Source organism: Trachypithecus francoisi, unplaced genomic scaffold, assembly GCF_009764315.1.
Source record: "Trachypithecus francoisi isolate TF-2019V2 unplaced genomic scaffold, Tfra_2.0 Lachesis_group3, whole genome shotgun sequence".
Taxonomy (NCBI): Eukaryota; Metazoa; Chordata; class Mammalia; order Primates; family Cercopithecidae; genus Trachypithecus; species Trachypithecus francoisi.
In genome coordinates this window covers 113160589-113230519 of record NW_022681468.1, presented here as the reverse complement: position 1 = coordinate 113230519, position 69931 = coordinate 113160589, and the positions used below count along the sequence as shown (strand labels likewise).

Here is a 69931-nt window from a genome sequence, read left to right as displayed (position 1 = left end):
CCCGTGGCAGGCCTGGGCTGAGGTCTGCCTGCACTTGGAGCCGTGCCCTTCCCACTGCACCAGGCTGCCTTTTGAAGGCTGGGGGCTAGGCAGGGCGGGGGCCACCATCTTGCTGCAGTGTGAACACAAGTGTGCTGGGAATTGAAGGGAATGGGGAGGGAGAGGGGCAGGTGGCCGTGGAGGGGCAGGTGGTGGGTATTGGGTGGAGGTGGCTGTGTTCCTTCAAGTCAGTGAGTGAAAGGGCAGACGGCTTGGCCCACAGAGAGTGCTGAGCAAATATCTGTGGAGAGATAATTTTCTGGAAGGCCTGAGGCTGGGGCATGGGGTCAGGTTCTGGCTGTGGAGGAGGGGGCTAGACAGGTGAGGCCATGGGCAGCGAGCTGGGGGAAGAAGCAGGACTCTGGTTTCTGAGAATAACTCAGTCAGGAGCCTCCTTACTCCAGGAGACAATATGGGGGCAGTGAGAGCTGGCAGGAAAATGTCGAGACTCGGTGGGGGCTTGTGAGTGCTGAGCCAAAAAGGCCTCTGGCCCTGGGGCTGGGCTGGGGCGTCAGGTGGGGAAGGCAGAGGTGGGGTGATGGAGTCTCTGCCTGCGTCTGGTACCCGGAGTGTGTGGACCCACCTGTATGGTTGCGGGTACCTGTCAGTGTGTGCACCTGTACCTGCATATATGTCCCTGTGGTGGTGCTTGGTACCTATACTCATTCAGCCACATGAGCTTTTCCCTTTGTTTCTCAGCCTGGAAAAGACAATTCCTCTCACCCTGAACCTCAGGCCCACCTTGGACTCATGCCTGGCTCCTCTCTTTTTCTCACTCCACATCCCATCCACGAGTACAACCTTGTTAGCCCCTCAAAAGAGACCCCAAATCTGATGCTCTCACCACCTGGGTCCAAACCACTAGGCTTGCCTGCACTATTGCAGCAGCCTCCAAGCTGCCCTTCTGCTGCCTCTCCTGCTCCCTAATGGTCTAACAGGGGCCAGAGTGATCTTTTACAAAAACATGTGAATGTATGTATATATATGTACACATATACACATACACACATGTGCACATACACATATATATAAATATGTATTTTTTTTTAGAGACAGGGTCTTGCTATATTGTCCAGTCTGGTCTCAAACTCCTGGCCTGAAGTGATTCTCCTGCCTCAGGCTCCTGCATAGCTGTGATGATAAGCATGAGCCACTGCGTCCAGCTCAGAGTGAACTTTTAAAACCATATTATTATTATTATTATTAAAGATGATGTCTTGCTCTGTTGCCCAGGCTGGAGTGCAATGGCATGATCTCAGCTCACTGCAACCTCCGCCTCCTGGGTTCAAGTGATTCTTCTGCCTCAGCCTCCCTAGTAGCTGAGATTACAGGCGTTTGCCACCTCGCCTGGCTAATTTTTTTTTTTTTTTTTTTGTATTTTTAGTAGAGATGAGGTTTCACCATGTTGGCAAGACTAGTTTTGAACTCCTGACCTCAAGTGATTCACCCGCCTCGGCCTCCCAAAGTGCTGGGATTACAGGCATGAGCCACTGTGCCTAGCCTTAAAACCATATTCTAAATCAAATCATGTCTCTCCCCTGCTTTCAACCTCAGGGCTTCCTGCCATACTGCCATACTTAGGAAAGTTTCCAAACTCCTGGCACAACCCACAAAGCTCCTTCCTGGTCTTGTCTCAGACCCCTCTGCCCTTCAGTCATGGAACTCCAGACTCACTGGTCTGCTGGTTTCCTTTTCCACGTTTGCTCAGACCTCAGGGCCTTTGCATTTGCTGTCTCCTCTGTCTGGAATGTTCTTCCTCCCAGATAAACATGCAGTTCTCACCTCAATTAATTCAGGTCTCTGCATAAATGTCACCTCCTTGGAGAAGCCTTCCCTGACCCCGAAATCTAAAGAAACTTCCTCATCCCTCTGTTTCCTTACCCTGCCTTATTTTTTCTTCATTTTACTTATTACCAGCTGCCAATTATAAATGTGTATGGGGCCGGGCGCGGTGGCTCAAGCCTGTAATCCCAGCACTTTGGGAGGCCGAGACGGGCGGATCACGAGGTCATGAGATCGAGACCATCCTGGCTAATACGGTGAAACCCTGTCTCTACTTAAAAATACAAAAAACTAGCCGGGCGACGAGGCAGGCGCCTGTAGTCCCAGCTACTCGGGAGGCTGAGGCAGGAGAATGGCGTAAACCCGGGAGGCGGAGCTTGCAGTGAGCTGAGATCCGGCCACTGCACTCCAGCCTGGGTGGCAGAGCAAGACTCCGTCTCAAAAAAAAAAAAAAAAATTTTAAAAAATAAATAAATAAATGTGTATGTATTAACTCTTATTTATTTATTTTTGTCGCTGCAACCTCTGCCTCCTGGGCTCAAGCAATTCTCCTGCCTCAGTCTCCCAAGCAAATACAGGCCTGGCATGGTGGCTCACACCCACCACTTTGGGAGGCCGAGGTGGGCGGATCACCTGAGGTCAGGAGTTTGAGGCCAGCCTAGCCAATGGGGCGAAACCCCATCTCTACTAAAAATACAAAAATTAGCTGAGCGTGGTGGTGCATACCTGTAATTCCAGCTACTCAAGAGGCTGAGGCAGGAGAATCGCTTGAGCCTGGGAGGCGGAGGTTGCAGTGAGCTAAGATTTCACCACTTCACTCAAGCCTAGGCAACAGAGTGGGACTCTCTCAAAAAAAAAAAAAAAAAAAGTTTCAAACATACACAAAAGTAGAGAAACAAATATAACAGAACCCCACATGCCCACCTCTTGGCTCCAACAATTCTCAACACTGGGTCTCTCTTTTACTCCCCCGTACCCTTTGCTTTCCAGCGGACCCCAACATCACACAGTCTCATGTGTGGCTACTTCAGTGCAAAGGTTATATTTTAAATGTAGCTGTTTCTGGTCTCCCACAGTAGAAAGTAGCTTTCTGGGGAGTTGGTGTCTGTCTGTCTTGCTCACTGCTGTATCCCCAGCTCCGAGCACAGCGCCTGGCTCTCAGTAGGTGACTGAGGAGCTCTGCATGGCTGTGGCTGCAGGTCTCTGGGGAGGGCATGTGTGTAGGTGCTGGTTTGCACATGTCCACCACCATGTCAGCGAGTGTCTGCGCATGCCTTTGTGTGCGGCTGCATGTGGCAGTCCTGTGAATACGTGTGCATGTGTGTGTGTATGTTGCCACAGCAGCTGATGGCTAAATGCGTGCCTACTCCCTGATGTCATTTCCCACACCCCTGGGGACCCAATGACTCGTTCTAGGAAGTATTTCCCTCTTTCTCAGCAAGGGATGGGGTGTGAAGGGGTGGAAGAGGGGTGTGCACCAGTCTCTGCTCAGCCCTCTGGAGGACCCAGAGAGCCCCTTCTTGTCCTTCCTTACTAGCAGAGCGCTGTGCTATCCCCACCAGTAGAGCAGGCAGCCTCCTTCCTCCCTGGCATTGAAACCCAGCCAGATGGGCCAGCATCAGCTGGATGGGGTGGGGTGTGTGTGTATGAGGCGTGGTAGTGGCCCATCCTGGCCAGCTCCAAAGGCTTCTAGGGTGACTGCTGGGTAATTGGGCAACTGAGGCCACTTAAGCTGGGGACAACCGGGGTAGACATCTGGTCCAGTGCCCCAGCAGTGCCACCACTCCCCCCCAACAAGTTCTGCATCTTAAAGGGCTGGCCCTGGAAAGTGGGCATTGGTGGAAGACTGTGCTCTCAGCCCAGCACCAGGTTCATTCCAGGGGCTCCTCGCTGTTGGGTCAAGAGCTCTACAGTGGCTTCTCAGCCTGCTCTCCAGTGCCCCTTCTGCCCCCGGAGGCCAGGGTCCACGTCCTCTGGCTCTGCATCGTCCTTCTCACCTCCCACCCTGCCTTAGGCTCAGCTCTCCCCCTTTTTCAGGGCCCAGCCCAGACAGCCCCTGTGTTCTAGGAGGGGCCTGCCCCTTCCACCTGGGCAGTCAGGTTCTTTGGGGCTCCTCCCTCTTGGATCTCTGCAGCCAAGACCTCCCCACCACGTAGGCCAGATGGTCCCCACCCACTCCACCCCCAACCTCAGGGACAGCCTTCCGAATCAGTGAGGTGGGTGTGCAGGAAGGAAGGGCAGAGTGGCACTGCCAGCTGCTCCCACCCAGACCTGGATCCCTTGCTGCACACCTCACTTTACTCCCTGCCACAGCCCAGTGAAGAATGTCCCTGTGTCTCTCTTTGCCAGATGGGGAACACATGCATTCGGCCATCCACAGAAGGACTGAGCATTTGTTCAGCACCTACTATGTGTCAGGCACTGAGATAGCTGCCATAAATTATGATAATAACAATAACGTCAGCTTCTACCATTTATCAAGCACCTACAACATGCCAGACCCATATGCTGGGCCATTCAATAGGAGGAACCATCATAACAGCACCAATAATAAGAATGGTCGGCCTGGCATGGTGGCTCATGCCTGTAATCCCAGCACTTTGGGAAGCTGAGGCGGGCAGATCACTTGAGGTCAGGAGTTCGAGACCAGCCTGGCCAACATGATGAAAACCTGTCTCTACTAAAAATACAAAAATTAGCTGGGCATGGTGGTGTGCACCTGTAGTCCCAGCTACTCGGTAGGGTGAGGCACGAGAATCGCTTGAACTTGGGAAGCAGAGGTTGCAGTGAGCTAAGATCGTGTCACTGCACTCCAGCCTGGGTGGCAGAGTCAGACTCCATATTTAAAAAAAATAAAAAAGCAAGGCACGGTGGCTCACGCCTGTAATCCCAGCCCTTTGGGAGGCCGAGGCGGGCGGATCACGCAGTCAGGAGATCGAGACCATTCTGGTTAACACAGTGAAACCCCATCTCTACTAAAAAATAGAAAAAAAAAATTAACCACGCGTGGCGGCAGGCGCCTGTAGCCCCAGCTACTTGGGAGACTGAGGCAGGAGAATGGCATGAACCCGGGAGGTGGAGCTTGCAGTGAGCCAAGATCGTGCCACTGCACTCCTGCCTGGGTGACAGAGTGAGACTCTGTCTCAAAAAAACAAAAGACAAAACAATAACAACAACAACACAAACCAAAAAAAGAACAAAAAAAAAATCAACATTTACTGAGCATTTACTGTGTGTGAGGGGCTGTTCTAAGAGCTTTGCCTTAACACTGACCCTTTGGAAAGAAACCTTGATTCTGATATACTGTTTTGGTAGATCTTCACTCAGGGAGAGGGCAGAAGCTGGGCTGGGGCCCTCTGGCCAGACACAGCATGCACGCTGGAAGGGACAGGAGGAAGGCTTCTAGGCAGAAAGCAGGCACTGAGCTCCCAGGCCTGGCTCAATACTGTCTCGAACCAGTGATCCCTTCTTTTTTTTTTTTTTTTTTTTTTTGAGATGGAGTCTCGCTCTGTTGCCCAGGCTGGAGTGCAGTGGCCAGATCTCAGCTCACTGCAAGCTCTGCCTCCTGGGTTCACGCCATTCTCCTGCCTCAGCCTCCGGAGTAGCTGGGACTACAGGTGCCCGCCACCTCGCCCGGCTAGTTTTTTTGTATTTTTTTAGTAGAGACGGGGTTTCACCGTGTTAGCCAGGATGGTCTCGATCTCCTGACCTCGTGATCCGCCCGTCTCGGCCTCCCAAAGTGCTGGGATTACAGGCTTGAGCCACCGCGCCTGGTCGATCCCTTCTTGAGTTAGAACAAGTGGGTGGGCTTATACAAGCTCACCAAGTGGACAGTCACTGCCTCTGCCCTCCCTCCTTCAGTTCATGGGTTCTCTCCCCAGACTCTGAGCTTCTCACGGCAGATTAGGGAGCAGAGGTCCTGGGGCCTAGAACCTTGGTGGGGTCCCTGGGCCTTGCTTCAGTCACTTGTCCAGGTGTAGCACTCACAAGGCAACCTTTTAGCAGGGCTGACTCAGAAGGGGCCTTTCTAGCCTGAGTCACTGACTTCCAGGAGTGCTCAGGCTCTGCCAGCCTCACCCACCTGCCTGCCTGCCTAGCAGCCCTTTAGGTCACCCCAGCCCAGGCGCCACCTTCCCCAACAAGACTCAACGAGGCTCCCCTGCCACACTCTGGTTCTTGAAGGTCTCTGCCCTGGCCAGCATGTCTGGCATCCCTGGCCCACTGCCTGGCCCCAATGTCTCTCCAGGTGCTGGGCATTCCACTGCTGAGAGACATATCCGTGGCATCTGAAAGGTTTCAAGCCTCTAGGAAGCCTAGCTCTGCCAGCAAATTGCTTTGTGACTGTGGGTGAGTCATACCTCTTCTCTGGGCCCCCTGATTGAATGCAGGGCCATGTGGGTGGGGGAGAGGTGAGGGCATCTGTGACTCTGCTCTGCTCCTTGCCCCCGAAGGTTGGGATCAGGTGAGCCCTATGAGTGGTTAGCCCGGCTGGCACAGCGCCCCATGAGCCTGAATGTTCTGAAGAGGGCTGTTGGGCAGGGGGAGGCTAAGTGTAAGGGGGTTTGGGGTCACCTCCTCCTCCTGCCCCACTTAACTTTGCTTCTATCTGTGGTGAGCTCCCACGTGTGATTTGGTGAACGCGTTCTGCCCATAGGGTTCTGAGATAGACCCAATAGGCAGAACACATTCAGGCAGATAGACCTCAGGTGTCTGGGTGGGAGGGAGCCTGGGGTGAGTCTGAAGGAAGTGTGCAGTGAGCTCTGAAGTGTCTGGGAGGGAAAGATTAAACCCACCCCACAGAAAGGGCCTGGGGCCAGGTCAGCCTGGGCCCTAGCAGAGATCTGGGGCCAGAGCAGCCATCAAGAGCCCAGCCAGCAACTCTGGGGGTGAGGGGAACAGGGGAGCAGGGGAGCTAGGGTGGGAACCCAGGAGAGATCTGGGTAGGATGGGTGGTCAGAGGCCTCTTGGCTTGAGGGCATGTCTGAGGGAAGGGCATGTGCTACTGTTCTGGCAGTAGATGTTTGCTGGACATCTACTCTGTACCTAGCATGGGCACAGCAGTGGCTGGGCCAGGCTACACACGGCCTTAGTGGAGTGTGTAGAATTGAACGATGCGTACTGCAGGGTATGCGGGTCTGGGGCCTTCACCTGGGCTGTGGCTCAATAACCCAGGAGAGGAGTGGAGTTGGTGGGGGTCCCAAAAGCACTCCCAGCACCAGGATAGCCCACAGGCTGGGGGCCAGAGACCAGCATTCCTTCTGTGGGCAGGAGAGACAGTGTGGCACCTCTGCGGGATAGAAAGCTCTGGGTGTCCCCTGCCCTCCTTCCGACCAGGCCTGGCTGGCAGCCTGACAGGTGGCTTCTTTCTCCTCTCCTGCTGGCTGCCCTGCTCCTCCACGGGGTGGCCCTGTGCATGACACAGGCACTGACCTGTGATGTTGCCCAGACATTTCCCTTCATCTCTTCCCCTGACAGGTGAGACCAGATGGGCAGGGAGGGGACAGGAAGGGAAGGAGCAGCCAGATTACAGAAGGTGGGGTGGTGGGGCTACTGCACTCTTCCCAGGGTTCGTCTTTGGGAGGTAAGGATGGGAGTGGGCTGTTTCCTGCAGAGCCTCCCCATTGGATCAAATCTGGCTGCTGGTCTCACCCTCTTCTGCTTCCCTCTCTTGTCCTCACTGGAGTCCCCTGGGGAAGGAACCCATGTCAGAACCCATCCCTCCAAACCTGCAGCGGATGGGGACTTTGCAAGAGTGAGAGCTGAAGTGGAATAGAAAACCTTGGGACAGGGCTCGAGGTCTGACCTTTCTTCCAGCTCAGCCACTAGCTCACTGTGTGATCTTGGTCTGGGCCCTGCATCTCCCATTTCAGTATCCCCTAATTAAAGGGTGAGGGGAGGACTTCAGTCAGGACTTACACTGTGTCATGTGTCTTCTAATCACCAAGGACCTTGTTAAAACAGTCTGATTCAGCTACTCGGGGTAGGGCCTGAGAGTCTTCATTTCCAACAAGCTCCCAGGTAATGCCCATGCTGCCAGTTCATGGACTCCACTTTGAGCAGCAAAGATTTAGGCAACTCATCGAATTTGAGTCTGCAAGACACAGAGACTGTGTCTCTTGGGCCCTTTGCAACCTCACGAGGCATCAGAAGGAAGCCTTGGGATTAGCTCCAGGCTCTGGACTAACAGTGCAGACCTCAGGTTGGCAGGCAGGGGAACTCCCCTAGTCCCCCGCTGAGGCTGTGTTTGGATAAAAAAGTCCCTTCTTGGCCACTGGGCGATTTAATCCAGGGCTGTTTCTGTCTCTAGGGGCTCACAGGACATCTGGAATGTGAAGGAACACAACACAACCCACCAATTATCTTAGTGGTCACAGAGGGCCCTCCAAGGAGCTGACAGAGGGCTCTCCAAGGAGCTAACGCCCTTTGTGAGGCTAGCAGCCATCAGTTAAATACTATAATTCATTACACTGAGAATAGAAATGTAACCAGGATGTAGCTGAACATGCCCAGCTTTAGCTGCCGTGTGGCTGGGCCTTCCATGGAAAGGACCAGCCTTCTCTAAGGAGAGGAGGAAGCAGACAGAGGCAGCGAGCCCTCCCACTCTGGGCTTCCCCTCCCTGACCTGCTCACACCACTGGGTGAAGGCACATGTCAGGGTTAGGTAGTTATTCACTGGCATGCCTGCGGCTCTTCAGGAAGGGCTGATTGGATTCCTATCTCCATCTTCCACTGCATTTTTGGCACAACATGCCCTTGCTGTTGCCTGACCAGTCTTAGCGGTAACTCCAAAGGGATGGCGTTACCTATGAGGGGCCCGAGGGTCAGAGTGGAGCTTTGTAGAGGAGCCCAGTGGGTCTGGTTCTCTATCTTGGTTCCACCTACTTACCAGAGCTTCCCGACATGTTACGGCCAGGAATGGGAGATCCAACCAGAGATGTCTGGAGTTCTGCCCAGGAAGAACCTCCACTTCTTTGAGATCTGGAATCTTCAGGGCCTGGAGGAAGATGCCAGCAGCCCTGGCAGTTCTCATTGGTCAGGGGAGTTCGGTATGGGGTGGCGGAAGCACTTCTCTAGCTTCTTACTGGGGGATGAGTGTGCCGGCTCAGTGGGCTCCGTGGCTGCCAGATCAACCCGCTTAAAGGGCTGGCTTCTAGGATGCAGAGAGGGGCTCAGAGGGAGCTCTTCTCTAGCGCCTGAGAGGTGGTAGGCAGGGTTTCTAAACTGGGGTCCTGGGGATCCGGGCCCCTCTGGCAACTCCTACCTGTCCCCTTCCCCCACCCGTGGGCTCACTTTGCAGTTCTGCTGATGTCAACTTGGGTGCCTTAATGGGCAGAAAATCCTGACTCCTTTGCTCAACTAGGCTAGCTGGGACTGCGGGGGGCCCAGGTGAGAAGCATATACTTCTGAAATTTGTGTGTGCCCATGCATGTGTGTGTTTTTCTTAGGTAGGCAGGTATTTATCTCTGTGTTGTGTGTCTGAAGGTCATGCATGAGCCTGTGTTCACATACACAATGGTGTGCACAAATGCACATTATGCATTTGTGTGTGTTTGCATGGAGAGGGTTAGGAGCTCCCAAACATTCCTGAACACTTGTACACGGGTTGGCTGTTATCTCCAGCGCCTGGGAGGAACTGGCTCCTTAAAGGAGGGGGATGGTGAGTTACTTTGTAAAGTGGAGACAAGCCCCTTAAGCCCTGCGGCAAGGGATTTACATAAACCAAGGCCCCACGTTGAGGTTGGGTTCTCAGCTCTGGTGAGCCAGTGAAAGACCCTCTCCCAGGTCCTAGCAGAGCTGCTGGCACAGTGCCCTGGGTGCTAGCCCACTGTCCCCATGGGCTCAGAGGAGCTGGAACTGTGTCAGCTGGTGCCAGCTCCCTGGGGGCAGGGCAGGCCGGGCCAGGCTTTGTGAACAGAGTGTGTTCTCAGTCCTCTGGGGGATATCGGAGACCAGGCCAGATCCTGCCTGATGGGTCTGTCACCCTCTTCTCAGCTTACACTTCCAGCGAAACTGGTCACCCTGGGTAGAGAGTTGCTCCAGATATCAGGGCCCTGGGGCTCCAGCCCAAGCTCCTGGGAGGGGAGGCAGACCACGGGATGTGGTGTGGAGATACCCTTGGCCAGGCCCCTGTCTGAGGCTGGCCTGGGGTGCCAGAGAGACCAGGCTTGTAGAAGGAACTGAATGAGCTCACACCGAGCCCTGAGCACGGTGAGCTCAGGGTGCAGAGGGATCTCTGGGGCTCTGGTCACCCTCCCTGGGGAGTCCTGCTTTTCAGTGTAGCAAGAAGCACCTTGCTATGTGATGGCCCTCTTCCCCTCCCTGACTCTTAGTCTCCCCTGGGTCCTCTGGGGGCCGTAACAGCAGGATGTACCCGGTCTCCTGCCCGAAGCCTCTGAGAGGAGGACCTAGGAGGCTGGACACTGAGATGTGAGAGATGTCACAGGAGGGGCGGTCCGGGGCAGGGTGGGGAGGAGCCTTCTCTCTTGCTCTCATTCCTGGTTCAGGGAAGAAGTGACTCTGGGCCCCAGATGCAGGTCAGCTGCCAGAGGCTGGCCAGGGCTGTCCACCCACTGACCTGGCTGTGCTCAGAGGCCTCTCACGTTTCTCTTCCTCTCTTCAGTCTAATCTCAGAGCCAGGCATATCCCCTGGGACCCAGAATTTGTCTCCATTGCCCCCAACCCTGCGACACCCTCAAGAGAGGTCTAGAGGGTGGTGACTCAGCAACTCAGAGAAGGCCTTCTGGAGATGCCGTGGCCTCAGAACCCCTCTGTAACCCAATGCTGGCCTCTCAGGCCATGTGCAGGGATGCCTGGCTTTTCTGAATCCTTGCTGCTGCTTCTGGCTTGGAGAAGCAGCACCCTTGGTCCTCCTGTTGGGAGGGTGGAGACCAGCAGAAGCCTGCCTTGTAAAAGTTTCTAGGAGGCACCTGTGGTGGTTCTCCTCCCCCCCCACCCTTGGTACCATGTCCCAGCCTTGGGATCCCCAAGTCCCCCCACTCCCTTCATTTTGCTGCTGCAACCCCTTCAGAGGTGGCTGGGGAGAGACAGGGGTGTGGAGGTCAAAACTCAGGCTAATAAATCTAGGGTGGGGAGCATTTATTTTAATTTTTGTCTTGAAGCTCTTTGTAGAGGACCTAGCCTTTCCCTACTAAACTGAAGGGGTTTGGTCCCATCACCCAAAGACTGGCCCACCTGCCCACACAGGTGGGGGCACAGGAGGTCTGGGAGGCCCCAGGAGGTGGAAGTTCAGAGGTCTACCTGGCCCTCTCCATCCCACTGGCTGAGGCCAGGCCAGAGGGCTGACTCCAGGGGCCCTCTGTAGGCAAGCCGACGCCGACAAAAAGGCCCAGTGCACAGTTAAGACACAAACACCACACAGCTGTCCAGAACCTCCAAAGCACTGTTTATCCAGGCTCCATGGAGCCAAGTGCCCCCAGCTGCCTGCCCCCTAGTCCTCAGGGGGGCACTGGCACTGCAGTGGCCTCGGCCTGAGACCCTCCATGAGCCCCAGCCTAGCCTGCTCCAAAGCCGCTGACACATGCATGCTTAGCCCTTGCCCCATCAAGGTGGGGCCCTGGGAATGAACTGGCTGCAGACCCTCCTCCATCCCACACCCCCAGGGGCTCCATCAGTCCTTGCTAGCTCAGCACCATATTAAATAGCTTCCTTGCAATCTCCCTTAAATAAACCCATCCCCAGAGCAACCTACCCACCCTGCACCCTGATTATATTAATTCTATTGGCTTATGCCTTCTAGAGTGGAGGCGCTCTCTCCTCCTGCCCTCTACTCCAGGGAATACCATCTCCCTGAAAAACCAGGGGGGAAAGTTTTTCTCTCAACTCTGGGGCAGAGACAAAGGGTGGCCTGGGTTGGAGTGGAAAAGCCAGGAATACCCTCCTCTGTCCTTTCCCTCCCCAGGGTACTTTCTTCTCCTTGCCCTCTTAGCAGCCTGGGTCAGGCGTGACTTACCCAAGGTCACAGTCTCAGGACCCAGAATCATGACCCATGTGAGAGGTTACCCTGGTTTTGACAGCCTAAACCAGCTCCAGGGCAGGACTGAACTTAAGCCTGCCTCCACCTTGGCCCCTGCAGTTCTCCAGGCTTGTATTGATTCACTCTGTCCGGGACCCCTGGGACTATCTCCCAGGACCCTCCACCCCTGGTGTCTCCAGGTCTCTCTTGCTCTGGGGATACTCAACACCTGGGCATGGAAGCAATGGGGCCCAGGACATGGGCAAGCCTGTCCCTGGCCCGATCAGCATCTGGGCCCAGGCCAGGCCTCACACCCAGTACTGGCCATTCTTAAGGGCAGGGTTGGGTGTCCGGCAGAACTGCAGCAGCTCTGGGTCAGGCTGGCCTCCTGGAGGGGGCCCCTGGCCAGGCACAGCTGTGAGCGGGATGGCCTGGCCTGGCTCCACCTTGCGAAAGGTCTCGGTGTCACCAGCCAGACCGTTGCGGGGCTTGGCAGTCAGGAACTGGACGTCATGCTTGCCCGTCTTGTTGCGTTTGCGGAGGTAGAAGAGCAGGGGCAAGATGAGCGCCAGGAGCAGAAGGACCAGGCACACGGGGATGATGACACTGAACATGTTGGCCTCAAGGAAGCCCAGGAAGCCTCCCTTGGCCACTGCAGGCACAGGGCTAGATGCCATGGGGCCTGGCTCGCCTGTGGGGGTGCTGCTCTCTGGCTTACCTGCTTCTATCCGGGTGGCCTCGGGGACACTGAGCAGGGCCACGCTGTAGGGCCGGGCAGCATTGTAAGGCTCAGTGGCAAAGTCCAGGGAGGCCACAGCAGGTGGGACGCCCTGTGCCCACAGCTCCAGAGTGAGACTGTCGCCTGTGGGGCTGGGGGCCCTTCCCTCTGGCCTGCCCACCTCCAGCCCCAGCCTCCCATCCTCAAGGTCCTGCTGAGTGAACTGCTCCACCAGCTGGCTGCCCCCAGGCTCCGTCCTGGCTCGGGGCACACGGACCACACGGCCATGCCGGGGTCCCTCCAGGAGGCGGAAGCGAGGCACACTGCCTGTGCGGTTGGCCAGCTCGCCAGCATCTAGGATGGTGGGGTCCAGGCGCAGGGTAGCACCCTGGGGCCATGGCCCACCTGCCCACACATGCAGCAGAGCCCTCACAGTGACGTTCACTATGGCTGATGCGTTGACACCCCTAGCCAGTGCCAGGACTCTGAAGTGGTCATGAGAGGAGGAGAAGTTGGTGAAGGCAAAGACCACCTCGCCCTGGTCTATCTGGAGTTGGCTGAAGGCCGAGGCGGGCTGCCCATCCACCAGGAGATGCCCGTACTTCGGTCCCTGGATGAGGCGGTACGCTGCCTCCGGCTCCTCCCTATCTGAAACCACCCGGAGCTGCTGCTGGCTCAGTGAGGAGCGCCCCAAAGCTTGGGGCACCTCCAGGGGTGCTCGCAGCTGCACCTCGATGGCGGATGGTAGGATGTCCACGGCCAGGGACATGGGCAGCGGTGGGCTGGCCCCATCAGACATGCTCAGCTGGAAGATGCCTGCCACGCTGCTCCCGTTGGCCACGAAGGCCAGCCGCCCCGAATCCACGTCGGCTTGCGTGAAGCGGGTCACGGGCCCCGGGCCACCACCCACCAGGCTGAGGAAGCCGTTGTGGGGTGCCCGCTGGACCTCATACTCAATCTCCCCAGGAGCTGAGTCTGGGTCCACGACGCTCAGCTGGGCCCGGGAGATGGGGGCGCGAGAGCCTCGGGTGAGCCGGAGTGGGACAGAGGCCTGTGGCTGAGGGGGCCGCTCATTTACATCCCGCACCGTGATGGCAAAAGCCTCTGAGGTTTGGGGTCCAGCCACGGTGGCCCCTGCTGGCCCCTGGAGGTGGGCACGAAAGCGGAAGCCATCCTGTTGGGTACCCCCACCGCCATGGGCATACACTAGCTGCCCTGCAGCCAGCTGGGACTGCAGGAAGTGGGGCTGCCCAGCGTGGAGGGGCTCCTCAGACACCAACAGCTGGCCCCGGCTGGGGAACTGCGTGACCTGGAAGAGTACATCATGCTCTAGGCGCTGGGGTGATGGAACGCTGGCCAAGAGGTTGGAGGCATCCAGGGCAGCCATGGTGATCTTGGCCCGCTGGCCCTCAGGGACCCAGAGACCTGGGGGTGGGACACAGGCTATGAGGGTCCAGCCTACTGAGGGAAGAGCCATGGACCCTCAGCTGGGGGTGCCCCAGGGCAAGGATGTGCCTCCCCCACACCCTCAAGCCAGGTCCTCCAGGGTGGGGCTCAGGGTTCCCAGGAGGACAAGGACTATGTCTCCGCTCTGATGCCAAAGCTTCCCCACTCACCCTCCCTGTGACTTCCCAGGTTCTGGGGGCTGAGACAGGAGCTGCTGACCCTGGCCTTGTGTCCCCACCTCCTGGGCCTTTCCCATTGTCCCTCCCCACAATCTTGCCAGCTCATCATGCTGTTCACCTTTGTTCTTCCAGAGGTGGCTGGGGCGCTGGGGACAGGCAGCCTCAAAAGACACAGCCACAGCAAGGGTGGCAGCCACGTCCTGGGCAGGTGGTGAGGACAGCTGGAGCTCTAGGGTATCGTGGGCCTCCCAGAAGGGCTCGGCGGGCATCTCATGCTCATACAGAATATTCCCAGCATAGACCTAGGGGAGACACCATCGTGGGATGAGAGGCAGATCCAGCCCGGGTTGTCCAGACACTGAGCACTTCTGTCTCCTCAGGCCCCACTCTGGGCTCTCCTGGCTGTGCCCAGGTCTGTGCGTGTGACCTGCTCTCTCCCTCACTAACTCAGTGGGTCACATCAGGCAATGCAGTGCAGAGCTGGGCTCTGGAGCCGGAGTCTGGGCTCAAACCCCAGCTCTGCCACCCTGGGGAAATCGCCTAATTTCTCTGACCTCTGGGGAATGCAATGATCTGTCTGTGCTGCTCTCTAAAGTGAGTATTTCCTCTTGTGCACAGGATCCTATCCCCTCTTGCCTTCTGAAGACACCACTTCTACTGTCTTCTGGCTTTCTCCTATGATGTCAGTTTCCCCCCAGATGCATCATTCCCTTCATTATGCAATTATGCTATTCTTTTGTCTCACATTAAAGCTATTTAATTATTATTATTATCATTATTGAGACACCACAGTGGCGTGATCATGGCTCACTGCAGCCTCGACCTCTAGGGCTCAAGCGATCCTCCCACCTCAGTTTCCCAAGTAGCGGGGACTGCAGGCAGGTGCCACCACGCCCGGCTAATTTCTTTTATTGTTTGTTGAGACAGGGTCTCACTGTGTTGCCCAGGCTGGTCTTGAACTCCTGGGCTCAAATGATCCACTTGCCTCGGCCTCCCAAAGTGCTGGGATTACAGGCAGGAGGCACTGCACCTGGCCAGAAAAAACTATTCTTGACTTCACATTTTCCACCAACAACACCCCTGCCCCTTTGCTTCTCTTTGCAGCAAAACTTCAAAAAGCATAGTTCACACTCTCCCCCAGGCATTCTTGGGTCTCCCTACCCAGGATTTTGCTCCCCCATTGCCATATCTCCTTTTGCCAAGGGCACCAGGGGCCTCCGTGTTGTTGGATCCAGCAATCAGCTCTCAGCCTCCTCTTACCTGCTCAGCGGCACTGGCGCCACCAAGCAGCCCTTCCTCCAAGAGAGCCACGGACTCCGGGATACTTCAGTCTGGGGTTCCTCCTGCCTCACAGATTCTCCTGGCTGTTCCTTCTCTTCTCCCCAACATCTTATGGCCAGGTCTCCAGGTTCTTTTCTGTCTACAGGCACTCTCCATGGGTCCTTGTTCAGTTTCCTGGCCTTAAATGCCAGCTGTGCTGAAGACCCCCTTATTTGTAGCTCCAGCCTAGCCTGCTCTCCCCTGAACCCCAGACTCATGTTTGCAGCCGCCCCTGCGGATATCTAGTGGACATCTCAAACTCAACCTGCCCCAGCTGCACTCCCGATCGGCCCCACCTCCTACAGTCATCCCGCTTCAGAGACCATAGCTCTGTTTTCAAGGGCTCAGACCAAACCCTTGGAATCACCCTTGCATCCTCTCTTTCCCTCAAACCACCTCCTCTCTCACCTGGATTATTGTAACAGCTTCCTGTGTCCCAACTGCAGTCCCCCACCCATTATATTTTGTTCTTTTTTTTTTTTTTTTTTTTTTTGTTGAGACGGAGTCTCGCTCTGTCGCCCAGGCTGGAGTGCAGTGGCCGGATCTCAGCTCACTGCAAGCTCCGCCTCCCGGGTTTACGCCATTCTCTCGCCTCAGCCTCCCGAGTAGCTGGGACTACAGGCGCCCGCCATCTCGCCCGGCTAATTTTTTGTATTTTTTTAGTAGAGACGGGGTTTCACCGTGTTAGCCAGGATGGTCTCGATCTCCTGACCTCGTGATCCGCCCGTCTCGGCCTCCCAAAGTGCTGGGATTACAGGCTTGAGCCACCGCGCCCGGCCTTATTTTGTTCTTAACACAGCAGCCAGAGCGAGCCTTTTGAAAGGGAAGATTATGGGGCTCTTTGGCTCACATAGTGCGGTGTCTCCCCATCTGTCCACTAAGGCCTGGCTGTGACCACATCACCCCGTGACCTCAACTCCCCTCACCTCCAGTCCAGCCACACCTGCTGTTCTATGGGGCTGCCTGCAGTTCAACACCAAAGAATATTCTTCACTCCAGGAAGAAAAGAGGTTTCCTCTCACTCCAATCAAAATGTGTTCTTTTGGCTTATCTTTTGTTCCCCACCCCCTTTCCCCCCTTTTTTTTTTTTTTTTTTTTTTGTTGAGACGGAGTCTCGCTCTGTCGCCCAGGCTGGAGTGCAGTGGCTGGATCTCAGCTCACTGCAAGCTCCGCCTCCTGGGTTTACGCCATTCTCCTGCCTCAGCCTCCGGAGTAGCTGGGACTACAGGCGCCCGCCACCTCGCCCGGCTAGTTTTTTTTTTTGTATTTTTAGTAGAGACGGGGTTTCACCGTGTTAGCCAGGATGGTCTCGATCTCCTGACCTCGTGATCCGCCCGTCTCGGCCTCCCAAAGTGCTGGGATTACAGGCTTGAGCCACTGCGCCCGGCCCCCCCCTTTTTTTTTTGAGACGGAGTCTTGCTTTGTTGCCAGGCTGGAGTGTAGTGGTGTGATCTCGGCTCACTGCAACCTCTACCTCCCGGGTACAAGCAATTCCCCTGCCTCAGCCTCCTGAGTAGCTGGGACTATAGGTGCGCGCCACCACGCCCAGCTTATTTTTTGTATTTTAGTAGAAATGGGGGTTTCACCTGTTAGCCAGGATGGTCTCGATCTCCTGACCTCATGATCCACCCACCTTGGCCTCCCAAAGTGCTGGGATTACAGCCATGAGCCACCACGCCCGGCCTTATTTTCCCCTTTTAGGAAACACTGGGAACTATTTTTCTTCTCAGAGAAAAACAGGACTTGCACAATAGTAACATGGACACTTAACAGGGTCTTAACCTGTGAAGACTCTAGGAGCAGAACCTGGAGTAAGGGGGAACAGGGGCCAGTGTAAGGGGAGCAGGGCCTGGCCTAAGGGAGAGCAGGGCCAGGCTAAGGGGAGGCAGGGTCCAGTCTGAGGTGGGGGCAGGGCCTGGCCTAAGGGGAGCAGAGCCTGGGCTAAAGGGCAGCTGAGCCCAGTCTGAAGGAGAGCCGAGCTATCTGCATAGGGGCTAGCACCTGTTCTAAAGGAAGCGGCTGCTCCTCTGCTTTTGGTGTAAGAGGGAACACAGGCCTTTTAAGAAAATGGGAATCAAATTTTTTGTTTAATTTCCCAAAGGTTATATGTTGACAATTAACTTCAAAGTATTAGCTGCTGTGTGCAGGCCAAATAAACACATCTGTGGGCCAAACCTGGCCCAGGACTAAAGAGCTGCCAGTGGCAACTTCTGGTTCACGCTGAATGGTAGGCAGGAAGGAAATGGAGCCCCCAGGAGTGGGAGTGGGAGCTGATGCCTGGATACAGGAGCTCTGTGGGTGGGAGTGAGACAAAACACAGGGTCCTGAGCTCTGGGGAGCAAGCAGTGTCCTCCAGTGAAGGAAATCCTGGACTCGCAGGCAGAAGTTTTGCCTCTTACTCGCCATGTGCTCTAAATAAAGTTACCCTGCCCTCCAAGAGCCTCAGTTTCCTTATGTGAAAAATGGGGACGCCTGACCCCTTCCCTGTCCAGTTCAGTGTTGTGGGACAGGGCTGCTATCAAGACACTACCCAGTCCTGCCCTCCTCCCCGAGTGGGCCAGGTAGCCCACATAGCCTCTTCCCTGCTTTCCTGGCTGGCACTGCCAGCCTGGCCCCCGGTGCCCATTCAATCTAGTCCTTCATATTGCTGGGGCACGGGGAAGCTCTGAGTAACGTGGGACTATAGAGTGCGAGAGGGTTGCTGATGGCCTGGTCCCATGCCCTCCCCATTCCTGGGCATTCTTGACAAAGGCTCCCAGCAACCGAGGGTATGCAGCAGCTGTAGACACCAGCCTGATGAATATCTCATTGTGGGGAGGGGGCCATAGCAGGAGTGGAGCTCCAGGAAAACACAGAACCTGGCCTAGGAGGTGTTGATGTGAGAAGCCCAAGAAACTTTATTTCACCTGTCAAAGCCACCTCCTTCCAGATGCCCAAAGGCTCCCATCTGAGCCATTTGCTGGGCAGGAACCTTGGCTTTGCACTTGCTGAATACCATCTGCGCCTCTCAGGAGGGAGAGTGCCAGGCTCAGGAGGTCCCTGCCCAAGCAAGGGAGCTAGGAAAGGGGGCTGGGGTGGGCTTTGCCATTTTTGAGGGCTGGCGGGGGGACCCCTCTGGAGGTACTTGGGGCAGTACCATGTGCCGTGGCTCCTGAATGACAGAGTCAGCTCTGTGCCCCACAAGACCGCTCCCTACCTAGAACTCACTGTGATCATGTGATGGGTCCAGATGCCCATGCAGCCTCCTGGCGGGAGCATCACATGTGCCGCCTGCCTGGGATGGCCCATGGAAGAGTCTGTCCCGTTCTGCCCTGCTATGGAACAACTCCTGTCCTGCCTTTGGAAAGAGGTGTTCATTTAAGCGATGACTGGGCTGGCCCCCATGGCACAGTTATCACAGAGTCTGCTGCTACCCATGGCTGAGAGCTCTAGTTCTTCCTAGTGGTCTCTGAAGCTACCAGGATGGATGAACGGAGGCTTCATCCTCTTGGCCGACTCAGCTGCCTTTCATCAGCTCGTCTGCCCCTAGGATCCACTCTGCCTCTGGCTGGCACCTGACCTGAGCCCCAGGCTCACGCCTCTGCCCACAGGCCCAGTAGCTTCTTCACCTCCAACTCCATCCCCGACCAAGCACTGCCCCTTGCCAGCTACTGGGGTGCCACTAGTGCCCACACATGGTGCCCCTCTCCAGACCTTCGGGTCCGGCTGTAGCTTCCTTCTGGAAGCTATACCCCAAGACCCCAGCCCTGCTCTGGGGCCCTGTATCCCTGACTTTCTGCATCCTTCTCCCTCCTTCTAGAACATGAACTTGCCCTGCCAGCCTGGCGGCTCCTGGGGGGCAGGACACCAGGGCCTGGACCATGGCAGGACCGGGAGCGTCTGCTGCCAATGATGCTGGAGCTGGCACCCATGTCCACGTGATGTTCATGGCACCGCGTCCACCTGAGGCTGGGGGTGTCTGAGTGGTGGCTGCAAAGTGGGGCCCTTACCTCTGCCTGAGTGAAGTTCACCAGGGCCTCCCCTGTGCTGTCCTGCTGGGCATGGAACAGCGGCCTAGCTGGGGTCCCCGCACCACATGGTAGAGCAGGAGCTGGGGGTCGGTGCCTGCGCTGGAGCTGGCTCTGAGGGTCTGACTGCTGAGTGGCTGGACGGACCCTGCCAGAGGCAAAAGGGGCTATCAGACTTTGACCGGGAGCCAGGCCCAGGCCTGTGGCTGCAGAGAGGCAGTGTGACCCTGGCATGCCATCCTCAGCTCTGCCCCAGCTCCTGGCACCCAGGAATGCCCACGGTCAGCACACCCACCTGGGCAGACAGTCAGTGTCCGGCTGCCCTCCAGCGAGAGGAGCACTCGCTTCTGGGCCGTCACTCGGAAGAAGTGTCCGGAGGAAGTGTGCTCGCCATCAGAGAGGCCGAAGCGGAAGCCTCCGTCCAGGGCTCCTGGGGACAGGGGCAGTGGGTCCGGCTGGCCTGAGCTGGCTCCCCATCTCAGGGCAACCCCGTGGGCAGCAGGAACCTGAGGCCCGGCCCTCAGCACCCACCTCTGTGTGAGAACAGCACGAGTCCGCCGTCCAGCTGGGCCTGTGTGAAGCGGCGCACTTCGGTGCCCGGCGCCGCCCGCAGCACTACCCGCCCGTTGCTGGGCTGCTCGATGGTGTAGACCAGATCCTCGGACCCAGAGTCGCCATCCATGCTCCTCAGAACCTCCGCAGGGATGGGCGCAGTGGCCCCCTCCCACATCTGGGGACACAGGCCTGTGTAGGTTCTGCCTTGCCATGCTCACCCACCCCTTCCTCCCCAGCTCTGGGCTGCCACCAGGGTTCCAACTCTGCTGTGGCTCAGGCCCTCAGGTGGCATCGAGGCTGGCACCGCTCTGGCTTCCCTGCACAAAGGGCCCTCCCCACATTCACCTTCCCTGTCACCCCAGGGAAGGCCCCAGGGAAGGTCACCCTCCAGGCCCAGCCTCCCTGCTCTTCATCTGCCCTAGTCCTGCGTGTCCCTCAAGGCCAGCTTGTGTCTCCTACCCAGGAAGGCCCCTGTTCTTACCCTCACCAAGTTCTCACCCCCCAGAAACCCCCAACGCTGACCAACAGTGCTCCTTAATCTGTCTCACTGGTGGGGCAGGGGTCTCCTTTCAGAGCCTCCGTGTGTGCCTGGCCAGGGCTGGGCACAGATGGGAATGGTGATTTTAGAAACGGGCCCTCCTTCCAGCTGAGGGAGGGGTGGGTGGCGCGGAGAGTGGGGGGCTGATAGTTGGCACTGTTCTGCAGCACAGAATCAGCGCTGCGATGGGCCCAGGTGCTTCCAGAGCAGTTACAGGCCCTCGTCATGTTGGGTGAAGGGGACCCTTTTTCAGGTCTCCCACTTGCAAGCACAGCAGGCGCCTGTTCCTGAGGTCCTGGTACCAGTCTTGCTGGGTCAATTACTTGCAGGCAGAGCTGCAATCGGACTCACATGCCCAGAAAACATAGCCTTCTGGCATTCCTGGGCTTCCTGCCCCGGCCCCAGGGAGCCCTCAGGCCCAGCCTGGTAGCCATAATGTTGCAGGGCCGGACCCCAGCACTGGGCTTCTGGAGTAAACACAGGTAGATGGCACCACCTGGTGGCCGCGCTGCCACACAGCTGTCCCAGCCTGTGGTTCCAGAGCACTGTGTCCCACTCTTCTGCGGCCTCGGCACCACCAGGCTGCCCTCTATGGGCACATCCTAGACCACCAAGGCCTCCCCCACAACCCCTGCCCCAGGTGCCCCATGTCAGAGACAGCCCAAGTCAGTCCTCTTGTGGAACCTTCAGTGGCTCCTGCTGACCCAGGAGTACGCACCCCAGAAGCTGGCGTTCAAGGCCCTGCCATGTGGGCTTAGTGAAGCCACGCCCTTTCTGTTCTACCAGAACTACTTTTGCAACCATGGAGAAGTTCCATCCCATGTCTGGGCCTCAACTTCTACCTGCAGAGTGGGGCCCTTACCTCTGCCTGAGTGAAGTTCTCCAGGGCCTCCCCTGCACTGTCCTGCTGGGCATGGAACAGCCTCGTGCAGGACTTCGGGGACCCAAGCTGTAGCCTTCACTTGCTGGGTGAAGGTGGGACACAAGAGCTTCTGCCCTGATGCCTGCCCTTACGGGCTTGTAAGTGATTCTGTCGGGAGTTCTGGTCCTGAGCCACAGGAGAAGGAACAGCAGAGCCACCCGTGGCCGCTCGGAAGTCTGCCTACCTTACTTGCAAGCGTCCAACAACAAAACCTCCCACCTGTGTTCTGTTTCAGCACAATCTCACAACTCTCCTTCCAACAACCCCGTGAGGCATGTGGCAGCATCCCCATTTTGCAGAGGAGGAAACTGAGGATCAGAGAGGGGGAGCTCTGTGCCAGGAAGTAGGGGACGCTGGCCTCTTTCTCGAAGCAGACATGGGGGATGGTGCCAGGAATACTCTCACCTGCAGGCCTGTGTTTGTAGTGAGGACAGGGGGTTGGTCATTGACAGGCAGGACGGTGACAGTGAAGGCCACAGGATGGCTCTGGCGGTCCATCTCGGAGGCGTTAGCCATCAGGACAAAACTGTCTGTCAGTGTCTCGCTCCCGTCATGCACGTAGCGGATCAGCTGCTCTTCCACCTATGGGCAGGCCCAGGGCTAGTCAGGCCCCAGCAGCACCCTTCATGTCCTGCCTTTGGGTGCAGGAGGAGACTGACTCTTTTTTTTTTTTTTTTTTTTTTTTTGAGACGGAGTCTCGCTCTGTCGCCCAGGCTGGAGTGCAGTGGCCGGATCTCAGCTCACTGCAAGCTCCGCCTCCGGGTTTACGCCATTCTCTCGCCTCAGCCTCCGAGTAGCTGGGACTACAGGCGCCCGCCATCTCGCCCGGCTAATTTTTTGTATATTTTAGTAGAGACGGGGTTTCACCGTGTTAGCCAGGATGGTCTCGATCTCCTGACCTCGTGATCCGCCCGTCTCGGCCTCCCAAAGTGCTGGGATTACAGGCTTGAGCCACCGCGCCCGGCCGAGACTGACTCTTTTAGGGCTTCATTTTCCATTGGTGGAAAATGGGGACCGTAAGTTCTGGCTCCAAGGAGTTGTGAGGAAGAAAAGAGATATGGTATTTAAAGCACAGGTGCTTCTGAAATGCGACTCCCCGTCTCCTCTCTGTGTATAACCCCAAGACTGGGAGTCCCCGGGACTCCCTCCACTCTGCCCCCAGAGCTGGGCTGCAGCCCCTGGGCCTCTCTCACAGCCGTACCTCTCTCCAGGAGAAGGCGCTGAGGGTCCTGGCTTGAGGTCCATCCTCTTTCTGCAGGGCCCCATGCCGGGGTGGCTCCAGCACCTGCAGGCCGAGGCCCGGGAGAGTGGGAAAGTAGGGCCCGGCGACACGGAGCAGTGGAGGGGCCAGGGTGAGGCTGCCACCCTCAGGGACACTGAAGTTTTGCGCCTCCAGTGGGATGGCAGCGGGCAGCACCTCCAGGTCCACGCGGACACCCTCAATGGGAGCACCCAGGCCTGAGGCCACATCCAGTGAGAAGGCATCGCTCCAGGCCTCAGGGCGGGAGTGCAGGTACAGGACCCTGCCGGCATCCACTGCCTCCTGGGAGAAGCTCTGCACGGGGTCCAGGCTGGGTGGCTCATCTGCCAAGATGCCACGAGACACCATCACCAGGTAGCCAGCACTCGGTGGCTTCTTCACTGAGAATACGATGTCTGCCGGCGGCACTGCCTCCTGGGCTGCCTGGTTAACAGAGGTCACAAGGACTCACAGGGGGCCACAGAGGGAGTCTCACAGGGGTCCACTGTGGCCCTAAGCAGCCAGAACAGGCTTGATCTTGCCTCACTTATTCCTCCAGATACCACTGCTCATTTAGACACACAAACACACATGTGGGTTCACACACACAGCAGCTAGACATGCAGCTGGTCACATTTTTTGTTTTTTGACAGTCTCACTCTGTCACCCAGGCTGGATGGAGTGCAGTGGTGCAATCACGGCTCTCTGCAGCCTCAACCTCCCAGGCTCAATGGATCCTCCCACCTCAGCCTCCCAAGTAGCTGTGACCACAGGCACGTGCCACCATGCCCAGCTAATTTTAAATTTTTTGTGTAGAGATGGGGTTTCACTGGGTTGCCCCGGCTTCTGGTCACATGTTAGTGCCCACCCCACACACGGTTACAGGGGGTCAGTCACACAGCTTGAGATACACTCCCCGGGGGAGGTGCATAATCACATATCCCCAGACTCAGTGACACAGACACACAAGTTCATCATACACTGACGCAGCCACACATGTACATATCTCACACACACACACACACACACACACACACACACACAGGGCCCCTGCTCAGGATCTGTTCAGGCCTGTGGCTGGTTTGCAGGCAGCGTCCTCCCCAACCCCTGCTATTACCACTCAGGACCATCAGAGGGCGCCTCACCCTACCCGTCCCGGAGGCACAGCCGCCTCCAGCCCAGGCCCTACAGAGCTCACGCCCCAAAGGCCACATGGGCTCCCTCACCTGATGGGTCAGCCACGAGAGGCTAAACCACCCCCAAACTCCCATTCTGCCCGAATGTTCCTTCTGCCTGGAATACCACTCCCCATTCTCTGCTCCTGATGGCCTATGCTCTTCAGAGCCCGGCCCGAACGCTGCCTCCTTCCTCGAGGCCTTCCTGACGCCAGATCTGCTGGTTTGCCGTGGGCCCCAAGCTCCAGATATGCAGACCAGAAGGGTCTCCGAAATGAGCAGTGTAGTGGGGGACACGGGGATCTGAGGAGCAGCCGCCTGTCTCCACGGTCAGCAATCCCAAAGCTCAGGGCCCGTGACGCCCTCCCAGGGAACTGACTGCAATGCAGAATCTCGGGCTCCACTTCAGAGATTCTGTAGGGGTGGGGCCCAGGAATCTGCATGCTTAGCCACACCATGGACACGAGAGGACACGACCTCTGGAGGCACACACAACTTCCAGGAGGATGGGTGTACAACAAGCTCCCCAGAAATTTAGAAACACAACATATATAGAAACACATCCGAGGCACATGCACACATGTAGCCTGGGGCCACCACAGCCACAGCCCAAGTCACATGTGTACTTGTGACACTCCGGCATGGAGGCTGGGTGGGAGGTCCTCTACCTGGCCCACACTCCTGCTCATCACCTCCAGCTCCTCACCTCCAGCTGGTCCCTTCTGATCTCAGCTGCCTCTCCCTGGAAGACGTAGATCTTCTTGTGCCGGACCAGCTTCAGTGGGGCCAGTGGGCCCTCTAGGGCAACGGTCACTTGTAGGGTGGCATCTGTGTGCACTGGCCCTGCTTCCACGGAGAAGGCCAGGGTGTCGCGGGGGCTGAGGCTGCCATTGTGGCTATAGAGAACGGCCCCATCCAGCAGGTCCTGCTGGGAGAAGGCTGTGGCTGGCTGACCGGCCCGGAGTACCTGTCCCCAGCGAGGGCCGGCTGTGACGTGGTAGTGGACCTCATCCCCACTGCGGATGTCGAGGTTGGTGTCCAGGTGGAACACGGCTGTGTCGATGGTGCCCTGGCCTCCTTGAGGGACCACAAGTCTGGAGCCATTGGCCACACGGAGGTAGGGCTCCGAGGCCTGCACCTCCAGCAGCGCAGTGGCCTGGTGTTGCCCATCAGACACCTGCAGCTGGATCCAGCCACGGTCCGCCCCTGAGTGCACAAACAGGACTCGCCTCTTTCTGAGGTCCTCCTGGGTGAAGCGGTAGATGGGCCGCGTGGGCTCATCCACGGCCACGATACTGCCAAAGAGGAGGTCCTTGCGGGTCAGCACCAGCTGGGCGTCAGCAAAGCCGGAGTCTGAAGGCCACGTCGTCTGTAGTCAGCAGCCGCCGCCCACCCCGGGCCACATGGAAGATGCGGCTGATGGTCTGTACAGGGGCGTGGTCATTCACGGGTTGGATGGCCACCCGGAAGACACCCCGTACCTCCTCCCAGGCCATGTCACCACTGCTCTCACCCTGGCGGGTAGCAACAAATGGGAGATCATCTTCTGTGGTCTCGGAGTCATCATGCTGGTAGACCAGCCGGCCATGCAACAGGTCTTCATTGGTAAAGGATGTCACCATAGTGGTCTTGTCCTGTGTCCCACGCCAAGCCAACCTCCCATGGCGGGGCCGCTCCATGACCTCATAGAGGTAGCTGGCACTATTGAGACTCTTGACAAAGAGGTGGTCAGCAGAAAGGACACCCTCACCACCCTCAGGCACCACGAGGAGGACATTGGTGAGGACAGGCGCATCTGGGTCACCACCAATGTGGATGGGGAAGGTATAGAGCGGGGAGAAATATGGCGGGGCTGTGACACGGAAACGGAAGGTGTCCTCGACTGCCTCCGAGGCACGTGCTGTGGCCCCATAGGTCACCCGGCCAGCCTGTATGTCATCCTGGGTGAAGCCCTGACCATCTGACAGCCTCGTGCCCTGTAGTTGAAGGTTGCCTTTCCTGGGAGCCTGAACCACCTCATAGTGGAAGGTTGGGGGGCTTGGGCCCGCCTCCTCCAGGGTGGCCTCCAGGTGGGCTGCGGTGAGGGTCTCCTGCTGGGTGTTCTGAGTGTGCAGTGGCTCCAGCCGCAGCATCCACACGGTGGCTCTCTGGATGGTCACTGGGAAGGACAGATTGCTCAGGATCTCCTGGCCCACCTGCACCTCCAGGGCTAGGTTCTCCACGGTGTCCTCGGTGTGGTGCTGTGGGTCGGTGCTCAGGTACCTCACGCGGCCCTGCTCCACATCCCGCTGGTGGAACGCTTGTGTGGCCCACCACTCAGCACCCTCCACCCCACCTGCTCCCTGCTTCTGCAGCTCCCCGAACTGCAGGGCTCCAGTGATGCGGAACAGTACGCTCACATCCTGCCCCACGGCATTGGTCTCCACCGACAGGTTGGCGGGCAAGATGGGCATGGCAGAACCTTGGGCCGTGCTGCGGTGGATCTGTATGGCCGGCCGGACGGCCACCACCTTCAGCGTGGCCGGGGGGCTGGCCTGCAGTCCATCGCTGACCCGGAACGTCAAGTCCTGTGCAGGGCCACCGCGGTGGACATAGACTAGGTTGCCGGCCTCCAACTCTCGGCAGGAGAACTCAGTTGCCGGTTCCCCAGGCTGGTCTCGGCGCTGCACTGGGAGGCCAGAGGGGGCTCCAAGGAACTGGAAGGTGAGGCCCTCACAGGCAGAGTCCGGGTCATAGGCCTGGAAAACCTCAGGCCCCAGCGGCTTCTGTGTGTGTTCCAGGATCACCATGAGGCTGCCATGTGGGAAGATGATGCGGGGTGGGTCATTGACAGGGTTGACCTGGATGGGCAGGAGGTAAGTTTGGCCCCTCCGCAGGCATGAGGGCATAGGCACCCGAGCTGTCACTGACACCTCCAGCACCAGCTGGTCGGAGGTGTCCTCAGAGCCATCGTGGATGAAGCGGGCCTTGCGGTTCACCACGTCCAGGAGGGTGAACATTTTTCGTGCCTGGGCTCCCGGGATGTCCAGCTCGAGCTCGCCATGGCGTGCCCCTTGGGTCACACTGAATAGCACCTGGGATTTGCGCAGTTCAGCCTCCATAAGGTCCAGCGTGGGCTGCACGTGCCGCCACTCAAGCCAGGCTGTGCCCCCCTCGGCCACCACCAGTGGGCTGATAGTCAGCAGCTGGGTGAAGTTGGTAAAGACAGGAGGCAGACCTGGCTCAGGCACGCATGGCTCAGGCAGCTCCATGGCAGGCCAAGCCTCGGGGGCCAGGGTGGAGAAAGCTTCATAATGGCCATAGGCATCGTCCTCATACTCCTCCTCTTCCAGCCTGCAGCCAGCCACCATGTTGCGTGTCAGCAAGGCTTCCCGCAGCCCCCGCCTCTGGCCATTGACACTGAGGTCTTCCATGCAGCCCAGCAGGGAGGCATTGGTGGCCTCTGGTGTCAGGCCCAGGCGGTGTTCCTGGAGGTGACGAGAGGCCTCTGCATCCAGCCCCCCGAGAAAGAGACTGCCCCGTGGCTCCAGGTAGCTGAGGACTCCTCGGTTCGAAGTACGCGTGGGGTACTGGTCCACGGAGACTTCCAGCTGGTGAGCATTGATATGGACACTGACCTCATGAGGCTGCCCGTCGGCCACAGGCACACTGTTGTGGAGCAATACAGTACCCTGGCCCTTCTCGACCACGGCCCGCAGGTGGCCCTCAAATATGTCCACATAGATGAAGTCCCCACGCCGGCCCCCTGCCTGGAAGGCCAAGGGTGCCTGCCGGCTCTGTGTGGTGAGTGTAAACTCTAGAGTTCCTTCATCCTGAGTGCCCCAGGCAGGGAAGGCAGCCAGAGAGTGGGGTCCAGAGAAGCCCAGGGCCACATCATCACCAGCAGAAAACTCTTCAGCACAGCCCTCATGCACGTCGGGGGTCAGAGGCCGGAGGAGACTGCGGCCATTGAGGGTGGCTGCATGGAGGCAACCCCTCAGGGGTCGGCTGGTTCCCCTCAGGTAGGGCAGGCCAAGGCTCCCAGTGCCCCCAACAAAGAGCCCATAGGGGACCTCGAGGGGGGCTCCTGGGACTGCAGAGGAGGCGTTCAGAAGCCCATCGACTGACAATGTGGCCCAGCCCTCTACGACAGTCAGCACTGTAGTGTGGGGAATGGAGTCACTCAGCAGCGTCTCTGCTGGGGTCTGTAGCCTCAGCTCTTCCTGGCCTAGAACAAGTCTGACCTGAAGACAGATGGGGAATGGAAGATGGGGGACAGCACTTTGAATCCATCATTTCCCTCATAAAAGCATAGAGCCAGGCATGGTTGCAGTGGTGGTGTGGTGGCTCACGCCTATAATCCTAGCACTTTGGGAGGCCAAGGTGGGCGGATCACCTGAGGTTGGGAGTTCAAGACCAGCCTGGCCAACATGGAGAAACCCTGTCTCTACTAAAAATATAAAACTGGCCAGGCATGGTGGCGCATGCCTGTAATCCCAGCTACTTTGGAGGCTGTGGCAGGAGAATTGCTTGAACTCGGGAGGCGGAGGTTGCAGTGAGCTGAGATCATGCCATTGCACTCCAGCCTGGGCAGCAAGAGTGAAACTCTGTCTCAAAAAAACAAAAACAAAAACAAACGAAAAAAAGCATAGTGGGTTCCCCACACTTGGGGCCCCAGAGTGGAAAACCTAGGACAAGGGCCTCTAGTGCCACTCCTCTTGCCGTCCTGCCATCTCTTTACTCATCCTCCAAACACTTACCAAAAAGAACTCTGGGCCAGGCCTGGATGGGCTCTGGGGACCCTGATGTGAATCAGGTACGGTCCTCGCCCACAGGGAACTGACATACAGCAAGATGCTGTCTTAGAAATCCAACCTGTATTTTAAAATGTTTCCCCTCTTTCCTTGAGTGAGAGGTGCCAGAAATATTGTCTTGGAATCTGGATTTCAACTCTGGAATAATGGGTAACTTGGAATCCCTTGGTCAGTCCCCCTCAACAGGGCAAAGTTTCTTGGGGTCATTGAAGGCAGCCAGGCTCACTGTTCAGAGACAGGCTAATTTTTAAATGGAAATTTAAATACTATGTGTTCTGAGAAAAAGCTCCCTGACCTGGGGTGGAAGGAGATCTTGGGGAGAGATGGATATAGTTCTGTCTCCATGACATTGACAGCAGAAATGGCTCTGGTACAGTGCTCCCAGATGGTAGAATGGGAGGTGGCAGAGTATGGGAACTGCAGAATCAGGGCACTAAGAACTATAATTTTGGAGTCCTGGTATGGAGCATCTCTGTAGGGGTGTGGCATCATTGTACTTGCAGAACTAGACAGTCATCAGCACCAGCCTGCACTATGCCAGTGTTTATCAGTGACACCCTGTGGAAATGAGAAGTAATGAAAGCAGCAAACTGACCAAGCCCTAGTCCTCTCCCCACAGGGTGTGGAAGGAGATGGCTGCCCCAAATTTTTTTTTCTTTTCTTTTTTTTTTTTTTTGAGATGGAGTTTGGTTCTGGTTGTCCAGGCTGAAGTGCAATGGTGCAGTCTCGGCTCACTGCAACCTCCTCCTCCTGGGTTCAAGTGATTCTCCTGCCTCAGCCTCCCGTGCAGCTGGAACTATAGGCACCCGCCACTGTGCCTGGCTAATTTTTTTGTATTTTTAGTAGAGACAGGGTTTCACCATGTTGGCCAGGCTGGTCTTGAACTCCTGACCTCAGGTGATGCACCTGCCTTGGCCTCCCAAAGTGTTGGGATGACAGGTGTGAGCCACCATGCCCAGCCTTTTTTTTTCTTTTAAAAATAGAGATGGGCCATCCTGGCTAACACGGTGAAACCCCGTCTCTACTAAAAATACAAAAAAAATTAGCCAGGCGCGGTGGCGGGTGCCTGTAGTTCCAGCTACACGGGAGGCTGAGGCAGGAGAATGGCGTGAACCAGGGGGGCGGAGCTTGCAGTGAGTGGAGATCGCGCCACTGCACTCCAGCCTGGGCAACAGAGCGAGACTGTCTCAAAAAAAAAAAAAAAAATAGAGATGGGGTCTCATTGTGTGGCTTAGGCCAGCCTTGAAGTCCCAGGCTCAAGTGATCTTCCCACCTTGGCCTCCCGAAGTGGTGGGATTATAGGCAAGAGCCGCTGCACCCAGCCTGGCACAAATTTGGAATAAGACCCTGGGTTCTTAACTCTTCATGGTTTGGGGAAGACTCAAGAAAGAGCCACAAGACTCCTCACTAACAAAGCTTGTGGTGTCTTGAAGGATGAAATGGAAAAATGAGGAAGCTGAGGCAGTACTGGTGCTGTTACTGTCGTGGACAGGCAGTGGTGCTGCAGAGAAATTGGTGCAGTGCCACAGGGATGCACAGGGGTCGTGGGGACCCAGGAGGGGGCCTCACCCAGGAGGAGGGGATGTCCACACTGAGACTTCAAGGAGAGGCTGGAGTCAGGCATGTACAGGGAATGGGTGAGGCACGCACCTGGCAGAAGGAGTGTGGTGACCAAAGGCCTGGCATCAAGCGACTGTAATATGGCCGGGAACTGAAAGCAGTTCAGTGCGGTCAGAGCACAAAGGGCCAGCGAGGGCTTGTGGTGGGAAACGTGGTTGGAGGGAGCCAGTGGGCAGAGCCAGTTCATGAAGGATTTACCATTTCTAGGCTGCTGCTGCCCATCCCACAGTGGAGAACTTAAGACCCTAAGATAAAAGTGACTTACACAAGGTCACACAGCCAGCTGGTGTTCACTCAAAGCTAGAGAAGGAATCCCACCCTGAATCCCACCCGGATCCCAGGGGGACGTCACTGACCTGCAGGCGTCCAGAGTAGAGCTGCAGCAGGAGGTGGTCAGCTGGGCCTGCTGCCAGGAGAAGGAGGGCTTCAGGCTGGGACATGGAGAACTGCAGCTGTAGGTCTATGTTGGTCAGAGCCATGGCCACAGGCACCTCCAGGTGGTTCTCACCGAAGAAGGAAGCTGTGTGAGAGAGGGAGCTGTGGTCCAGGCTCAGATGCTTGCCTGGAGGAGGTGAGGTGCCACAAAGAGGTACCAGTGGGTTGAAGAAAGGGGTCCATGCTGGCACACCCTCATGGTTCTGCTATATGGTGCTGTCTGTGAGTACTGCCTGGATCCCAGCATCTTCTTGGTCCTGGCACCAGAAGGTACAGCCTCACCTTGTGTCCAGCCAGACCTTGACTTTGCAGGAGGTCAGACCCAGAAATTCCCAGCAACTCGGGTCTCCTCCTTGGAGGTTCCTGGAGCCAGAGGCCTTTGCCAGCTCTGACTCACCTCCCCTGGGCCCCAGAGGAGTCTTCCTCCCTGGTCTGGGTCCGCCACCCCGCCCAAAGGGAAACATCACAGGCCTGATCACCTGGCTTGGTGGTCACAGCCCTGAGGAATGGAGTTTCTGGAGAATCACCCCCAGTCCAGACTGATCCCTGCTCAGATTCCTTCTCCTAAGTGCCCTTGTGCTTGGGCTCCTGTGCAGTGCCCGCCGTGCCATGCCCCGCCTCCATCAGTTGGCTGGGGCCACAGCTGGGATCTGGCAGTGGTGTCAGCACGGCCCACCTATCCCCGCTTCTCTCTCAGGCCATTCTTCCACCTGCCATTGAGGGTGGGGGCGGGAGCTTATTAGCCTGAGTCTGCCAAGGAGCAAAGGCTCTGAGGCCAGATGGAGACCATGTGCAGTGTCAAACCAAAGTGGGCCCACACTTCCTCCATTACCCTGCTATTGCTTCCTGCTGGAGAGCTATTCACAGTCCCCGATGAGCAGTCAGATCCGGCCCCATTGTTTCCACCATGGCCAAGGAACCAGGGATGAGAACAGCTGAGCTCCCAATTTCCCCAGGCCACCACGCAGGCTGAGGCTGAAGACAGGGCCTGGGAACGGCTGAGGGTCTGCTGGGCAGGCCAAAGAGGACCTCCCCAGGCAGAAGGCCAAGCCTGGGTTTGCCTGGGGTTAGTGGTTCCTATGCAGGGCCCATTCTGTCCCACACCGGGACTCCTCCTCTTTTGAATTGCTGCTTTCTCCAGGCAGTTTCCCCAGATTAGCCTCCCTGACTTCCAACCTGCTGCCACAATTTCTGGTCTATGCCTTTTGTGGTGATAAGAGCCAAATATAACTTTGACTTTGCCTGCAGATGTCCAGGGCTGGGGGGCAGACAAACACGGGTTAAAAACGGTGATTCATCCCTGTTGGGTTTCCCTCAAGCCCCGAGAGCAAGCACAGGCTGACGGCCTTGATAGGGATGATCCGGCACCGGCCCCACATGTGCTGGTCCCTGGCCAGCCTGAGCCAGCTGCCATCCGCCTGAGAAAGCAGCTTCAGCCATTGGAAGAGTTGGAGACTTGTACGCCCTAAGGGCAGCCTGTAAGAACCCCTTGGGCTGAATTAAATCTCCTCTAGTTATCTCCTCCTGCCAGTACTGCTGGCAACACCAGCACCTTGTCTGGGAAGCTAAGGGAATCAAGCAAGCCCTGCAGACCATCTGCGTAGGGATGGCCCAGCAGGCTCAGCAGAGCTTGGTGCCAGCAAAGGACAGACCAGGGAACTGCAGGTGGCGGTCACCTACCGGGGTGCCTTATTTACAAAGACATTGATTCCTAAGAGCAAAACACAGCACACTAAAGTGAGGGAGGCCATAGCACAAGGGGTGGGGGCAAACGGCCCTACAGGATAGAGCTACCACTGTCACCAGCTGGAGCGGCTCACAGCAGCTGTCAGGACCCGACTGTTGAATTTTCAGGAATTTTGAGAGCCAGGTGATACTGCCCATAGTGAGAATATTTATACCAGGAAAAGAGGCAAATACTGCAAATCAGGGTTCCCCCCGCCAAGAAAGCCCACTGCTAAACATTTACCTACCCAGCACCAAGGGGGCACAAGTCCCTGCCACTACCCACCCTTGCACTAAAGGCATATGTAGACCACCCAAGGCTTGGTCAATGTCAGGGCTCTGGGCCAGACAGGAACTGAATTAGATGGTTGGCCTTAACCACTGAACCACCTGCCTGCAGCCCCCTCCCAGCAGAAGACAGTAGAGCCTGTTTGGCTAGAGTGGGAGGGTGGCAGGAAGCAGAGGTACTTTCCAGAGCGCTGGGGTCTGAATGGGTCCATTGAGGGGCTGGGCCCTGCTGCTTCCTGTGGGGCTGAGTGGGAGGGGCTCACACAGGCTGTCTTGTGCTGCTGGAGCGCATAGCCAGGCAGCCCCCCATCCCAACAGAGGCCTCTGAGCCCTTGCTGGCCAGGGCTTTGGAAACTCTGACAGTGCCACTCCCTCCACCTCCTGGTTTCCTTTTTCTGCCCCTCTTACACTCTCTGAGGGGCTTCAGTTGCAAGAACCCAGAATCCCTGTCTTGGAGGTGGTTGGGGGGGGGGAGCAGTTGAACAGGGGCTTCGAATGGAGAGGGTGTGCAGGATAAAGATGTAATAAGCTAGGAGTCAATCCAGAGGTCTTCCTGGAGGAGGTGACGGTGTACAGTCACAGAGAAGGAGGAAGCAGCAGTCTCTGAGGACAGCAGCAAGGCCAAGTGAGAGACTGGCAGGGGTACACAGGTCCCCCATGGGTGGGGTGAGGAGGGTTTCTGCTCTCTCACCCCCTAGAGCCTCTGATTAACTTGAAGCAAGAGAAGTAGAGGGGAAAGTAGAATGGGTCAAGCCAGGCTCAGCTGCCTGACTGGGGCGGGCGGATGGAGGAGGTTATGGGGAGACATTAGCACAGTCTGGATCGGATCTGCCCTTGACTTTCCTGGGTCAAGAGGACCCATGATTCATCACAACACCAGTCCAGACCTGCAGCAGCTCCATGGGCTGCCCTCTGAGCCAGGAGAAGGGGCCCACTTCAGGCCTCAGTGTCACCATTCTGTAAAATGGGCACATCCCTCCCACCTCTTCCCCCTCCTGACTGTGGGGATTAGTCCTGGGGGTCCCTCCCTGGTCTAGGAGTTTGCTGTCCATATGGATGTGGAGAAGGTTAATGGCGTGGGGTGTCTGGAGGTGCTAAGCCTTGGGCATGAGAGGAGCAGGATGCCCCACAAGTCTGGGGGCCCGTGGGAGGGGCAAGAAGAGTGCTGCGTGTATGGGCTTCTCTCTGGAAGGTGCATCGGTGAGCGTCCAGGACTGTATATTAATAGATGTGTATTTGTGTGTGCCTGCAAGCGTGTGGGTGGCTGCTGGGGGTGTGCTTTGGGTTTGAGTAAGGCTGTGTGTTTGTGTGTGTGTGCGCGTGTGTGGGCTGGGAGCTGCCAGGACAGAGCAATGATTGTGCCTGGGCCTGTCCTGCCCTTCGGTGCCCGCCTGCCATTACTTGGCTGGGCCTGGCTCCATGAAAGGGGCTGTGTGTTCTTGGAGGGTTCCTGCCCCTCCTGCTCGGCGCCCATAGAGAGGTTTGCTAAAGGTGGGTATGTCCTCAGGCTTCCCACCCTTCCTCCCCACGAACAGGGCACTGCTGTCTGGGCCTGAGGGTGGGGTGGCTCCATCCTTCCTGAGACCTAGGCCTGGGGGCACAGAAAAAGCCTGTGTCCTTCCCTCCCAAGTCACTTCTCAGGGGCCAGAGGAAACCTCGGTCAAGGTCCCCAGCAAGCCTCCTCTGGCAGGGCAAGGGCTGCGCTGGCATCTCCGGGATCCCTGGAGGCACTGCTAGGAGGAGTGTGGATGGGCCCCTGAGGCTTCCATCCTGACGCCCAGCCCTCTCTCTGACACCAGGCTCCAGGGACAAGGGGTCACCGTGAGGGGAGCATCTCTGCCCATCAGGCCCGCCTCCCCCTGCCAGGGTCCCACCTTCCCCAGCCAGCCCAGGGCCAGGTCTCAGGCACAGATGCCTCTTCCAGGCTGAGGGTTGCTGTGGGCTCTGTTCCTTCTGTGTCCTCAGAAGGCTGCCTCTGTCCCTGTATCTGCTCCATCTCTCCTTCGACTCCGGCCATCCCTGCCGCCAGGCTCTGCCTCTGCTTCCCCTGGTCTCCCCCTAGCTCTTTGGCTCCCTCTTCCCTCTGCCCCATCCTGGCTGTCCCAGGGCATATCACCCTTTGCCCTAGGACAGTCTGGAGGGCCTGGCCCGGGGCCTCCTGCCTCCCCAGCCCGGGGCCCCACCCTTCATGGGTGCTGAGTCCCACAGCGTCACCGTTCTCTGTAGCTCAAGCCTGCTGCAGGGCACTCAGCTTCCACATTCTAGACAGATACACTGAGGCTCCAGAGAAGCGATTTGACAAAGAGAAGCAGAAGGAGATCCAGCAGGCCCAGCATCACCCGTGTGAGCCCCACCCACCCAGGCACCCCCACTACACCCCACTCTCTGGCAGCGGATCCCTGTGTGCCCCACTCCTACCACATTCCCGGTTGCCTGGGGGCAGCCCCACAGCCAGGGTGCGTCATGGGAGCAGTAGCATTCCTGGGTGTCTGCTGCTGCCTGACTTTATAAGGGAGAAAGTCTGGGAGCCTGAAGCTGCTGGGCAGGATGGCTGGTGGGGAGTGCCTGGGCCCGTAGTTGAGGGTGAGGGCAGGAGACCCGGACATCTGTATGTGGGGGAGGGACACCCAGTGCCACAGAAACAGAGCAGGAGGTGAGAGGTGGAATGCGTAAGGGAGACCCATTCATTCATTCATTCACTCAATCACAAATACAGCAATGCAGTGATGGCAATGGAAGAAGACAGCTAACATGGGAGAAAGTTATTAAAACTGAGAAGGAGAAATCAAGATGCCCTCCTCCATAAAGACTGAATTCACATACAGACCAAGGCCCGAGGAAGAGGATGGAGGAGGAAAACTCGAGGGAGACAGAGAAGGCGGGATGTTGGCAGCAAGCCTGTTGCTATGCATAGGAGTGAGGAGGGGACGCCCAGCCAGCCTGCTGGGGAGGGAAGGCCCTGCTCCAAGATGAAGCTGGACTTCTCCACCATAGCCCCTCGGAGTTTCGCACCACGGGTGGAGATCCTGGCTCCAGGTCTAGGCAGGCAGGGGTGAGGGAGTCTGAGGGGGCTGTGGGATGGGATACTCTGGGAGGGCCAAGGCCATGATGAAGGGCTCTCTGTCTCCCTTCATGGGTATGTGTGTGTGGTGGGGTGGGGGTGGGGTCGTGGCTCACCTGGGGGCTGAATGCCCGCTGTGTGAGATCATGGACAGGCCAGGTGCGCTTCCCCAGCAGCAGACCCTCCCTGAGGTCACCTGGCCCTCTAGACCTCAGGTCAGTTCCCCTCCCCTTGCACCTCCAAGGGACTCCCCGATTTTTCTTCTGCCAGCAATCTACTTCCAAGCCGGCAGGCGGGACGTGGGCGAGCGTGTGTGCAGGAGTGTGGGTCAGTGTCACGTGTACACACGTGTGTGGCGGCAAGGCAAGCAAGGAGGGGGGGTGCTGAGTCCACAGTCTGGCCCCACTGTGGGCCCTGGATACTGAGCCATAACTGGAGGCTCCCTCCCCAGCACATTGGTCTCCCTGGGCTCCTCAGGCAGGGGAGAAGCTGTCTGGTGTGCCTACTCAGGTGCCAGCCCCTCTCAAACCTCCTCCCGGCAGACCCCCCAAGGCTCAGCCACCCACACTGAACTGTCGCCTTCCCCCAACCTGTTCCTCTGAGGGTAACAAGGGGGTAGGTTACAGGGGACTTAAGGTCAGACTAAGGGGACAACATAACCTGCCCAATGATGACATTGGGGTCACCAGGGCTCAGGCTGGATGGCTCATCACTGGCCGGGGTGGGCTACCTGGGAGACACTCACACACCTGCAAACCCTACAGGGCTCACTGCTCATTAGCCACTCTTCCTGGCTGCTTCCAGACTGGGATTCCACCACCCAGGGCCATTCTCGTGGCCCACGGACTGCCTGCTCATCTCCTCTCCCATGAGCTACCGAAATGCGGACAACAGTAAGTTAGTTCTGGGCCAGGCGTGGTGGCTCATGCCTGTAATCCCAGCACTTTGGGAGGCTGAGGCAGGTGGATCACCTGAGGTCTGGAGTTTGAGACCAGCCTGGCCAACATGGCAAAACCCTGTCTCTACTAAAAATACAAAAATCAGCTGGGCATGGTGGGGCACACAGGTAATCCAAGCTACTTGGGAGGCTGAGACAGGAGAATCGCTTGAACCCAGAAGGCGGAGGTTGCAGTGAGTCAAGATTGTGCCACTGCACTCCAGCCTAGGAGACAAAGAGAGACTCTGTTGCAAAAAAACCATAACAAAACAAAATAGTAGGTTAGTTCCAAATCCCATGGAGCTTACAACAGTAGCCATCCTCTCAGGAGACACTGCTTTATCCCAGTGGGGTGCTGGGGTGCCAGGCACCTGCTCAGGTGACTGCCTCCACATCTAAATGCTGTAGAGACCTCTGCCAGGGTCAGGGCAGCCTGATCCCTCCTTGCCCCAAGAACTCTTGAGCCAAGAGACACACACTCAGGTCAGCTGACCTTCTGTTTAGTTGCCTTTCCGGTCCCCTGCAAGGCCAAGGAGGCCAGGGAGGAAAACAATTTCCTCAGCTATTGGCTGGGCCCTGACCCTGGTCACTGGCCTCAGCTGCCGTCCTCTAACCAAGTGCTTTGAGTCACCCACCTGGAGGGGCATGTACTGGGGAACATTTCCAGTTGAGGGAACCCGTCTGGAAGAAGAGTGGAAGCAGGGGCAGGTGGGGTGGGAGAAGCTGAGCTTGGTCCACAGAGGCTGATAGGGGCCACACCCTGGGCTCCCAGCCACATGTCCCAACCCTGGGGCCTAGTGGAGCACAGAGGAAGCAGGAGGGGAAATGAGAGGTTTTGAGGGAAGCAGCAGCCCAGAGTCCACCCAGGCTGGAGGGCTAGGCCGGGGGAGGAGGAAGCGGGGCCTCAATGGTGTCTTTGTGGAGGCCCTGCTGCTCCCCAGGCTTCAGGCGAGGAGGGTGGGGTGACTGCGGTGGGGAGTGGTTCCAAGAGGCTTTTCCCTACCTTATAATTTTCCCCCTTGTACAGGGAGATGGGTGGGTTTCCAGGCCCCTTCCGTAACCTCCTTTCTCCCCACTTTCCTGGCCCTAGCGGATCTGGGACCCTCACCTCAGTGGACCCAGGCTGGGGTAAGGTTTCTGGCAGGGAAGAGAAGAGTGAAGGACCCTCACTTGGCACTGGGCCTGCCCAGCCCCTTGAGGCCCAGCAGGCTCCTGGGAGGCTCCCATTTTACAGGTGAGGAAACTGAGGCTCAGAGAGGGCAGTCCTCTGTGCTAGCCTGTGGAGCAGCGGCAGGGCTGGCACTTAAGCTCCTGTGGGTGTGGCTCCAGAGCTGGGGGCTGTGGGTGTCGGCAGGGCACATGCACCGTGTGTGTACCCAGAGAGGCGTGGTGGGTTTACTTGCTGCCTGTGAATCGGAAGTGGAGCATCTGCCAAGGGCCCCAGTGGGAGGAGGGTGTGAGAGCTGGACCCCAGCCTGGGGAAGACACACTCTTTCCCTCTTGTCCCCTGGGGCTCTTCTGTCAGGGCCGGGTGGAGGGGGCAGCGAGGAGGGGAGGGAGGCATCTGCTCTCCTGGAAGGTTTGGCAGCCCCGCCTCTCTGGCTCTGGGGCTGGCTGAATGGGGAGGGCCCTTCTGCAGGGGCTGGTGGGGGATGACTCAGACTAGAAGTCAGTGATAAGTGCCAGCCCTGCCCACTGCGGACTTGGAGGTCCGGGAGGAGGGTGGAGAGGCAGGGAGTCTGGGTGGGAGCTGCCCCCAGGAGGCTGAGGGCCAGGCTCTCTCCTGGGCCGCATCCAGGACCAGGCAGCCCATGGCTCATCTCTGAGTCTCCCCTCGGCTCTGGCAGCAGAAACCGCCAAAGACAGGGCTGTTGGGGCGGCGTCTCGGGGCTTCCCCAGCCTGGCAGGCTGGGTCTGGAGATAGTGAGTGTGAGTTGGGGTGGGGGAAGAACAGAGGAAACAGTGACTGTGGGTCTGGATGGCTGCCTGGACCTGAAATCTGGTGGCACAACAGCTTGTGTGCCTCCTCCTCAGTTCCCCCATCTGAATACAGGGCAGAGGGTGGGCTGACCCCACAGACAGAAGTCCATGTCCAGGGCAGATGTCTGGGTCAGGACTCACACCCCCAGCCCACACACAGGGCTCAGAGCCATATGTTTCCATGCTTTCCCTGGCCTCAGTGTCCCTATGTGTAAAAGGGGACCTGGATAGAGGGACCGACACACATCTGGCCTCTGACCAGCCCAGCAGACTGGCAAGAGGTGTGGCCACTACTGTGGGTACAGTAGAGCCACCTCTGGCCTAAATGGCCACAGGTCCTGCCAGACTGGAAGCTCTTGAGGACAGGACCAGGGCCCACATCCCTTGCCCAGGGCGTGTGTGCAGCCAGGAGGCCCACGGACCTGTGATGAGGGAGGTGACATCAGTATCTAAGGGAATGAAAGGATCAAATGAGGTGGCATTTGGCCTGCATGAGGGGTTTTCTATCAGGCAGAGCTGTCCCACCACAGCAGGCCCGGGCACTGGTCGTGCTCCATCGGGTGGGCGTTGCTGGGAGGGTGCACCAGGAAACCTCAGTGTCCTTGCTAGTGGACCTCTGGGCTAACCAGGCCCATCAGAGATTCCGAGACTGAGACCTCTCTTCCCAGGCAGGCCTGGCTCCTCCTGGAATAAGTTCCCGCCTAGCACCACCACCTGTCAACTGCCTGGAAGCCTACAGCCTGTGGGGCCCCGTGGAGCTGTGCCCACCACGGCCACACTCCCTCTGGGCTTCCTTTTCTCTCCCGGCCTCAGGCCCAGCCTCTTTGCTGATGCACCATGTCACTCTCACTGGCACCAACTCTCCAGGGCTCTGGCCCACTGCCAGTGTCCCTCAGATGTCCACGCCAGGAACACCCATAGGAACCGCCAAGCCCAAACCCACCCAAAGCAAGGAGGACTCAGTGTCCTCTCCCCTACAGCCTGCTCGCCAGCCCCGTGAAGGCCCAACTGTCCACCAGTTGCTGAGTAGACATCTGAGGGTCGTGCTGGACTCTCCTCCTCCTCCCTCCCCGTGGCCACTGCTAACTAATACTCAGGTTCCATCCTTCCTGCTCCCAAATTCTCCTTCAAATTCATCTCCCTCTCTTGCTCCCTGGTCCATCCATAAGGCAACTGGCCACAGTCCTTGGTCTGGCTTAATGAATCTCCTGCCTCCCTTTGCTAATAGCAGCCCCAGTTAACCCAAACTGAAAGCTGCTCCCTCAGCCTCCCTTGCCTGAAAGCCTTTGGTGGCTCCCACTGCTCCAGGGTCAGGCCCCCACCCCCGGGGGCCACCGAAGGCCAGGGTGCCCTCGACTCTGCCTGCCAGAGTCTCCTGCTCTCTTTCACGGACACTTCACGCCTCTGCCTCACTAGACCCTGCACTGCTTCTGCACACACCTAGCAGGGCCCGCGTGCTGCCTTCGCTCAGGATGGGCCTAGCTGCCGGGCCAGCTCTTCTCTCCTGTCCGCCTGTGAACTGTCCTCATGCTCTTTCAGGAAAAAAGCCCAAAGCACCTTCTTTGTCCTTGGGGTGCAAACACACTCGCTGTGGCCCAGGGGGCTATGCTGTTGTCACCTCTCTCCATTTACACTGTGAGCCTTGGGGACAAGACTGACCTTGCTTGGGGACAGGAGGTGGGAGGAAAGGAGGAAGGGGCTGCCTCTGGGAGCTCGCTCCAGCCCTCCCCACCTTGTCTTACCTCCAGGCTCCTTTCCAGGCCTCCTCTGCTCTCCAGAGCCCCAGGGCTCAGAGGCAGGGGGCTGGACATAATGGCCAGGGAGGGTTGGAGGGACTGCCCCAGCCAGAGACTGCTTTTCTGGGCCTGTAGTGGGAGTCTGATGCTTGTTTTTAAAGAAAACAGAATCCGAGCTCCTGTTTATAGCCAGAGGCCACAGCCACAGACAGAAGATGGATGGAGTTCGAGGCTTCCAGGCCCCTGCTCTGGCAGGGGCTGGGGGGATGGGGCCATTCCCAGGAACATTTCTCAGGATTGGTCCCTGGGGCCCGGAGTCCCTTGTGGGAATGGGAGGAGGTGAGGGTCTGTTATGTCTACTGAGAAGGCAGAGAGGGCCCTGGGGAGGGGTGGGGTGCTGGCAGCAGGGAGCACTCTGATTGCCTCTGAACCGGGTAAAGGAGAAGGGAAGATCAGAGCAGGACTGGAGAGATGGGCAGACAGAGAGACGGTGGGAAAGACAGATGGAAAGAGATGGAGGAACCAGAGCCAGGGGTGGGAAGGGACAGAGAGATGGAGAGAGCAGGATGGGGGGATTGACAGAGAGACAGGGGAAAGCTCTGCAGCCCGGCTGACCCTTAGCAGGGGCAGACAGAAGCTGTGAGTGGAGACTGAAGTGTGGCTTCCGTCCCATAGGAAGTCTTCATGGTGCTCCATGCAGTGTGGTCAGAGTCTGGGTAGAGCCGGTGAGGAGGGAGGAAGCAGGCGTCTCTGTGGCCTTCACCCCAGAAGGCCAGGCCTCGCCCACCCCCAGCCCCCAGGACCCAGGGCCTGGAGACCCTCTATTCCTGGCAGTCCTGCAGGGGAGGCCCAGGCCTGTTGGAGGCAACACAATGCGGTGGGGCAGAGCCCAGATTGACCTTGTCACCAAGATCCCCAAGGGCGGTCTTGGGCACGGCCAGGACCTCAGGCCAGGATCTCGAGGGACAGGTCTGGTCTCTGGCTTGTTATGGGATGAGTTCCCTAGGCCTGGAGGGCTCAGAAGCTAAGGCTATGGCCTGGACTCACTCCTGCTGCCAGCCTCTACTCAGACCCCTCCCTTGGCTGCGCTTGTAGGGGGCTGCGGGGTAACTGTAGCCTGGGGCATGTGTCATGGAGCCACAAGCAGTGACTCAGACAGTTCAAAAAGGAGCAGCTCTGAGTGGTGACTCAATTGGCTCTGGAGGGGCTGGGTGGGTCTGGCTGGTACAAGATGGGGTGGTCTGGGTTTATTTTTGGCAGGGCGGGGCTAGGGCCAGGGGGTGGAAGATGGCAACCGGGGGTGGAGAGGAGCCGCTGCTGTCATCCCGGGGGAGCCCCGGGGCTCCATGCCAACTTAGGAAAGCGGCTTTCCAATGCCAGGGAGCCCTGGCAGGCTGGCTGCTTCTCAGCCCCACTCCAGGCCTAGCCTGCCTTGCTGCTTGGCCCAGGACAAGCACCTGGCTCTCTCTAGATAGAGGCAGAGCTCCCTGTCCTGTTCCCAAGAGGCTTAAGTGCAGAATTTAGAGCTGACCAAGGAGACTGAAGATTCCACTCAGAGGCCCAGATAGGGCCAGGGGTCTCCCCAAGGCCACACAGCAGGGCCAGGTAGCCCAAGGGCTATGGCACCATCAGCCAGCTGGCTGAGGTCTCTACAATATCTCCCCAACTCCAGGGCTGTCCACGGTTGGAGGGGCAGACTCCGTCTGAGTACCCACCCCTGGAGGGGCTCAGTCAGGCTCCAGATGAGTGGCCAGAAGCACATGGGCCCCAGATGCTCAGAGACGGAACCTCGGCCGGGAGCAGCCACCTGGATTCCATTAGCACATGTGGGTGGGGGGCCTGGCCAGGCCCTGCCCAGGGGTCTGTGAAGAAGAGTCACCACTATGGAGGTGAAGGCAGTCGGGGCCTGCACAATGGGATCTCGGCCTGGGGGCTCAGGCACGGGCCAGCTCCTGTCCGGGGTCCCTCCAGTGTCCCTGCCCTGAGCTGCACACCCTGCTCTGCAGTCACTTCAGTCACCTCCCCACACCTCCCCCTACGCTGAGCTCACACATACACCCATGCCCCTGAGGGGTCCTAGCAGCCCAGAGCGGAGAGGGCTGTCCCTTCCCCTCAGTCTGGATTTCTGCTCCTCGTGATGCAGCCACCACTGCTTATATCATGAGTGCTGGTAAGAGCACCATGGTGACTCTGGCAGGTGAGCTGTCTCGCGTCCCTGGGCCCTGGCCTCCAGCCCCACCTCCAGAGAGGGACTTGTGAGGGGCTGGTAGAGAACAGAGAAAAGACAGGCTTCTAGCGTCCCCCATCCCATAAAAGGTCCTGGTGCCTGTTCATTGTCTTCTCCCCACCCACCTGCTCTGGGGACCGGGGGTTCCTGCTGTGCCCCGGCCCAGTGAGCTCCATCCTAGCGGCTGTTAGGCTTGGGAGAAACAGGCCCTGGGGAGGGCCAGGGAAGGGCTGTCCCCAGTTCTTCTAGCACTGGGAGAGGGGTGTGGGCCTCAGCCCAGTGAGCCAGACAGATGCAGTCCCTCAGCCCCTCCCACCTTCTGAAGGGTCCTGGGTTGGAAGGCAGCCGCTGGCTGATTCCCCCTCAAGAGCCCACCTCTCCTTTTCCACGTCACCTGGTCCCACACAGACTCACAGGGCCACCTCCTCCAAGCCTTTGCCTCGGAACCTTCCTTAAAGATTCCTAAGCAGAAGCCCCATGTGGCCAGGCCGCTCCACCCTGGGAAGAAGATGCTAATAGCAGAGTGACTGCAGCCTCAGGAGTAGACGCCACTGAGCATTGATTCCAGGCACAGTGTCTTGCTTAATCCTCACAACACATAAGAGGTCGAAATTATTTATCCCCATTTTATAGAGGAGAAAACTGAGGCTCAGAAAGACAGAGTTACTTGCTCAAGGTCACGCATGGAGTGTTAGGGCTGGAATTCAATCTGAGCCCTCTAACGCCGTGTTTTACCACCTGTGCCTGGCCTCCCGCTTCCCTGTATGGGTTCCCACAGCTCAGCACTCAGAGGAGGGAGAGGTGGGGCCTGGGTCACGGCTGAGGGTCAGAGGAGGAGCTCCCTCTCAGCTGCCCGCAGACTCCCAAAAAGGGTGATTTGCTCCTTCCTTGGCCAGGGTGGGAAGTAAGAGTGTGTGTATGTGTGTCTGTGCCTCTGTGTATGTGTCTGTGTGCATGTCTGTGTGTGTCTGTGTGTGTGTCCGTGTGCATGTGTGTGTGCGTATGAGTGTGTGTCTATGTATGTGTGTGTCTGTGTCTCTGTGTGTATGCGTTTGTGCATGTCTGTGTCTATGTATGTCTGTGTGTGTATGTGTGTCTATGTCTGTGTGTGTGTCTGTGTGTGTCTATGTCTCTGTGTGTCTGTGTGCATATGTGTCTGTATCTCTATGTGCGTGTGTCTGTGTGTATATGTGTCTGTGTCTCTATGTATCTGTGTGTGTGTCTGTCTGTGTATGTGTGTGTGCGTGTGTCTGTGTCTATGTTTCTGTGTCCGTGTCTCTATGTGTCTGTGTGTGTGTGTGTATGTGTGTGTGTGTGTCTGTGTGTATGTGTGTGTGTGTGTATGTGTGTGTGTGTATGTGTGTGTGTGTATGTGTATGTGTCTGTCTCTATGTGTCTGTGTGTGTGTATGTCTGTGTGTGTGTATGTGTCCGTCTCTATGTGTATGTGTGTGTGTGTATGTGTCTGTCTCTATGTGTCTGTGTGTGTGTGTCTGTGTGTGTGTATGTGTCTGTCTCTATGTGTCTGTGTGTGTGTGTGTGTGTGTGTGTCTGTCTCTATGTGTCTGTGTGTGTGTGTGTGTTGTGTGTGTGTGTGTATGTGTCTGTCTCTATGTGTATGTGTGTGTGTGTGTCTGTGTGTGTGTATGTGTCTGCCTCTATGTGTATGTGTGTGTGTGTCTATGTCTCTGTGTCTGTGTCTATATGTGTGGTGTGTGTGTGTATGTGTCTGTCTCTATGTGTCTGTGTGTGTGTGTGTCTGTGTGTGTGTGTGTCTGTCTCTATGTGTATGTGTGTGTGTGTGTCTGTGTGTGTGTATGTGTCTGCCTCTATGTGTATGTGTGTGTGTGTCTATGTCTCTGTGTCTGTGTCTGTGTCTATATGTGTGGTGTGTGTGTGTGTGTCTGTCTCTATGTGTCTGTGTGTGTGTGGCTAGGCCTCAGGCCTGCCTGGGTGGCCTCCAGCTGCAGGAGAGCTGGTCTAGCCCCAGCCGCTGTGCACAGGGAAGGGGCAGGGAGAAGCGGGTGTCGTGGGAATCAGTGTCCTGGTCCTACTGGTATTTATAGCTGCCCCTTCCTGAAATGTGGGTGGGGGAAGGGGCTGCTCTTAGGTGGGAACGGAAGTTGGTCTCCTCTCCCCAGCCCCCTCTATCTCCCCAGAGAGTGGACTGGCCCAGGCCAGAGGGCCTGCCCTGGCGGTGGGACGAGGCACTGTGTCCTGAGTTGGGGGTTTTCCCTGGGGCTGCTGGCTCAGGGGTGGGACACTCCTTGCCTGCTGAGCAACACTGTGTGTGTGTGTGTGTGTGAGAGAGTGTGTGTGTGAGAGTGTGTGTGTGTATGTGTGTGAGTGTGTGAGTGTGTATGTGAGTGTATGAGTGTGTGTGAGTGTGTGAATGTGTGTGTGAGTGTGTGTATGTGAGTGTGTGTGAGTGTGTATGTGTGTGTGAGTGTGTGTGAGTGTGTGTATGTGAGTGTATGAGTGTGCTGTGTGAGTGTGACAGTGTGTGTATGTGTGTGAGTGTGTGAGAGTGTGTGTGTGTATGTAAGCGTGTGTGTGTATGCACACACATAAGAACTTTTTTTTTTAGATGAACCCTCACTCACTCTGTCGCCCAGGCTGGAGTGCAGTGACGCGACCTTAGCTCACTGTAACATCTGCCTCCCAGGTTCAAGTGATTCTCATGCCTCAGTCTCCCGAGTAGCTGGGATTACAGGCATCGCCAGCACGCCCAGCTAATTTTTATATTTTTAGTAGAGACACTGGGTGTCAGGCAGAAGAAGGTCATGGACCAGGGAAAGAGGCCAGGTGAGGGTGGGGGAGGAAAGGCCTGTCACCCCACAGAGATGGAGGGCAGGGCCCCAGGAGAGGCACAGTCCAGGCCATGGGTCTCAGAGCAATCTGTGGTTAGAACAGGCTCCTGGGGGTGGCGATACTGGAGCTGAGCCCTGGAGGATGAGGAAAGGGAAGGCCGGTTGCATGGAGCAGCTTGAGCAGAAGTGGAAGGGTGCCAGCCGTTACGCGTTATTATCTGATGGCCTAGTTCTACCTGATCAGCCAGTCCGTGGGACACAGGATCACCTTGACCAGGAAGGATGATATATTTGAGGAGAGAAAGACATAGTGTAACACAGTTGAGCATCCCTAATCTGAAAATTCAAAATCCAAATGCCCTTAAATTTTTGAGTGCCAATAGGATGCCACCAGTGGAAAATCCCACACATAAGAACTTTTTTTTTTTTAGATGAACCCTCACTCACTCTGTTGCCCAGGCTGGAGTGCAGTGACGCAATTTTAACTCACTGTAACATCTGTCTCCCAAGTTCAAGTGATTCTCATGCCTCAGTCTCTCGAGTAGCTGGGATTACAGGCACCACCAGCACACCCAGCTAATTTTTGTATTTATAGTAGAGACAGGGTTTCACCATGTTGCCCAGGCTGGTCTCGAACTCCTGAGCTCAGGTGACCCACCCACCTCAGCCTTCCAAAGTGTTGGGATTATAGGCGTGAGCCACCACACCTGGCCTCCACACATAAGAACTTAACATAAATTTATCTCAGGCAAAAAATTCTTTAAAAAAATCTATAATGTTACCTTCAGCCTATGTGTATAAGGTGTATATGAAACATAAATCAATTTCATGTTTAGACTTGGGTCCCATCTTCAAAATATCTCATTATATATAACAAATATTCCAAAAGCCAAAAAATTCCTAAATCTGAAACACTTCAGGTCCCCAGCGTTTCAGATAAGGGACACTCAGCCAGTGTGGCGGGAGGGCCAGCAGGCAGGGCAGGAGCAGGAAGCTGGGGCAGGAAAGGCCACACAGCCCCAGGCCTGCTATGAGGAAGCTGAGGCGCCTTCTGCTCCCGGCCTCCAGGCTCCTGGACTCGGGGAAGGACATCTTCAAGGGCCCTCACTACCAGTCTTCATGGAACCCAAGAACTCACGCGGCTCTGCATGAATTGGGGTGGGGCAAGCACCCCGTATTCCCAAGCTCAGCTGCCTCCGGGCTGGCTCAGCTGGAAAGCCCTGGGGCGTGTGGGAGCACAGCTGGAAAATCCCTGGTTGGCTCAGTGATCTCCACACCCCTCTGGGGGCCAGGCTGTGAGCCCTACAATGGGGGAGACCCCTGAGCAAAGCAGGTGGGATTTGTGCTCCCGGGGAGCTGCTGGTCCTGAGGGTGAAGCTACCGCCCAAACCAGGGAGAAAGAGTAGAGAGCCCACCCCCTAATCTGCTGAGGACTCACTGTGTGACTCTGAACAAGGAGGCTCCTCTCTCTGCCCGGGTTTCCCCAGGATCCACTGGGGGCTGGTCTGGGGTCAGGGGTTTCTGCAGTAAGTTCCGGGAAGGGAGACAGCCTCACTGACACACCTCAACCTTAGGCCACGGGAGATCCACACGCTGAAGTGTTGAAGCAGGAGCCATGGCTGGAGGCCTGACTAACGCACGCCAAGGCTGGCAGAGCCGGCAGGCTCCTCCACAGGCTGGGAGCGGCATGGGTGTGGGGAGGAGCTGAGCGAGAGGCAGGAATGCTCAACAGGACAGGCACTGTTCCTGACGGGGCCCACCCCTGTCACCAGGCCACTTTGATGGCAGCCCTACAGCTATGACCCTACATCAGAGACAAATGTGGCTTCATTGGCAACCCCAGCTTTTGGTGGGGGCTTTTTTGAAGGGGATTTGCTCAGGCTGTGAGAAAGTGGGGAGGGTTTGGAGAGGGAGAAAACGCTGGCTGGTGGGGGATGGGGAGACAGGAACAAACATCTGGAGTCCTCAGGGAGCTGCCTGTCCCCGCAGACTTCTCTCTTTCCCGTAATGGGGCCTGAGCCAACTGATGAGTGGCTGTCCACCTGGCCTGATGTGGGGAAGCTCGCTGCTGTTGGGGTAAGTGAGAACACCATGGCCTGTGTGCCCACAGAGAGACCTGAGGCAGTCCCTGCTTTTCTCTGAGCCTCAGTTTTCTCATCTGTAAAATGGGAATGTTGGACAGATATGGTGGCTCACACCTGTAATCCCAGCACTTTGGGAGGCCCAGGTAGGAGGCTTGCTTGAGCCCAGGAGTTCGAGACCAGTCTGGGCAACATAGTGAGAACGAGACCTTATCTCTACAAAAGATAATTACCCTGGTGTGGTGGCACATGCCTGAGGTCCCAGCTACTCAGGAGGCTGAGGTGGGGAGATCGCTTGAGCTTGGGAGGTTGAGGCTGCAGTGACTGTTTCCTGACCTGCAGGGCTGTTGTGGGGCTGCAGGACTAACAACATGGTTAGTGCGCACTATGGGGATTCCCTGGAGGTAAGAAAGCAGCAATAAGACAGCTCTATCCTCTCCCATTTGGAGTTACGGACCCTCCAGGGAAGCGGAGAGAGCTAGGAACCCTTGCCCCACAGAGGAGCCAAGCACAAAATTGTTCATACAAATTCAGTTCCTTAAAAAACTCCTCATACAAACTCAGTAGGAATGGTAATACAGTAAATTTGAAACCTGCCCTAAGCCTGCAGCTGGAGGAAGAGTCTTAGCTCTAGAAGGCTCTATTGAACGGACATATGCTGGGGCGGAGGGCATGTTGGAGGCAAGAGGAGAGCTGGATGGGGCGGGAGTCAGGGGGAAAGGCAGTGAAGGAGCAGAGGGACCAGGGAGGGACCAGGTTCCAGTCCCAGACCACAGACCTCTTGTTCATTTGCTCCTGGCCTTGAATAGAAGACACAGCTCAGGGTGGCACCCCTGTCCCCATCCTGTGCTCACTTCCTTCCCTGTAAGCGCCACTGGCCCAGGTCGTTAAGGTAGGGAACTTGGAGACAGAGGCAGTAGCCTCTGTCCCGGGCTCCTGGTCCCAGCCACCTTGTCCAGGTCTGTGATAGTGGCGGTGTGCACGTGTGTGTGCCCACATCTGTGTGCGCCAGTAAGTGTGGACATCAGGGCTATTTCCAACTCCCCCTCCCCTGCCCGCCTCTCCTGGGCAGCACGCCCAGTTCCCAGACATAGCCTATACACTTCCTCCACGAGCTCCACACACACCCCACTCCCCTCCTGCCATCATCGACAGCCGCCTGGCCCACCTGGCGTGGTCCATCCCGGTCCCCCTAGGCGGGCAGCACTAAAAGGCCCTTCTTGTCCTGCCTGGGTGGGCAGGCGTAGGGAGGGAGGCTCCGTTACACTTGGCTCTAGAACAGTTTTTCTCGAGTCTGGGTGGGCTGGGCCAAGGGCGCTGGCCCCTGGGCCCTGCTCTGCTCTGGAGGCCTGGGGTGGCACACAAGGCTCAGTGCCTGTCCTGAGCACCATTGCTCCCCACCAAGCCATCCTCAGAGGCAGCAGGATCTACCCTGCTTCAATTTGTTGTACCTGGTGTCCCTGTGACCCTGCATGCTAAGATATCCCCATCAATTCTGAGTTCCCACCCAGGTAACACACAAGCCCTCCCTGCCAGGTACTCCCCTACCTGGGTCCTACTTCAACCCCTCACATTCTGCCTTTCAAAGTCAGCGACGCCAGGGAAGAGGTGTGGGAGCCACCATCCCTGCCTGCCCTGTGCTCACTGTGACCCCCCGACTAGACTGTCATCTCCTTCCTTCTCTGCCTGTCCTTCCAGTATTGGCTCAAATCCAGTCTCCCCTGATGCCCGGCTCTCTGCTGGGGCCTCCCACACAGCTCAGAAGGAGCTGGACACTGCATCTATCATCCACACTGTCACAGTGGCCCAAACCCAGGCCCCCACGCAGGCTGGGAGCACCCTCAAAGCAGGGCTGGGGTCTCTTCCTGGGCTGCTGGGGTTCTTGGTGGAACTCAGAGTACTTTTCTTCCTCTCTGGGGCCTCAGTTTCCCTCTCTATACAAGTGGAAGATTGGCCCAGATGGCCTCTAGGGTGCTGACTGCCAGGCCCCCTGACCCAGATGCCTCAACTGTTGATGAGTGGAGGGAGAGCCTCCCAGCATGCTGCACTCGGATACGGGAGGACAAGGGCCTTTGCAGCCAGGGGCATCCGGGAGGGGTGAGAGGGACGCCTCCCTCAGGCAGGAGCTGCCCCTACTGCAGAAATCAGGACAGGGAGCTGGACCAGGAGTGGTGACAGAGATGGGCTGCTGGACAGGAGCTCTCCCACCCACTCTCATTTCCGAGTCCTCCTAAAGGCAGGGGGTGGTGTAACTTTATAAAACCCCACAGCACCATGCTGCCCTCTTGCCCTAAAACTCTTGTGGTGTCTCCTTTGCCAACAGGGCATAAGTCTGTGGGCCTCATTTTGCCATTTAAGGCTTCCGTGCCCCAGCCCAGTGGTTCTCCCTGGCCTGTGCTCGAGATATGCCTCCCAGTCAGGCTGCTGGCCTTCCTATCTCAACACCCCTCTGCTTATGCCCACCTCGGTACCTCTGAGTCAGCACCCCTGCCTGGAGGACTGACTCCCTTCCCATCCACCAAGGTTTGGTTCGAGAACCACCCTGTGTCCCTCCCCAGCTTGCCCCTGATTTTCTCCCCTCTGTACTTTTCATCCAGATATTTGCTGTTTGAGATTTAATTTGCCTTTCTGCCTCCTGAATGAGTCTCAGTTCAGCCTTTCAATATCCTGTGCCCCTGAGCCTAGCACTATGCCTGCATGCTGTCAGGGCTAAGAAGGTATTTGAGAATGGTTCTCAGTTGAAGCGCAAGGAGGTGGGGGTACTGGAATCCCTCCTTGGCTGGAGGCTGGGGCCTGGATGAGCTGACTGCCATGGACACCTTGGATGCTCCCTTCCCATCTCTCTGGCCACCCAGCCCATCCCTCAGGCCCTGAGATCTCAGGGGATCCGGTTCCTGCAGGAACAGGGAGCCTGGGGATCCAGCTCTGATTCACCCCGGGGGGTCCTCCCTTGACTCACTTCCCTTCTGGGAACCATGTGATGCCCTCTTTTAGAGCTGGCTTCTCCATCTGAAGGGGAGAAGGGTGTGGCCTGGGCCCTTGTGAAGGAGACTCAGGCCCTTCCTTGACTCCATGCTGCTCTTGGGAATGATCTCGAAGGTATAGCTGAAGCACTGAATCACACATGGGTAGTGATGATGGATGGGCCCTAAGGCCACAGTTCTTATGGCATAAGTAGAGCTGCCTTCGCTGAAGGAAGAATGCTGTCATGTTGGGTTTCTGGCATTGAGACAGAGCGGGGATATATCCCAGCACTTCTCTGAAAGCGAACTTCCATTCAGCCTCTGCTGGGTCAGGCATCAGTGCTGGGATGAGGAGGTGTGGCAGGGGGTGGTCCAGGGCTATCTGTAGGACAAGCCTCCACTGGGGCACAGTGTATCTGAGGGGCACCGGCTCTGCCTCTAGGAGGCTGAGAGTGGGTGGTGGGTGGGGGGTCCTGCCTGTCACCAACAGGAGGAGGAAGAGGAGGAGAGAAGGAAGAGAGGAGGTGGCCGATAGACAGATCTGAACAGGAGCAAAGGGAGGGGAGAAGGGGCAGAGCTGGGGGGCAGCTGGAGGGGTGTGTGTGGGGGCTCCTCACAGGGGAGGGCAGGGTGGCTCCTTCCTCGTTTCCTGCCTTGTTCTCCCCGTTCCTGGCCCGGGGCATCTGAGGCTGGAGGACCCACTTCTCACTGCCGCCGGGTCCCTTTGGACCCCAACATAGTCACCCCAAACTTGCCTGGCAAACAAAGCCTGCCCAGCATTGGGGTGGCCCCACTGGTGTCTCCGACAATCCAAACGGGCAAAGCCACACCCTAGACAATCCATGCCTGGGGTGCCTGTCCCTGCCCCTAACTGGACAGCCTTGGCTAGCTAGAAACCCCATAATCTGAGATAGCGGGGTCCTGTGTCCACCCCAGGATTGAACCCCTGGCGACCCCAGCCAGTGGTGGGAGAAGTGCAGCCTGCTTGACTCCCGATCTATGGGCCACTTCTGGCTCCTCCTGTACTTTTTCCCTCCCGGAGGAACCCCTCTAGTTCTGCCAGGTTGGGTCGGGGTCTCAGGACCCTCACTCACCGGTGGATGCAAGTCTGGCCAACATAGCCAGGGTCAAAGCCAAGGCCAGGGCGGGGGCTGGAGGTGGGGGCCGCGGCCCGGACTGCATCCTGGCGGGCTGGGCGGCAGGACTTGCGAGGAGCCAGCAGAGTCCTGGAAGCTGGAAGCTGAGTGGAGCCAGCGGCTCTGCTCCTGGGCGCGGGCCCGCTCCGGGTGTCCGCGCACTTAACTCCGGGGGCGGGGCAGGCGCAGACCCGCGGGCCCGCTCGGGTTTCAGGCTTGGGCTCCCCCACCTGCCCCCACCCTCAACCTTCTTAAAGGGCCCGTGCGGGGCTGCTCCTCTCCGGGGCAGGGGTGAGGGGGGCCCTTACAGCTGGGCCAGTCCCCAGCCCTACCCTAAAGACTGGGAACAAAGTCATAGAGAGGCCCAGACACCCTGAACTCTGGCCCCAAGAGCCAAGCCAGGGAGACCCCCTCAGGGAGGAGGCATGAGCTGGGCCAGCCCCCACTTCCCTCCTTTCTGCCTTTGCGGGAGTTCAGGAGACCCATCCACAGGCACACTCCAGCCTTAGAACGAAGGACAGACACCCGCCACAGGCTGCTTTTGGGCTGCTTTGCCTCGGAGGCCCCCTGGGAACTTCTCCAGACTCCAGAGGCACCGCCCGAGGTCCTGTGGGGCACTGCCCATGGGTGCAACAGTGACCTTCTCTGCCTGGAAGGGCCTCACCTCAGTCTCCCTGTCTGTAAAGGAGAGATGTCTGAATTTCCTCACAGGGCGAAGAATTCTCAGTCCCGCCATGACATTTGCCTCAAAATAACTTTGCAAGGTGGGTGATGAGCATCCACTCGCCCATTTCATGGAGGATGAAAGTGCAGCTCAAGCTGAAAATGGCTCTTACAAGACTCCAGGTGGAAAGTAGATCCAATCTGGGGCCAGAAGCCCAGGCCTCCTGACCCCTAAATCTGAGTGTTTCAACTTCCCCAGGCTGCCTCCGGGAAATCTGGCCCTGGATTTAGCTCCTACCTAACAGCTTCAGGCTGGGGCCCTTCTGCTGGCTCCCTTCCAGGCAGCAACATCAGCCTAGTCCCAAACAGGAGAAAGGACAATGTTATTATAGCTTCCGGTGCCTAGAGGCTCTGCCTGTTCTCTGTCCAGTCCCAATGTTACCAGGCCTTGGTTTACTTTCTCCATGCAGGTCCCTCCGTCTGTCTGCTCCAGCCCATCTCCAGCCCAACCCCACCTTACACCCTCTTCTCAGCTCCTCCCTTTGACCAGTAACAGTCCCACAATGTGTACAGCACTTCATACTTTGCAACAAAACTGAGGCCTATTTTGCAGATGAAGAAACTGAGGCTGAAAGAGATTAAGGGACTGGAGCTAGTCTACATAGCTGCTGAGAAATGGGGCCAGGTCTTTGACCCTAAGTACGGTGCTCAGGTGTGATGGTGCCTGGTCCGTGTGGGGGTTATGAGTATTGGTCTTGAAATCAGAGAGAACTGGGTTCGAATCCCAGCTCCTCTACTTGGCTGTCAAACCTTGAACAAGTCCCCTCACCTCTCTGTGGCAGTTTCCTCATTTGTAAAATTGGGTTAATGAGGATTAAATGCTTCAATGTGCCTGAAGTCCCTATCCCAGGGCCTGGCATACAGTAGGTGCTCAAGAAATGCTTATCCTTTCTCTCTGCCTCTGTCATCCTGCACATTCCCTGTGAGTCATGGTTTACATACAGCTTTACACATATTACCGCCCTTGTTGTAAAGCTTGAACTTTCTCCTCCAGAGGCTGCTGCATACAGTAGGTGTGCAATAAATGCCTGTTGTAGTTGACTAAGGAACCAATTGCTGCTGTTCTGTAGGGATTTTGGCAAACCTAAGAGCTTCCATCCAGGTGCCCTAGGAGGCCTGGGATGGAGGCTGTGCTAGGCCCTGTTGCCCAGGCTGGAGTGTATTGGCGCAATCTTCGCTCACTGCAACCTCCACCTCCCGGGTTCAAGGGATTCTCCTGCCTCAGCCTCCAGAGTAGCTGGGATTACAGGTGTGTGCCACCATGCCAGGCTAATTTTTGTATTTTTAGTAGAGACGGGGTTTCACCATGTTGACCAAGCTGGTCTTGAATTCGTGACCTCGTGATCTGCCCGCCTCAGTCTCCCAAAGTGCTGGGATTACAGGCGTGAGCCACCGCGCCTGGCTGTCCCTTGTTTTTCCTTCTCCTCAAGTCAGCAGGACACCGGGTCCTCATTAGGGGCTAATTACTGACCAGCTATGGGGCTGGGGTTGGGGGATCTGCTTGGAAGACTGTGTTTGGAGGAAAAGAGCTTTCTTTTCAGGAATGAAAAAATAAGACAGAAGGATTTTTGCTCTATGAATCAAAAATTTGGGTGAAGATCCGAACTGGCCCCATCTCCCCTTCCCTTCCCCCTCCCCATCTTCCCTGCTCCCCACCTACACAGATGTCTATGGAGCCTCCAGACAGGGTGCTCCCGCCCACAGCTGAGATTCAAGTCTGGATTAGCTGGGAGCCTCCCCTGCTGCCTTGTTGCTAGCTGGGCAGAGAAACAGGCCTGGAAAATAACGGCAACCAGCACAGCGGCAGTAACCCGGCTGGCGCATCTCTGCTGGGGCTTCCCAGTTTACAAAACATTCACCTGCTCTCTTGACAACATTGGGAAGTGTATGTGTTGGCTGACAGTGTCCCAGCTTCCAGATGAGGAAACTGAGGCTCTCAGTGAAAAAGGGATGCTGCCGCTCCAGCGCACACAGGCCTGGCCTTTGCTCAGCCGTAACCTAGGGCTGGAACTCTGGACCAATGCTGGGCAGCATCACGCCAGGCAGACTGGCAGAAAGTCGAGGCCCCTGTGTGCCTTTGAAACTGACCCCTGACCGCCTCCCACTGTCTTGGAACAAAGGCTGCTGGACCAGCCGTGCCTGCTCCTCAACTGTCCCCTCTCCAGCTCCTCAGCAAGCTCCCCCGAGGCCTCAGTGCTGAGCAGAGCTGACCTGGGCCTCTCTGGCATCCTCAGGTCTGGCTCAGGCCTTCTCTCTTCTGCCTTCCAATCTTTGCCATAACTTTGCTTGGCCAGTTGGTGGCCATTCCCTGACTGCCCCTAGCTCCCTGGCCACATCTCACCTTCCTCCAGCAAGCCCTCCTAGCCCTCCTTCGTGCACGTTGACTTCTCTTTCAAAAGATTCCCTGGAGTCCTGATCTCCGTAGCTCTCCAAGTTTCACTTGGGGCCTGCCTCGCTGGGTCAGGAGGTGTCCATGCCTCCCCAGCCAAGCATGGGACAGGGGACAGGGTGGGAGGGAGGAGGAAAGAAGGAGGCTTAGAACACACTTAGAAGAAGGAAGAAGGATGTTCCCACCCAGGGGCGAAAGAAGATTCAAACTTCTGTGAAGCTACAGTGACCTGTGGTATGTGCTGCCTCCATTTCTCCAATTGTTCTCGGAGAAGAAGACAACAGAGGGCCCAGTCATACCCACCTCCCTGCCAGCAGGTTCAGCCAAGCATGTGGCCAGGCGCTGCTGCTCACTCCTACCCTTCTTGGTTCTTGGACTAAGAGTCCCCGCTCTGGGCAGTGGCTGTGGTTTGGCCCCACCCTTGGCCAGGGTGTTTTGCACCCTGGTCACCTGGGCCGCACCCAAGGACCCTGTGGCCAAAGCCAGCTTGCTGGTAAATGGTGTGTGCCTGTGCCCTAGATGGGGTGGTGCCTAAGCAGGGCTGTGCTCCTGCTGCCCGGGGTCTGCCCTCAGGGAATTGGCCCTCTGCCATGACGGTCACAGAACCTAGGCCACTACTGTGCAAGAGGGCATGGGCTTTAGGCACTGGCTCAGTGGCCCTGCCGTTTTGTGGCCAAGAGCTCCACGGCAGTGGGCCCTGGGCCTGGGCCTTTGACCTGGGGCCTCTGTTAGGAGTGGTGCTGATCCTGCTTCTGGCAGAGGCACACATAGGGCTCCTCCAAGTGCAGGCAGCCAGGCTCAGGAGGGGCAGGAGCAGCCAGTCCCAACAATTTCAGTTCGGGAGCTGAAAAGTTATGTTTGCCACCCTCAGGAGCCAGGTGTGGAAGGGAGGCCAGTGGAGGGCTTTGCCCTGGACTCTGATCCATGCACAAGCTGTGCTGGGAGGACAAGGGCCGGGGTGGTGAAGGACCCTCTCGGAGCCTTTGCTCTCCAGGAGCAGGCACTCATCTTCCATACCACGTTCACAAAGGCTGGTGGCTTCAGTGGCTGTGACCAGCTGGCCACAGCTGACTCCTCTGGGGTTGTGCTGTTTCTAAATATTAGTTCCTGCTGTTAACCCTTGCTGTGCTGCCCCAGTGGACAGCCGGCTGCCAGACAGAGCCTCTTGGAAGGAGAGTGGACAGTCACCACCTGGATGAAAAATTTGTGAATATATTTGCTTGAGGGCTGGGTTGGGACTCCCAGAAGAAGGGTGAGAAATACCTGCTTAGGGCTGGGAATGAGGCTTACAGTAGATGTCAGGGGATGTGGGTCTGAGCCGGCCACTGGGCAGGGCAGTGGAAAGAATGTGGGGTCAGGAGCCAGGAGCCCGGTCCTGCCAAGCCTTTTTTTATGTGGCCCCAGTCAAGTCACTTCATCTTTCTGTCCCCTTTTCCTCATCCGTAAAATGTACAGTCACCGAGGTGCTTGGATGATGGCCTCCAACAGAAGCGCCGGAGCTTTATAAACTCTGAAGACCTGGTGGTTATGATGATTTTTATGCCAGGGTCCTGCTGTCTGCGTGACTGCCCTGAGTCCCTTGGAGAAGAGGCAAAACTGACAACCAAGAGACAGCTGGAGCAAGCTGGCAGGGCTGCTGTTAGCCTGTGTGGAACTTTAGTGGGGACGCCACCCTACACAAGAATACACAGCTTGGAGTTCAGCCCCTACTGGCCCCATTGGCTGTTGTCCTTGCACAGTGAAAAGCCTTGTGGTAGCCAGCCTCCGAGATGGCTCTCGGTGAGCCTCACCTTCTGGCATTCATGCCCTTCGGTAGTTCCCTCTCATATTGAATACAGCTGACCTGTGCAGCCAATAGGGTGTTGCAGAAATGATGAAGTGACGTCCAAGATGAGGTCAGAAAAGATATGGCAGCTTTTCTCTTGCTCTCTTCTGATTGCAGCCACCATGATAGGAGGATAATTAAGTAGCCTGTGGAGGTGCCGATATGGAGAGGAACTGAGGCCTCTTGCCAGCAGCCAGCACCAACTCACCACTCATGTGAATGAGCCATCTTGGAAGTGGATCTGCCAACCCTAACTAAACCTTCAGATGAATACAACCTCTACTTTTTTTTTTTTTAAGATGGAATCTAGCTTTGTTGCCCAGGCTGGAGTGCAGTGGTGTGATCTTGGTTCACTGCAACCTCTGCCTCCCGGGTTCAAGTGATTCTCCTGCCTCACCCTCCCGAGTAGCTGGGATTACAGGCACATGCTACCACGTCCAGCTAATTTTTGTATTTTTAGTAGAGATGGGGTTCCACCATATTGGTCAGGGTGGTCTTGAACTAATAACCTCAAGTGATCCACCTGCCTCGGCCTCCCAAAGTGGTGGGATTACAGGCGTGAGCCACCGCACCTGACCTCTACTGACATCTTGACTGCCTGCCACCTCCTGAGAGGAGCCAGAACCACCCAGCAAAGTCACTTTTAAACTCCTGACCCACAGCAACTGTGTGCAACAGAAGGAGATTGCTGTTTCCAGCAATTAGATTTTGAAAGTAATTTGTTATGCAGCAAGAGATTACTGATAGAAGCCAGCACATCGTAGATGGCAGTCCATTGAGTCAGACCCGGCACGTCCCTAGGGCTCAGAAAGCAGGACTCTGCTTCCATGAAAAGGAGTGACATTCCTTGATCAACAAATTCATTCATTCAACAAATATTTCTTAAGCACAGATCATATGTCAGGCACTATGCTGATGCTGAGGGCTGGGGACACAGGTGAATAAACACAGGACCCTGTTTCTGGGGAACTTACAGGCTCCCCAAAGTGACTTGGTGATTGGTTGGCTGTGGGAGTCAGGATGAAGGAGGTGTGCAGGACAAGCCCAGGTTTCTGGCTTGGGCACTTAGAAGTGTCATGGATTGAGATGGACAGGGACTGGGGGGTATCTCACAAGGAAATCTTGGGGCATGTTGATTTTGAGGTGCTTGTGAGAAACCCAGGTGACACTGTGCAGGCTGTTGTATATGTGAGCCTAATGTTCCTAAGAAGGTCTAACCAGGGGAAGTTATACTTGGGAATTGCTGAGGTATCAATAATGGAATTAAAGCAACCAGAGGAGATGAGACTGCCCGGGAGAGAGGAGCGTGGTGCAAAATGAGAGGAAGACCCAGCACTGAGCCCTGAGACACCAATGTCTCTTCCTTAAAATGTTTGACATAATTTCAGACCTAGATAAAAGTGGCAAGATGATGATTACAAATGTTTCCCACATACTCCACCTAGATTTCCCAAATGTTAATTATTTTCCACATTTTAAATTCTTTTCGCTCGCTCTCTTTTTTTTTTTTTTTTTTTTTTTTTTTTTGAGATGGAGTCTCACTCAGTTTCCAGGCTGGAGTGCAGTGGCGCAATCTTAGCTCACTGCAACCTCTGCCTCCCGGGTTCAAGCGATTCTCCTGCCTCAGCCTCCCGAGTAGCTGGGACCACAGGCACGTGCCATCACGCCCGGCTAATTTTTTGTATTTTTAGTAGAGACGGGGTTTCACTGTATTAGCCAGGATGGTCTCTATCTCCTGACCATGTGATTCGCCCACCTCAGCCTCCCAAAGTGCTGGGATTGCAAGCATGAGCCACCACGCCCGGCCATCTCTCTCTCGATTTTTCTGAACCATTTGAAAGTAAGTTGCAGACATAATGCTCTTTTATTCCTAAGTATTTCAGTGAGTGTTTCCTCTTTTTAATTTTTTTTTTTTAATGAGACAGAGTCTCGCTCTGCTGCCCAGGCTGGAGTGCAGTAGTGCCATCATAGCTCACAACAGCATCAAACTTCTGGACTCAAGGGAGATTCCTGCTTGAGTAGATGGGATTACAGGCACACACCACCATGCCTGGCTATTTTTTTTTTTCTTTTTTGGTAGTGACAGGGTCTCACTGCGTTGCCCAGGCTGATCTTGGTCTCCTGGGCTCAAGCAGTATTTCCTAAAACAGGACCTTCTCTTTCATAACTGGAGTGCAATGATCAAACTCAGGAAATTAACATTGGTACAATACTTTGAACTAAGCCGTAGACTTTTTTTCTCCGTAGCTTTGCCAATTTTCCCAAAAATATCCTTTATAGCAAAATAAAACCCCGGCTTTCTTCTGAGTGTCTATTCATCTGGCATGGTTATTCAGTGTTTCATTGTCTTCCATGATGTTGCCATTTTTGACAAGTACAGGCCAGTTCTTTTAGGTGAATTTTGGTTTGAGTTTGTCTGTTTTCCTCATGATTAGACTCAGGTTCTGTATTGTGGTGGGAACGCCTGGGAAGCGATGCCGTGCCCTTCTCACTCAGCCTATCAAGAGACACATATCTGGCTGGGCGCGATGGCTCACACCTGCAATCCCAGCACTTTGGGAGGCCAAGGAGGGCAGATTACTTGAGGTCAGGAGTTTGAGACCAGCCTGGCCAACATGGTGAAACCCTGCCTCTCCTAAAAATACAAAAATTATTTTAAAAAAAAAAAATAATTATTTTTTATATATTATTATATTATTATATTATAATAATATAATATAATATAATAATTATTTTATATAATAATATAATATAATATAATATAATAATTATTTTTATATATTATTATATTATAAAAATATAATAATAATTATGGGAACCTGGGCATGGTAGCAGGTTCCCATAATCCCAGCTACTCAGGAGGCTGAGGCAGGAGAATTGCTTGAACCCAGGAGGCAGAGGTCATAGTGAGCTGAGATCACGCCACTGCACTCTAGCCTGGGTGACAGAGCAAAAGACTCTGTCTCCCCCCCAAAACCCAAAAACCCCCCAAAAAGACAAACAAACAAAACCAAGAGGCACACATCTATTGTGCCATCATTAGGATGTTGACTTGTATCACTTGGTTGAGGTGATGCCTGCCAGGCCTCTCCCCTGTAAAGCTACTGTTTCCTCTTTGCAATGAATAAGCATACACTAACATTGAAAGGTCAGTTGAGGAAGGAAGCCAGGAAGCAGGGGCAGCTGAGAAACAGGAGGAAAGCAGGAGGGTGTCCTGGAGCCAGCAGCAGGGGTAGCATGAGGGAGGCGGGACTGGCATTTGAGGCCAGTGCTGCCGAAAAGCCATGCATTAGTGGATGAAGAGTGTCCCCTGGAAGCAGCTGTCACCTGCAGGTGGTGGGCGTCGAGTTAAGCCTGGTTTGGGTGGAGTAGTGGGCCTGGAGCCAACAGGCTAAGTCAAGTGTGAGAGGGAGGTGAGAATAGAGACGACCGCAAAATGCCTCTGTGGGGAAGGTGGTCTGTGGGCTGGGCAGAGAGGGGCAGGCGGTGACGGAGAAGCATGTTGGGCTGGGGGACGGTTTTGAATAGGAGGGGACTTAGGATATCTAGAGTGTGACAGGAGGGAGCCAGATGAGAGGCACAAGCCCAAGGAGAGGGGTGCAATCCACAGTGTCCCAGACGGAAAGTGAGACCTGATAACAAAAGACGCGGCGGTTCTGAGGCTGTGATGGGGGGTGCTTGTCAGAGCCCAGCCTGATGGGGCAGGTGGATGTGGGGGCCGGAAGGATGGCCAGGCCAAGAGAGGAGAGTGAGCCATGTGGGGGATGATCCCGTGGTTGGGGGAGGGGGGAGGGCAGGCTGCCCAGAGGTGGAGGTGGGTGGCAGGTGGCGAGGAGGGCAGGTCCAGGGTTCTGGCCATGAGACCGTCCTGGCAGCTTTAGCTGCCTGATGCAGATGGACAAGGCAGACCTGGGGGATACAGGGCTGGGATGTTCAGGAAAGGGGCTGGACTAGGAGGGTGGTGAAAGCTGGAGGGGCCTGAAGGACGAGGCAGAAGTGGAGGGAGTACAGGGTCAGCACTGGGGTCTCAGCGGTGGGGGGCAGGGGATGGCTTCCCAGGGAGTCTGGTGGTCAGTGCTGTGGTGGGGGACTGGCCTGTGAGGGAGTGGAGTGGAGGGGTTTGCACCTGAGGAGGTCTGGGAACGGGGAGGCCAGGGCATTGGCGGTGGTCCCTGGGGAGGCCCGAGCTATCGGGGTAATGTCAGGAGTTGGGGTGGGGTGGAGGTGGCCTCGAGCCATGGTTGGTAGGTTTATGAGTAGGGACCCAGGGCAGCCCTGAGGAGGTGAAGGGGGACACACCTGGATGTCAGGGCCCCAGAGGTGCATTTGATGGGGAGGGCACAGTATGAGGACTAAGGTGGACAGAAACTCATCCCACTGTGGACTCTGAGGCACGAGAGATATGAATGATGGAGCAGTTAGCTTCGGAGAGGGCCGAGGGCCACCTCCTGGGGCAAGCTGGGTCTCTGTCAGAGCTGGAGGGAAGGGAGCATTTGGAACAAATTGAAGTGACTTGTGACCTGGTGGGGTGCGGGGTGGCTTGTTTTCCTGAAGAGCTGTGCACCGGAATGATGGGCAGAAGCAGTGAGGGAGGAAGGCAGGAGGCTCCCCAGGCCTGAAATACTTGGAGACCACCCCCTCACCAGGAAGGTGGGGATCCCAGCCCCAGATCCGGCCCCTCTCAGCACTGGGGGACCATCAGGGCTCACAGCCTCCTACAGGAAAAGCTGATGCGGATGGGGCTGAGGAGGTAGCACTGGCTCTGGCCCGAGGCCACTGAGGCTGGGTCACCCCCAGTCTGGCCCAGCCCTCCCTTACCCAGAAATCAGAGGTTCACTTGCCCCATGGGCATGCAGGGACACTCAGAGGGTCTGCTGCTGGGGGAGCTGGGCCCCCGTCCTCTGTTCTGAGGCCTGCAGTCCCTCAGGGGCTTCTGGACACCCTGCATGCCTGTCCTGCCTGCTGCTCTGAGCCCTCGCTGTGCCTGCTCACTGGAATGCGTTCAGAGCATGGCTTGGTTTCTATTCAATCAGAGACTGATCCAAGGAGAGCTCTGGGTTTTGTGTCCTGGTTTTGTCTCCGCTATTTTGATGTAATAGGAGACTTTGGGCAAGTCCTTGATCCTTTCCAGGCCTCAGTTTTCTTAACTGGGTACTGGGGTGGTGACAGACACCCTGTCTAAAGCCAGCAGTCATCTGGTTCCTGAGGTGGACACCGCTGACCCGGTTCAGATCAAATCCCCAGTCTGAGTTACTGACAGGGGGCAGGCCCTGGGACAGGGGCAGGGCAGGTGGGGGTGCGGGCAGGAGCTGGGGGGTCCCTGTGGTTGGGAGTCGGGAAGAGGGGAGTTTTCTTGGGGAGGGGCCCAAGAGGAGAAGGGGAGACAGTGTGCTGGGAAGGGCAAAGGTGGGGTTCAAGGTGAGAGCAAAGCATGCAGGTGCCCCAGAAGGGACAGTGACAGGGAACTGGGGAGACACAGAGCAGCAGGGGCCTGGGGTGCAAGGGGTGGGGCTGCTACCCGGGGCTACATGGTGGGCAGCTGGGAGGGGCCTCGGGCTTTGCCCTGAACGCGTGAGGGCCGGAAGATGCTTCGGGCAGTGAGAGAAGCTCGGACAGGATGGGCAGAGCAGGAGGCAGCTCTCAGCTGGGCAGACTACAGGGAAGGGTCAGCTTGTCACACGCTGTTTTGGAGAGTCACTCACTATGTCCCCAGCCTCAACAGCTTAGCCGGGCAGTGCTTGTCAGAGGAGCAGCCATGAATAAGCCAGGAGGGGGCAGCGTTGCCTCAATCTTCAAGCCCAGGCCTGTGCCCACCCACCCAGGCCCCCACCTGCTCTGGCTTTGCTGCTGCTGGGCGGACAGGTGCCAGCTCCTGTTGGTCTTGAGGAGGCGAGGGTCTCTAGGGCCAACATTTGTCCTTCCTCCGTTCTTGGCATCCAGAGCCTCAATTCACCTCTACTCCTGGACACAGGAAGGTGTGAGGGGAGTTCTACTTTGACCTGGCAGCCCAAGGCCAGTGAGAGGCATGGAGGGGATGTGGCTGAGGTCAGCAGAGGGGCGGGGAGGGAGGGTGGGAGCCATGGAGTGGAAGTGAGGTGGGGGGGTGAGAAGAGCCCCCACACCCGATGGCTCAGGCAGAGGCACACTCTTCCACAGAGCAGAGGGAGACAGGAAGAGAGCACCGCCTCAGAACCAGTGTCTAATGGCTCAACCTTGTAAACCTGAACAGTTTCCAGGTTTTAATTTAAAGCAAAAATTGAGGCTGGGTATGGTGGCTCAAGCCTATAATCCACGCATTTTGGGAGGCCGAGGTGGGCAGATCACTTGAAGCCAGGAGTTCAAGACCAGTCTTGACAACATAGCAAGACCCTGTCTCTACTAAAAATGCAAAAATAAGCCAGGCATGGTGGCAGGCACCTGTCATCTCAGCTACTTGGGAGGCTGAGGTGGGAGGATCGCTTGAGCCCAGGAGGTGGAGGCTGCAGTGAGCTGTGATCATACCACTGCACTCCAGCCTGGGAGACAGAGCAAGACTCTGTTTAAAAAAAGAAAGAACAGAAAAGAAAATTGAATTGAAGACCTAACTTTGGACAGAAAGGAACAGAGGATATAATATTATTTGGAATATTTTTAGAAGCACACATACAACTAAATATTTAGAAAAGAACTTGTGGTAAACCCCACTAGGGATGTCCTTGACTCTGGGCCCTGAGGTCCCCTCTCCATCCCACCTGCCCCCAGGCCCTGGGCTTTGCGTCTGGGCCTCTCTACAAGGCTGGCCTGGGCTGACTCTTGGGAGGCTGCAGGAACTCGGGGACCCATCTGTCTTGTAGCAGATTAGAAAGATGTCATTTTGGCCGGGCGCAGTGGCTCACACCTGTAATCCCAGCACTTTGGGAGGCCGAGGCGGGTGGATCATGAGGTCAGGAGATCAAGACCATCCTGGTTAACATGGTGAAACCCCGCCTCTACTAAAAAGCACAAAAATTAGCTGGGCGTGGTGGTGGGCGCCTGTAGTCTCAGCTACTCGGGAGGCTGAGGCAGGAGAATGGCGAGAACCCAGGAGGCAGAGCTTGCAGTGAGCCGAGATCGTGCCACTGCACTCCAGCCTGGGTGACAGAGCAAAGACTCCGTCATTTTGCTGACAGTGCCATTTATCATGGCAGCTGCAAAAATTAGTGATGCTTGGTCTGTAAGTGTTGGGTGGGGTGGGAGCTGGCAGGTGACAGCAGCCAATGCCCCCCGGCATTATCAGGTCAGGGAACTGCAGGCCAACCTTTGAATAGGGATTTTCTGATTTAACCCTTAGCCCTGGTGAAGGCCCTCTGTTGGAAAGATGAGGAAGCTGGAGCTCAGAGCCTGGAAAAAACTTTGGCCATATGACAATAGTTATTACTATTATTATTATTATTGAGATAGGATCTTGCTCTGTTGCCCAGGCCAGAGTGCAATGGCACAATGTTGGCTCACTGCAGTAGCTGGGACTACAGGCACACGCCACCACACCTGATAAATTTTTAATTTTTTTTGTAGAGACATGGTCTTGCTATGTTGCCCAGGCTGGTCTCAAACTCATGGCCTCCAGTGATCCTCCTGCTTGGGCTTCCCAAAGTGGGATTACAGGCTTGAGCCACCATGCCCAGCCCACGTGACAGATTAGTGGCCCATCTCTAAATAAAGGTCTAGGTTTCCTGTGTGACCAGGACCAGGGCTCAGTGGGTGACCAGGACCAGGGCTTGTCTGGGGTGAAGTGCTTTACTTCTATTAGGACTAAGTATTATTTTTGCCTTTATGGCTCAGTCTAGGACAGACCTTCAGCCTGGTCCCAGCTGCCACCAGACAGGGGCAGGATTGGGAGCTGGCCCTGGAACTAGGACTCACTCTTGGGGTGGGTTTATGGTCCCAAGGGAAGGGGAGAAGGAGGATGGAGGGTTCGGAAGGAATATCTGGGGGATGAGGATGTTCAGATGAGAGATGGCCCCACCATCAGAGGGATGCCAACTCCAGGGAAGATGAATGGGGCCTCCCTTGTGCCTCAGTCAGCAAAAAGACAGGGTCATTTAGCTTGGGATCGACCTCTGGATGAAGCAGTCCCATCGCTTGATGTTGCCTTTCCTGTGGCAGTGCCCCCAGAGGGGTGACCTCAGAAGGTCAGGCACGGCCTCCCAGGTCTGGCTGAGTGCGGCGTGGCCCCTTCTGGACAATTCAGGGGGTTCTCGCTTGACATTGCAGGAAGCCCTGGTTTGATCCTTGTAGGACTTGAATCCGTCTCTTCAGGTCACTAGACCCCAGAGCCTGGCACTTGATCACACGCAAAGCCCCCATCCGTGTATTCATTCATTCAACAAGCGTTTGCTAAGCTCCTGCCCTGTGCCAGGCTCTGGCTGGGTCCAGGGATATGGAGAGATGATCTTCACCTGGAGCCCTGGCCTCCAGGAGGTCTGAGGCTGCGTCAGTGCGAGGGTGGGAATTCGCCCTTTCCCGCCACGAGCAGACGTTGGAGGGCGGATGAGGCTCGGTGCCTGGCAGGAAGCCAACCTGAGGTTCCTCCTTTCTCTCTAGGGGGCAAGACAGGCCTGGCTCCATGTACCTCAACCAGAGCTTGGTGGTGACATCGCAGTCCCACGAGCCTCCTGGACACTGGCCGGGGTGGGGGCTGGTATCTCGTGTTCCATTGTTGCTGGAGGGAGCCCCAAGGCCAACCACGACTCTGGTTCCCTGGACCTGGGGGGATGGTGGCCCTGGGCCAGAAGCGGAAGAGGGGCCCTGCCTTCAGGGACACATGGACACACCATCTGGAGGCACACAGGTAGGGGCTGTGCACACACACACGTCCCTTACTGCACACACGGGGGCAAAACACACACACAAATGCACAGACCCACACCTTACTCCACACACACACACCTGGTACCACCATTGCCTTCAACACATGCTTCATGCGAGTCACAGGGAAAAAGCAGACACCACCCACGCTTATACCACACATGCGCACAGGCCCCACGCCATGCACGGCCACACCTCTTACTCTCCCCACCCCGCCCCGTCCCTCTCTCCCAGGCGTCTCATCTCATGCCCAGATACGTGCCCACCCAGGCCCACTGGCGCCCCCCACTGCCCTGGAGAAGTAAGTCCACAAACCATGAGATGCTGCGACATGCAGAGAGAAGTGGGATGGGTGATGGGAGGGAGGTCAGGAGAGTCCCTGCATTCCCACAGGAGAGGAGACCGCTGGCTGCTCTCAGCCCTCCAGCCTGGGATCTGGCCTCTGGGCACTGTGCACGTGGTTGTGAGAGGGCACCTCCATGAAGACAAGCCAAGTGCCCACCCCTGCTCCCAGCACTCAGAGACGCCCACCCTCGGGGATGCTCAGGGATGGGAGGCCTAAACAGCAGCTCCTGGCACCTGGCTCCTTTCAGGGTGGGGTGGGGGACTGGTGGAGGACATATCCCCCTGAGTCCGTGGCCCTGCTCACTGGTGGAGAGTCGCCCGCCACTCCCGTTCTCTCTGCTCCCTCTTCCTCTCTGCGTCCACATCCTCCCAGCTGGCCTTTCTCTCCCCCAAATCCTCTCCCATGACCAGCTTTCCTTTCCCTTTCTCTCTCTCTCTCGCTCCTTGTGTCTCTGTGACTTGCTTATCCTCTAGAATAATGATTGACATTTTCAATTACCCCCAAAGTAACAGCCATTCTTGGGGCCTGGCAGAGGAGGGCTGCACGGGCGCGGGCACGGGCGCTGGTTTGCGTGTGGGGCCTGCAGGTGGCGGGGCTGGGGACGCCCACGGTCCCACGGTCCTGTGTTTGCTTTTTCTCATCTGGAGACTTCATTTTTTCCTGGAAGATTGGAAGCACGTTTCCCTTCAGGGGAGGAAGGGAGACAAAACAGAGAAATAAAAACGGTCATCGTCTTGTAAACACAGTGTAGCACCAGGTGGGGGCTCGGCAGGAGAGAGGGACATGAGGGAGAGGCCAGGACAGAGAAAGGGGGCCGAGAGGGATGGGGTGGGAGTCAGAGCAAGGTGGGGAGGTGAGCAGGACCCCCCTCAAGGCCAGGTGGGTGGGTGTCCTGCAGGAAGGACTGATGGGAGGGGAACGAGGCGAGGCTGATCCAGGGCTGTGGGGGGTTTTGAGGAGACACAGCGTCTGCTGAGTGCCAGGCAGGCCCTGGGAGGTGGGTGCTATTCTCTGAATCCCCCCCTGCGCCAGGCTCTGGGAGTGCTGAGGTGAGTGACAGATATGTCTTTGCACTCGTGGAGCATAAACTCTACTGGAAACAAAGCGGTGGCTTCGTGTGTTCAGCACTTATAGCAACTGAGGTTCAGAGAGGATAGGTGACCTGCCCGAGGACACACAGCTGGAATTGAGGGGACCAGGATCCCAGCCAGATCCGGGTGACCGTAGTCTCCTTTCACATCGCCTCTGCTGTGGGCACACTTGGCTCTTGCGTGACCTTGAACAAGTCCTCCCCTCTCGGCCATCAGTTTCCCCGTCTGAAAAGCAGCCAGCATGCTGGCTCTCTGCAGGGCTGCGGGTAGCATCAGATGTCTGGATGTGAAGGACCCTCAGCTCTGGCTCTCTGCCGAGCTGGCTGGCGGGTGGAGGAGCAAAGACCACCAGGTGCTGGGGGAGGGACTTTCCGGCAGGGAAAGGAGGCCGGACGGCAAATTTACTCCCTGCTGCCGCCCAGTGGCAATAATTGGGTACTGCAGAGGGTTGGTCTGGACGGCCACCTTCAGGTTGCACAGGGGCCAGAGCAGACAGGCGCCTTTAAGGAGTGTTGTCTGGTCCTCTCTGGCCCCATTTCTCGGATGCCCAGAGAAAGGAGGGACTCGTCCTCAGGTCATCCAGGGCAGAAACTTGGGCTGGGCTTTCAGGGTAGGGTGCTTCCCTCCATCCCTGTGGCACTCAAGAAGCCCCCAGTCAGCTTCAGAGCAAGAGAAACAGTTCTACATCCTCTGCTTGGTGCCACCACCTCCAGGGAGCCTTCCAGGGTCTCCTTCATTGGGAAGTGGCCTCACTCCTGCCCTGCAGCCCCACACTCAAACTCTCCTTGCTTCCCCTGCCCCACCCAACCATGACTGTCCTCCTGCCCGCAGCAAATCAGTCAGTGGGGCCCCTTGAGGCACAAGAGATGGTGGAGAGCCATTGTCACCACTCAGGGAGCATGTGCCAGGGGTCCACTCTGTCCTGCGGCTCTACCTGTGTCCTCTCACTTGAACCTCGTAAGAACTTTGCTAAGTTGGGGTTATTTTGAGCCCCATTTTTCAGGTGAGGGAAGGGCACAGAGAGGTTATGACTTTTACACACAGAGTGGTGGGGCAGGGATTCAAACCCAGGTCTGTCTCTTCTCTGGAGAGGCGCCCGCATTTGGAGGTGAAAACTACCCCTGTGGCCATATGACAGTCCACTGTGACCGGACACTGAAATGACCAGTCCGGGGGCTTGTGGGCTGGGGTCTGGCTTCACCACTGTGCTGCTGGGTGACTTCGGGCAAGGCCTATTCCTCTCTGGACCCTGGTTCCTCATCTGTGTACTCTGTGTGTGTGTGTGTGTGTGTGTGTGTGTGTGCGCGCGCGTGTGTATGTGTGTTCTGGGCTACCTCAGAGATCCATTCTGGCTTTGAATGTGGCATGTCCCATCTTGGGCAGGTCCCAAGGCTTGGGCCCTGGGAGGGAAGGGTTTTGAAGGTCATGGGGAGGGGTTGCAGATGGCAGTGTGGGAGGCAGGGCTCTGGCTAAGAGCTGGGCCCCTTGGGTGCACCTCCTGCTTGCGTGTCAGTGTGTAGGGCTGGGGATCAAGGGGAGGTGTGAACTGTGAGGGCACGAGGGATCCGGCTTTGGGACAGGTATGGGGCTGGCCCTAGGGCCTGGATGCTTCTCCTTCCGCTGCCTGCCACAGAGGGGAGTTTGTCTTGCAGGAAACAGCCTCATCCATCAGCGGCAATGGGGGGCTAACAGCGGCCACTCCCCGCCAGCCCCGGCTGGAGGCAGACTCATAAATCCCACGCCAGGCCAGGCTGTAAATTCCTGTGATTCACATCCAGCCTCTTGGAGGACAGAGACATTTGGGGCTGTGGGGCTGGCTGTTCTCTCCCAGACAGGTGGGTACTGGGGAGAAGCCTCTTCATGGGCCCAGCCGTCTCAGATGGCCCCTCTGAGGAGATGCGATGCTGAGCCCCCTGGATGCCTCAGGCCCAGCCTGCACCATCTCTGGCCACGCCCAGGCCACCGCTGCCTAGGCCATTCCTGTGCCCCGGCCCAAATCACCCTGGAGGTCACGTGTGTGGACACGCTCTGTGGCCTCAGAGATCTCATAGGGCCTGTGGCCCTGTGGGTGGAGGATTACCCAGGTGCCGAGGCAAGAGACTGAAGGCACAGACTGTTTCAGCATAACAAAGAAAATATAATAAGAATAGTCAAAATACAAATTAGATATAGAGATGATCATGGATAATTATCAATTATTATTATAAACATTATTAATCATTACCTTTTAATTACTAATATAACCTAGGAATAACCGGCGGGTATAGGGTCAGCTGCTAAAGGGACATTGTGGGAAGTGACCTAGAAGGCAAGAGGTGAGCCCTCTGTCATGCCTACATAAGGGCCGCTTGATGGCTCCTTGGTCAAGTGGTAAAGCCAGTATCTGGGAAGGCATCCATTACTTAGCAGACCGCGAAAGTGAGTCTCCTTTCCTTGGAGGAGTCAGGGAACATTCTGCTCCACCAGCTTCTTGTGGGAGGCTGGATATTATCCAGGCCTGCCCGCAGTCATCTGGAGGCCTAAACCCCTCCCTGTGGTGCTGTCCTTCAATGGTCACACTCCTTGTCCACTTTCACGTTCCTCCCGTACTCCTAGTTCCTCTTTGAAGTTCGTAGTAGATAGAAGTAGAAGGAATAGTGAAAGTCTTAAAGTCTTTGATCTTTCTTGTAAGTGCATAGAATACAATGCTGATGTATGCTGCCTTCTCTCGCTCTGCTCCGGCTGCCTAAGAGGGAATGGCCTCCTGTCCTGTGATCACGTGATTTGCTTCACCTTGTCAATCACTTAGAAGATTCATCCTCCTTACCCTGCCCCCTTGTCTTGTACGCAGTAAATATCAGTGCACCCAGCCTTTGGGGCCCCTACTGGTCTCTGTGTCTTGATGGTAGTAGTCTCCCGGGCCCAGCTGTTTTCTCTTTATCTCTGTCTCCTGTCTTTATTTATTACAATCTCCCATCTCTGCATACAGGGAGAACACCCACTAAGCCCCGTAGGGCTGGACCCTACATGACTGGGAGGGTTGGCTCCATGAGCCCCACAGTGAGGT

At 56.6% G+C, this 69931-nt stretch overlaps 1 protein-coding gene across 1 annotated transcript; it reads right to left on the bottom strand.

Moving 5' to 3' along the window:
* Positions 1-10902: 10902 nt before the first annotated feature.
* CSPG4 (chondroitin sulfate proteoglycan 4) lies at positions 10903-51846 on the bottom strand. The gene is given in 12 exon segments (XM_033190959.1): positions 10903-13937; positions 14256-14439; positions 19447-19505; positions 19508-19612; positions 19760-19894; positions 19996-20194; positions 21885-22061; positions 22681-23163; positions 24601-25249; positions 25251-28117; positions 30664-30827; positions 51644-51846. Coding segments are annotated over 12 exon segments (6945 nt in total). The 5' UTR covers positions 51732-51846; the 3' UTR covers positions 10903-12102.
* Positions 51847-69931: the final 18085 nt, after the last annotated feature.